Source organism: Drosophila bipectinata, chromosome XL, assembly GCF_030179905.1.
Source record: "Drosophila bipectinata strain 14024-0381.07 chromosome XL, DbipHiC1v2, whole genome shotgun sequence".
NCBI lineage: Eukaryota > Metazoa > Arthropoda > Insecta > Diptera > Drosophilidae > Drosophila > Drosophila bipectinata.
Window position 1 is genome coordinate 14,928,245 of NC_091734.1, and position 54,033 is coordinate 14,982,277.

General features: G+C 40.8%; 4 protein-coding genes and 2 long non-coding RNA genes across 7 annotated transcripts in view; 2 read left to right on the top strand and 4 right to left on the bottom strand.

The window, feature by feature from the left end:
* Positions 1-5,001: 5,001 nt before the first annotated feature.
* Positions 5,002-6,216, top strand: LOC108133493 (uncharacterized). Its single transcript, XM_017253430.3, has 2 exons — positions 5,002-5,893; positions 5,960-6,216. Exons 1-2 carry the CDS (start codon positions 5,063-5,065, stop codon positions 6,149-6,151), a joined length of 1,023 nt encoding a protein of 340 aa, XP_017108919.2. The 5' UTR covers positions 5,002-5,062; the 3' UTR covers positions 6,152-6,216.
* Positions 6,217-9,596: 3,380 nt separating this feature from the next.
* Positions 9,597-10,876, bottom strand: LOC122321057 (uncharacterized). The gene is made up of 3 exons (XR_011443405.1): positions 10,462-10,876; positions 9,902-10,403; positions 9,597-9,837 (listed from the first exon to the last, which is right to left on the bottom strand). It is a non-coding gene; the product is annotated as an uncharacterized lncRNA (long non-coding RNA).
* Positions 10,877-11,093: 217 nt separating this feature from the next.
* On the bottom strand, positions 11,094-21,477 carry LOC138926409 (uncharacterized). Its single transcript, XR_011442927.1, has 3 exons — positions 21,296-21,477; positions 11,595-11,754; positions 11,094-11,523 (listed from the first exon to the last, which is right to left on the bottom strand). It is a non-coding gene; the product is annotated as an uncharacterized lncRNA (long non-coding RNA).
* A 4,424-nt stretch (positions 21,478-25,901) lies between these two features.
* aspr (asperous) lies at positions 25,902-36,258 on the bottom strand. Of its 2 annotated transcripts, none has more exons than XM_043210085.2 (6): positions 36,135-36,258; positions 33,495-33,690; positions 32,945-33,180; positions 32,733-32,814; positions 27,323-27,936; positions 25,902-26,351 (listed from the first exon to the last, which is right to left on the bottom strand). In XM_043210085.2, exons 1-6 carry the CDS (start codon positions 36,135-36,137, stop codon positions 26,142-26,144), a joined length of 1,341 nt encoding a protein of 446 aa, XP_043066020.1. In that variant the 5' UTR covers positions 36,138-36,258; the 3' UTR covers positions 25,902-26,141. The 2 variants fall into 2 exon arrangements, with proteins under 2 accessions (XP_043066020.1, XP_043066021.1); XM_043210086.2 differs by having other exon boundaries at positions 25,903-26,351; positions 33,606-33,690.
* Positions 36,259-49,984: 13,726 nt separating this feature from the next.
* Positions 49,985-51,662, top strand: Or19a (Odorant receptor 19a). The gene is made up of 3 exons (XM_017232473.2): positions 49,985-50,742; positions 51,174-51,534; positions 51,597-51,662. Exons 1-3 carry the CDS (start codon positions 49,985-49,987, stop codon positions 51,660-51,662), a joined length of 1,185 nt encoding a protein of 394 aa, XP_017087962.1.
* Positions 51,663-53,128: 1,466 nt separating this feature from the next.
* Positions 53,129-54,033, bottom strand: part of LOC108119323 (mediator of RNA polymerase II transcription subunit 15) — a 3,906-nt gene continuing 3,001 nt past the window's right edge. Inside the window, exon 5 of the mRNA XM_043210067.1 lies at positions 53,129-53,961. Within this exon, the coding sequence (XP_043066002.1) occupies positions 53,129-53,961 (833 nt within the window). The remainder of the gene's footprint in view (positions 53,962-54,033) is intronic.

Here is a 54,033-nt window from a genome sequence, read left to right on the forward strand (position 1 = left end):
GTGGATTCGCACTCTGGAGAACCCCCTTTGAAAGGCTCACCTCCGGCTGAGGATCTGCTTGAGGCTGTTCTTCGCAGCAACCGTACTGTCTAATAAATTGGACTCATTAACTAAACTTGTAAAATCTTTCTCATTGAATCAATAATTTATTAACATTTAAAAGAAAAAAAAAATTTTCTTAAACTACTTAAATATATAAATATATAAATCCGTTACAACTAAAATTGGTTTTTTAATTCAGGAAAAATTTATTATGATGCTACTGATCCTGATTTACTCCGAACTATTGCTGTGTGTCCACTGGAGTGGCATAGCGTTGCTGACCTGAGGAAAATGTCTTACTGTCTTACTAGCCAATCTGTTGATTCAGGAATCCACTGGATTCCAAAAACAGATTAAATTCTATACACTGCTACTAATTTGTCTACTTATCTGTGATCAATTCATCCTTATGTCTACCCTGCAGCTTGATCCCAAACACATACTGGTTCCTTAACCAGGAATAAATCTGCAATGAGACATACTATATTAGATATTTCCTTCTGCCTTGCTCTTAATGAACTCTCCTACTTACTGAAATTATATGCCATTCAGGCATGCGTTTGCTCGAACTGCGTGATGTTGCTAATTCATAGTTTAGCCTTCTAATCCTTACTAATAATTGTTTGCCTTCTGCTGATGTGCAGGGCTGCAGTACCTTGGGATAATTTGGCCATTCTGCTAACCAGTCTGCCAATCTCAGGAGTTTGAAGGCTGCTCCTATATTTGCCTTTTCCAGCCATGCTTGGCGTATTCCTTTGATCTGCGCCTGGCGCACACGGTATCGCCACGTAGCTGCGCGATTATCTACAATAAACTCGGTTTGGCCAGGATCGGGCTTTTGCTCTATCGGATCGCTCGCGGTTTCAAGGTGAAGGCAATCGTTCACTTGGTGGACCCCCTTCGTCCGGGAATCGGACGATGCGGTAGATTAACGAACGGAATATTCCGTGTCGCTTAAATTGGCTTTGTACAAAACTACTAGGATTTACTCACCCCTTTCATCCACGACGAGCTGGTCGAAGCGCTTCCACGTGCTCGAGGCTGGAAAGGAATAATATTCCGGGAAAGCTCCCGGTCACAAAACAAAATATCTACTCAGCCAGCCAATAGAAGCCTTTATTTGGAACGAAACCCTCCGCCCACCAACTCCACACGTTTCTTCGTGGCATCACGAGGCCACCAGATGGACTGACTTCGCTCCCTTCTCTGCGGCGGAGCGACCCTTATAAGCGCCGCGAACGCTCCGAGTCTAGCTCCCGAGATTAGCTGCCTCGGACCACACCTAGCGGCTTCTCCAACGAAACCTTTTTGGCTCCCGCCTCTCCTACGTCTGCTCCGGCCAGGCTCTCTGGTAGGAACCCTATCCTCCCGGTGATCCCTCGCGGCCATGCCTCGTGGGTGCCGCGCACCGTCTTGATTTGTGCCGTAGATCGAACCGCTGCACAGTGGTCCGGCTTGTATGAAGAGAGCGGCCAAAAATACTTCTAGTTGAGGTAGGGACTGGAAACTTGGCACAAAATATTTATATTTACACCCAGTGGCGGATTTAAGGAAAATGCCCAGTGGGCAAAATTTTTTCAGGGCCCCACTGTCACCCCATACCTCCGTCGTTTAATATCGACGCCGTAATATGGGAAAAAATAACCCCCCCCCATTGCCGGAAATAACCGTAAATTACAAGGTAAGGAATGATCGCAATCGGTTTTTTTGGGTCTACGTCGTTACCTAAGGCTTTCCTCTTTCGATCAACTCCAAATTTAGCCGAAAATACAAAAAATTGCGAAAATACGCTGGGGGGCCCCTCTTCTAGGATTGCACCCAAAAGTTATTTGATTTTATATTAAATTTACGATAGTTATCAAGCATTTCAATTATTCTGATAACAGGGGGCCCCTGAATGAAAATTGAACTTGTGCTGTCCACAAGAGACTCACCGAAACATTTTTTCAACAAAAATAAAAAAAAAAAAAATCGAAGGTGTAAGTTTCAGCAAGAGGTGCCCTGAAAGCCTTTCGTCGGGGGGGCCCAGTAGGCAAGCGCGCCTTTGCCCACCTGTTAAATCCGCCACTGATTATTTGAAAATTATTTAAGCTTTTATTTGTTATGTTCAACCTAATGTTTGAACAGCCCATCTTCCGTCTTTCCTAAAAGATAAGGAGACTGTCTACATTGAATATTGAAGCTTCGCGAAATCTGAGTTTTTTTTGTGAAACTAAGCTGAATCTCTTGATTTCTGAATAATTAACAGTTCCCAGAAACCGAATTGGGTATACATATATAACACCGAAAGTCGTACATTTCGAAAACAATAGTAGATCTTCTCTCGTCAGGGAAGCACCAGTCAGCTCCTCGCCAGTGGATTAAGCCTTCTTGATCAGTTATGGGAAAGGATCCTTCTGCCGTCGTTTTGGCAACGGCACTTGCATTTTGTGCCTTATGTCCTTTCTTTGCCAGGTGCGATGAGATCGAGCTTGATATCAAAAAAGGCATAGAAAGTTTGTCGAAAGTCCAGGTGAAATATCAAGCCGAGTTCGACATGAAGGTGAAGTTTGCGCAGCTGCAGGAGGTCATCTATGAGATTGATATAGCCATGATGGGATACATGGGAAAAGCCAAGGACAAGCTGCCTCGGATTCGCTCTTTGAACTCCGAAGCCCGTCTCACCTACCGAAACTGTGTGGTTTCAGTCTTCGTGTGGTGCCAAACCAATAACGGCGCCTTTGATATCTTCATCGATAATATTGGCGACAGCAACCTGTCGGAAATGGATAGGAATATAATCTGGAACCTGACCGTGTCTACTCTGGAATGGGGCCTCGAAGAAACCGGAAAATCTTTGGAATTCCTCACCTATTTCCTAAAAAGTATTAAAGAGCTTGAAAAGGCGGTTCGAGATATATCGCATGATGTCCACGACGATTTCGGCCCAGGGGGCTTCTATAGCGAACAAAAGGTGGATCTGCAGAAGAGGATCAACGGTTCTTCACTGGACCGCCATTTACCCGCCATTTTCACCGTAATATTTAATTGGAAGCAAAAGCAAACCTACAAGGCGCAAATGGAGTTTATTGAACATTTATTCACGGTCCTGACGAAAAAGATTGAGAATGTCACCAAAAAAGTGAAGGAAATGGAGAGTGACCTGGAGGTGGACAAAACCAATCTTCAGAAGCTCCAAAGAGTAATTGCAGGCCCCAATAATGTACGTTTTTCCCCCAAAAACTCATACTAATTCTTTTCAAATCTGTAATTTTTATATTTTTCTTTATTTTAGAAAAAAGAGATATTGTTGTCCGACATGGCTCTTCGGCGAGTCCAATTTATTCCGAACATCCAGAATCTAAAGGATAGCTGCGCCAAGTACGTGAACTGGCACGGATTCAATGATCCCTTTTGTTAGAAGAACAGGTTCAGAACTCGTCGTACAGCCTCCACATTCTACGAAAGCGAACCATCGCCCGCTTAAATAGCAATTGTTAATTCTAAATCAACAATACGGTGAATAAAGGTCAAACAAGTTACTTTCTCAGTACCAACAACTATTACCCTTTATCTATAAGCTGTTTATACCCTTGCAGAGGGTATTACAATTTTGGTGAAAAGTGTGCAACGCAGTAAAGAATGTGGTAGAGTCTGCCCAGCGTTCTGAGTCTAAGGAAGATTTAAGCTTGTTCAGATTGGTTCTACCCTCCAGCCCGCTTTCTCCCTTTGAAGATGAGATGCTGCTTCGTCTTGGAAAGAGTTTTTGGCCATTTATCTGGCTCTGACTTGGCTTGTCCAACAGCCGCGGTGCAAGTCTCAGTGCAATTAATTGTTAGTATCTTCTAGTGGTTTTAAAATTGTATTCTAGTGGTTTCTTCACAAAGCCCAGCATAGCATACGATTTAGGCAGTATCTTTGATAATCTTTTAGATGATCGATTTTTATGGGAGAATAAATGGGGAGAATGGGGAGATACCATCCGAGTCAGGTGTGGGTGACTCTGTTAAATGTCCTGTGGCATGGAAAGCTAGGTCCAATATGTCCATGTTACTCACATTGAGAAAAGGCTCAATGCTAACAAGAGTTTCATTATCACTCCAAGGAACCTTAAAGGCAAAGTATTTTGAAAAAAGTACCGAAACGCCATGATTCTAGTCGGCTACTAAATTACCATAACATAAGAATGATGGTATGTCCGATCTTGACTTTTTTCTGCCAAAAAACTTTAGGATTGGATCGGAGGCTAGCTTCTAGATACTTAAAGAAACGTACAGCTCTCCATAAAGGGGTTCCCCTTTATCTCGGGGGGATCTTTATAAATCTATTGTAATGCTTATCTCTTCTATTCTTTAAGTATTTTAAACCTTTTCCTGGTATACGGAAAGCCCATAGGATCTTCGTACCCTCACAGGGGTACATAAATATCAATAATAATATTAAAATTGATGTTCATCAAACTCACACGCTGGATGGATAGAATAGATTCTCTGTAACACCTTTTCATGAACTTGCAACTTGTGGTTGACCTTTCTTGAGAACTACCCATATACTTATAGATCTGAAAATGTATATTTACATATATGTATGATTCTGGGAATCATGGCTTTTGTGATAAAATTTGTAAATGTTAATAAATCTTAAATTTCAATTCACCAATTCAATTCATCACTATCAGTAAAAGCATTCTTTTTTTATGTCAAAATTTGCAAAAAAGTTTCAATGCCATAATCATACTGAGCCCCGATTCCGCCTCCCTCAAAAGATAAGGAGAATGTCTACATTGAAGAACTTCTTCATTAATGCCTATTAGCTTCCGCGAAATCTAAGTCTTTTATTTGCAACTTAGATACATCTCTTGATTTAGGAATTATTAACAGTTCCCAAGAACCGAATTAGTGTTAAGTGTTCTTTGGTGTATTCACTTTTTGGGTATATAAAAGACCGAAAATCGTACATTTCGAAAAGAATAGCGGATCTTCTCTCGTCAGGGAAGCACCAGTCAGCTCCTCGCCAGTGGATTAATCCTTCTTGGTCAGTTATGGGAAAGGATCCTTCTGCCGTCGTTTTGGCAACGGCACTTGCATTTTGTGTCTTTTGTCCTTTCTTTGCCAGGTGCGATGAGATCGAGCTTGATATCAAAAAAGGCATAGAAAGTTTGTCGAAAATCCTGGTGAAATATCAAGCCGAGTTCGACAGGAAGGTGAATTTTGCGGAGCTGCAGGATGCCATCGATGAGATTGATAAAGCCATGCGGGGATACGAGGGCAGCGCCAAGGACAAGCTGCCTCAGATTCGTCCTTTGAACTCCCGCCCTTTGAACTACAAAAACTGTGTGGGCCCAGTCTTCGAGTGGTGCATTTCCTCCACCGTCCCCTTTAATATCTTCATCGATAAAATTGGCGACAGCAACTTGTCGGAAATGGATAGGAATATAATCAGGAACATGACCGTGTCTGCTGTGGAATTGGGACTCACAGAAAACGGAAAATCTTTGGAATGTCTCAACCATTTCCAAATCAGAATGGCAGAGCTCGATAATGCGTTTCAAAATTTTTCGATCTATGTCCACAACGATCTCGGTCCAGGGGGCTTCTATGGCGAAGTAAAGGTGGAACTGCAGAAGAGGATCAACGGTTCTATTCTGGACTTATCAAAAACCATTTCCACGCTTGGTATCACCGAATTATTAAAATGGAACCAAACGATGCAAACCTACAAGGAGCAAATGGAGTTTATTGAGCATTTATTCACGGGCCTGACGCAAAAGATTGGGAAAGCCACCGAAATAGTGAAAGATATGGAGAGGTACCTGGAGGAGGACAAAACCAATCTTTTCAAACTCCGAGGACATATTGCAGGTGCCGATATTGTACGTTTTTCCCCCAAAAACTCATACTTTTCAATGCTGTAATTGATATGTTTTACTTTATTTTAGGAAAAAAACATATTGTTGTCTGATATTGCTCTTCTGCGCGTCCGATTTATTCCGGCTATCAAACATCTAACGGATATCTGCGCCGAGTACGTAAACTGGCACGGATTCGATGCTCCCTTTTATAAGAAGATCAGTTCCAGAACTCGTCGTTCAGCCTCCACATTCTACGAAAGCGAACCATCGCCCTATTAAATAGCAATTGTTAATTATAAACAATTGTTAATTAATTATATAAGCAATATACAATTGTTAATTATGTAAGCAATTAATAAACAATACTGTGAATAAAGGTCAAACAAGTTACTTCTTAGTACCAAAAACTATTACCTTTTATCCATAAGCTGTTTATACCCTTGCAGAGGGTATTACAATTTTGGTGAAAAGTTTGCAACGCAGTGAAGGACGTGGCAGACTCGACATTTTCTCTGCTCTCTAGCGTTCTGAGTTTAAGTCCTTGTGAGACGGAGTTCTTTTCAAACCATAATTTATGAGTAATGTTGAATACATGTTTACATTGAAAAGTTCCTTGCACAGATAGGAGAAGACTACTCCAACTCATGATACTCTATCTGTATCCCTTATGAGAAAATGGGATTCAGGGTCTTCCTGCAATTTTGTGGAGGAATTAAAGGGTATCGTCTTTCACTTTCCCATCTCACTCAGACGGTATGATGGTGAAGACATTATTGCCAAGAGGTCTGTATATACGACAAACAAAATCCTCCTAAAAACAAACTAATTAAAAATTACTAAGGTAGAAACGAGATCTCTTACCTTAAGTTCTTCATTTTCTCCTTCCAGAAATGAAAGGAACAACTGGATCAGTTCCGATCCTCAGTTCCGATCAGTTCCGATCCTCGGGCACCCTGTGCTGGGACTTTGCTTGAAGACCGGTGATGGTACTTAGGAGTATAGCACCGACTGCAGATAATCTTTAGGAAAATGTAGCTTTTCCGCGGAGTACTAGTACTGACTTCTGCACGTCCCCGTCTTCTGCGTAGTTTCGTCCTCCACGCTTCCAGACAAGGTCCTAGGAGCTATACTTGATGAGCTAGAAAACCAGAGTGGCGGTCCACATACACACCAAGGGGCCCTGTTGCCTGAAAGGATTTAGCCATGTTCTCAGAAATTGGGGAGACGCCCGACGGGCCTACCTTATAGAGTCTAAAACTGTTATTTTTCCAACCTTATATTTTTTAGTATTTACTTGTTTTTCTTCTTCTAATTTTAATTTATTCTCCACTTTGATTTTTGACAACTACTACGTTTAAATAACTAAAGTTTGCATGGGCGTACAGTCGGAAACCCATTTTTCAAGTTGTAGAAATGACGTCGTTAAGTAACGAAAATATAATATAACTTGGATCAGGTTCTTTTGACACAGTTCGTCCTTGTGAGACGGAATCTTCAAGTTCTCTGAACGTGAAGGTTCCGTCTCACATGGCTGCGTTAAAAGCGACCGATTTTTCACATCGTTTCATATTCACATTTTTTCTATAATTCATCCGAACTTGAAAACTGATTTTCCAACTGCACTCCAGTGGCTAAGTTTAGCCAAACCGTATTAGTTATGAATAAATGAAAATCATTAGTTTAAATTATACAAATAAGAAAAAAATTAATAAAAGAAAAAATGAGGTTCTAACTGCTTGGAAGGCAGGAAGCTACTGATTTTCGGAGGAACAGAACTGGTTTATATAGCAAATATTTTGAAAACGTTACTTTCAGGGCCTAGTATGGCTTGACGGAATGCTTGGCTTATGTGTAACTTAAGTTAGAGGTGAAAAAATAAGAGTTAATAAGAGTCTAAGAGTTATTTCGGATGAGGTCCAGCGGGTGAGGTCCAGCGCTGTTGTCGAGGAGAGTGGTCGCCAACTCGTTGGGGTGGTCGTGTAGCCTCTGGATGTACTTGCTGCTGCTTCTCTGGACCTCCTCCTTCACCCATGGGAAGCCAAGCACCTCGTGGATTGTCTGGTTGTCGTCGTGGACGTGGGCCCCAGTGGCGATACGGAGGGCTCTATTTTCAAATATTTGGATAGTCCGAATATTAGTCTTGCTGGCCGTGCCCCAAAGTTGGATCCCGTAAGTCCAAATTGGCCGAATAATCACCTTGTAGAGTAGGATTTTCGAAGAGGTCCTCAGCTTCGACCTCCTACCCATCAGCCAATAGAACGCCTTTAATCTTACTTCACTCTGCTTTCGCTTTTTGACTAGGCGAGGCTTCCAAGTAAGCCTCCTGTCTAGCGTGAAGCCCAGGTATCTTGGGTTTTCTACTTGCGGGATGGGGGAGCTGTTGAGGTGGACCGGTGGGCAATTTCCTTGACGGAGAGAAAATGTGGTGGCGTGGGGTGGTGGAGGATTGACCGGATTGACAGAAGACCGGAGTGCCAGACCCGGTCGAAGGCTTGTTTGACATCCAGCATTATATATCCAGATATATATATTCTTGATCAGCATCAACAACCGAGTCGTTATAGCCATGCCCGTCTGTCCGTATGAACGCGTGGATCTCGAAGACTATAAGATATAGAACTATCTGATTTGGAACTTGGGATCGTATGATATCCGCGCAGATCAAGTTGGTGTCAATATTTTGCCACGCCCACTCCCGCCCCAAAAATATAAATCTTGTTTTAGCGCCAGTTCGTTAAAGTTTGTGGAAAATGTTTTGATGCCAAACTGTTCCAATGGCTAACCTACAACTACAAAAGCAGCCAAATCGGATAATGAGGAGTTATAGACTTCCCTACTGAATCGGTAGTATGACCGTAGGTTTCTTGTTGTTGTTTTGCCCAAGCGCAAAAGTATGCAACAAAAATTTGTTGCTGAGAATCCATTCCTTAAAGTTTAAGCTTTAAAGATGATTTAAATTGTGGCTGGAAGAGATGAGTACCGGGTATAATATAGTCGGGAAACATGAGTACATATAGCCGTCCATTCTTGGTTTTTTTTTTTAATTTTATTGGTATAAAAGTATAAGTTTGGACTCAATAATTGATGTTCATCGGACAACTGCCATGTTATGGAAAATTTCAAGACTGAAATCACTCGCTTTTTCGAAATGTGTTAAAATTAATTGGAAAATGGATTTAAAAAACATATTTTCATTATCTTGCAATTTTTTTGGTTTTGGTTAACTCTCAGTGGTTGGTTCTCTAAATATATCTGGAATAGATTTCTAAGATATATCCATATATAAATCTGGAATATGAATACTGGAATCATGGATTTTAATGTTAATTAATGTTTCATAAATATGTAGCTGTGTCCAGAGAATATCACTATCAGTAAATACTTCGATTTATTGTGTCAAAATTCCCAAAAAAGTTTAAATGTCATACTCATGCAGAGCCCATGATAAGGGGCTGTCCATATATTACGTAATCACATTTTCTGCGATTTTTGACCCCCTCCCCCCACCTAGTAATCAAAAGTAATCATTTAATGAACACCCTCCCTCCCCCCACAAAGATTACGTAATCACAAAAAAAATATGCAAATTTGCTCTTTCAATCTATATTTTCAAAAGGAGATTCCAGCCAATCTTTAATATTGTTAATTACTGGAAGTTGGCTTGTCAAAATCTGCTTATCTCCGCAGGTATCATCTTCGTCTTCGTCGTCTAAATAGTCTTTGTCAAACCATTCGAGGTCTTCGCATCCTTCAAATGACTGAACTACTAGGCATTCTCCCTTTCGCCGTCCAGTCACACGGTAAAGGGGTTTCTTTGATTTTTTATCGAAGGTTACAACTACATTTTTGTGAATTATTGCGTGCCGAGTAGCTGATTTTTGTGATGCAAAATACAACCCACACGTTTTGCATATGCGCTTTTGAAGTTGAAGTTGTACCGACGGACAATTGAAGTCGTAGGGAATCTGGAGTTAAAGAGGGGAGTGTGATATTAGCACATTCAATATATAAAATGGGGATAAAGCTTACATGCAAATATTTGTTGTGTTTATTTATTGATATCACGAGAGCTCTGCGTTGTAATAGGTCCAGAAAATTCTCATTGTTCTCGGAAACCATTATTTCAGAGACACCCTGAACAACACGTATAGGAGGAGGGAAAAATCGATCAGGTAGAATTTGAAGTAATCCACTTCTAAATTCTCCACAACATTCTTCAGAACGGCATTTCACAATCTGAAGAAAGTATTGACTCTCACGAACATGTTCTTGATACCAGTACTGATCTATGTCATCCAGTTCTGCCTCTTCTTCATTAGGAAAACAATATTTGGCAGTCACAGGAAGTTGCCCCAAACTTTGGCCAATGTTCTCCCAGCGAATTCAAAATTTTTTTCCTCTAAGTCGAAGTCTGTGGTTCTGCCTTGGTTATCCAAATGGCTTTCAAACATGTCGTGCGGCAAAATCAACCCAGACAATTCCCGGCTTAGTGGGGCCATTCTCCTTTCGACTCGGTTAAAAACACTTCTTCCTGAAATAAAAATGTATTTTACAATATAATTTAGCTATTACTTAGATAAAAATTTTACCTGGAGCATTTGTGGCAACAAAAATTGCATCCAAATTGTATGCCTTAAAATGTTGTACTGCATGGGAAATAACCTTCCCATACCTGGGATTTTCATCAGGGCCACCATCGGAAGTTAAAGTCACCACAGGCTTGACTAGTCCTTCTTCGGTCCTTGCTAATGATTTAAAAGACTCTAGTTTCACAATACTGTCGAAATCTCTAGCATGAGTTCCAGCAGTAGATGAAGAATGCTTTCCACTTCTAATGCTTATAAATGTGGGGCCAGAATAACCAACAGCTTTCGGGTCTCCCATTTTTTGAGGACTTATAATTACCCCCGCATAAACTGATGGGATTAGCTTATGCCTTGGGGCACCAACCCAATCGTGATCTGGCAGCTTGACCTTGTATTCAAGATGCATAAGCAGCGGTGCTTGCTTATTTGCAGCAGTCAATCCAATTGGCACCCTAGCCTTGTCTTGTGACAAAAAAAACACTTGAGCAGGGCCGAGAACAGAGGCAAAGTTTTCAAGATATTTTATAGACGCTGTAGCAAAATATCCATCTATATGCTGCTTGTGATAATCTGCTTTGGCTCGACAAAGCTTTACCGGTACCGTTCTCACAGGACTTTTTCCTTCACTCGAGGAAGAGCTTCTGGGCAATAGTCTTAGATAGGATGCGCTTCTCGACAAGTTACACCCTTCTTTTTTGAGCTCTTCATGGAGATCAGACAAGGTTTTCACACTTCTTACAAGGTTAGTGCGCCTCCTTTCATCAGCTCCACTTCCAAACATGGCTATCTCCAAAAAAGTTTTATGGAGAAGCGGTTTTTTATTCTGCCTGTATTTATTTTGATCTTCTGCAATTTGTTGCTTGCGCTTGAGGCTTTTGCTTTCCTTTTTAATTTCTCGCCTAGTTTTAACAAGCTCCTTTTGGATTTCGCTAGACATTGTTGAATTATTTGCCTGCGCCAGGACTGCTGCTCTCTCAGTTAATGATACAATATTTGCCTTTGCCTTTTCTTGCGCAGGCTTTCTGTAGCTTCTTTCGCTGTTGACATTAGTTTTTGACTTTTTATCTATTTATTAATTAAGTTAAGACAAATTAAGTTGGTCTGTTACTTAATATTTTGGATTATTGTTTACTTACCCTGATCATTCCTTAGATCGATGGAATTTTCATTTGAATCGATCACAGATTGAGGAATATGATTTTCATTTTCATCTAAAGTTTGCTGAGACCTTAGATCGATAGAATTTTCATTATCGATCGTTGAGAGAGGAATATCGTTTTTAGGAGTACATATATTCTGTAAATAATTAAAAAGTTGTAGCCTACATAGGCCTAAGCCTATGTTCGTGGGTTTTTTTTTTGGATCGTCGCGGCTTTATAAAAGCGCGACCTCGTCGCCGTCGTATTATAATTTGTCAGGTGAATATAAAAAAAAATATTTTTTTATACCTCCAGGGTACTTATTGTGGCCGTTCTTAAAGATTCTTTGCGGTCCACATCAAAGCACCCTGGGAGCTCTCCTGGTGGAGGCTCCCAGATCAGAAGCGGCTACACCCCAACCGGTTAGTCCGTGATCCCCATCATCATCAGCAACTTCATCATCATCATCATCATCATTTTCCCCTCATAAATCATTGGTGCCGGAAAACTAACTCCTAGGTGGCCGGAAAACTGAGGTTAGGGATGGTATAAGAGAATTTTCGAAGACCCAACGCTGCCCAAGACCCGTTGAGCGAAAGGGCGTTGACCCCCATCAGCTATGGAATAATGAGAAAAGGGGAATTATCAAAAAACCGCTAGCCTAGCAGACCAGCCCCAACCTCATGGCGATCTCTTTTTTTTTCATCACCATTTCATTCCCCAAATCACGAGCGTTATTAACATGTTTAATTTTATTTATTTTTATTATTCAATAGTTTTAATTTTTAGTTTAAATTTAAATTAATTACAGGCTTTTAGTGAAGTGAAGAGAAACGAAATCGAAGAATAATGAAGATTATTATTTTTTTTGTAAACTTTCGCGAAACAAAAATGATCATCAGTTTATTTTAAATCGTTTATTTCATTCTCGTGCGGAAATTAGTTTGTTTTTAAATTCTATGGAGTGCAAAAACCCACTAACTCATTACAGCGACCCCAAAGCAGAGATCGATCTTTCGCCGATGGACTTACAGTGAGTGATTTGTTTACCTTTCACACGTACACTGAGAAAAATTTCTCGAGTCGCACTGAATTTTGAATTTAAAAAAAAAAAAAAAATGTAGTTTATTCATCCATCATTCATTCACACAAAAGCACGATTTTCATTTAAGTGATTTAATTTAATTTAATTAAATTGGTGACTAACGGATACTCTATCCTCAGGAATTTTAAATTTTTATCATATTTTTAATACCCTTATTTAACATTTATTATCACCTTCATATTGATATTTTTATTATATTATATATATACGCCTATTTCTTCGAACATTTACATATTAACTTTTACTTTTATAAATTTTACATTTAATTTTCCCTCACATATAATTAGGATATTTTATTTTTATGCAAGCAAACATTTAGGAATAATGCAAAACTCTTCAATGGTCTTAAATTTTTTTGTTAGTTTTATGCTGAATTAAATCTTATAATGAATTGAAATATCTCCTGTTGTTTGAACTGAGCTGATGACTCCACGGTTGTAGGGTGTTCTAAGGGGTCACTAAAGCATTGCTTTATCGGACTGTGGCCAAAGGTAGGGTGGGCAGTACGCGAGCCTATTTACATCTGTGGCATCGCAAACTACTACTTTCTACTTCTCTCCTCTCTCTCTTTCTAAATCTATCTTTTCCGCTTCGAATTAATTCTTCCGTTCTCCCGGTTTAGTATCTATGTAGCTATCTATCTTGTCGCCAGCACGCTCAATTCTGGACTTTATTTAATATTAAATGTGGCAGTGTTAGGATTTGTATAAAGCAAGACCTCCATCCCCAAAGCGGACGAGTTAGAGCCGGACTCTATAGCGTGCCCTCGCAAATACAAATCCTTTCGAGAAAGCGCAGAAGACCGTTACACGCTACAGTTATAATTAATTAATATTTAAATAAAGAAAAGTGGCGCCCAACGTTTGAGGCCTTAGTGGAACTGTTCCTTTTTTTTTTCATTAAGACTCCAGGATAAATTAATTCGATTTTTCAACCTTCTTATTTTTCTTCTTAAAATTTCTCTTTGGGTATTAAATTTTTTTTTGGAAAGCAGTTAAATGATTATTAGTGTTTATTACTGACCAAGATTTAAGAAACAAACGAGAAATTTTCCTAAATTTGGCAGAAAGGTCCACAAAGTGTTGGAACCTGAGGAAAACAGAAAACGCGAACTTAGGTCGAGTTCTGGCCCGGGCTAAGACACAGTGTCACCAATCTACCAACCTCTATCATTCTAAAAGCGAAATGAATTTCATCGTACGGAATATGGTGGTACTACTCCAGAGTAATGCCCCATCCGGAAGTTCAGTAGCGTAGAATCCTTTTGGATTACTTGAGGCGTCCGTTATGGTCTTATGGAATACACATGAATCTGTCGGAAACAGGTCGATGGCCAAGACCAAGCTGGAAGCTGAGAGAAGTAATCTCTCTAGTCCTTGAAAGAAACCGAGTAAAGTCATTCTATTCTAACTATCTACTTTTATTTTCCTGAGAAGTCGTGCGACATCAAGCATCAGGTCAAACACTCTTTTGATTAGATTTTTTTTTCCTTTTGTTGGTTTAGTTGCTGAAGGCAACGTATCTTTGAGTGAAATATTTGGTTTGCTAGCAACAAGCTTAGCAGCGAGATTTTGATAATTCCTTTTTTTATTTCTGTTGTTGATATTTTAGTTGTGGGAAAGTTACGATTTTTGGGAAGATGGGGATAGACCGGTCTCCAGATAAAGGAGCTGCAAACAGCTCCAATTCCAGTTGTCCGATTTGTAACGCCGAGGTAAACGCTGCCGAGGTCTACGTAACGGCGTGCCAGCATGAGTTTCACCGGAAGTGCATAGAAGCTCACTGGAAAAAGAGTTTACAATGTCCGGTTTGCAAGGCGGTTTGCAGACCCAAAGGACTTAAGGTAACGGATGATCCGGAAAGACGAACTCGAAGTCAATCCAGGAATCAGCCCATCCCCGATAACGTCGGGAGACAAACGACAGACGACATAGCTACCACTTCAGGGTCTAATCCCAGTTGCAGCAATGAAAGCATAATTTCGGCGAATGCCATAACGCTACTAGCTATGGAGCGGAGATTGCTGGAGTCACTGTCAGGAAAGATGGCCGAGTTGATCCAAAACTCAGTAGCTGACGTTTTGACTAGGACATTAGCTACTCAGAATCACAGCTCGGGAATGAGTCCCCCGTCGTTACCTCCATCAGAAGAAAGTATGCAAGGCAGGATAGACCCAGAAAATACCAGGGTACCTGTGAGAGAGAGCACATTAAGTCCGCGTTCCCAAAATTCTCAGGGCAGCAACACGTCAGACTTGTTGAACCGCCCTGATAAGGTAGTGCACATCCTCAACGGGTGGAAAATTAAGTATATAGAGTGGAAGCACTGACTAGGGAGACATTAGGAAATAACTATACGGTACTTTGTAGAAATGCAAGCGTCCTTTTTGAGGGTAAAGCCAATGAATTTTATTGGCGATATCATAAAGCCCATGGCGAAGTCCAATGGGACAGCTTCTGTTCAGCTTTGCGGCTTCAGTATCGTCAGGTTAGGGATGACGGCTACACTGAAGAGATTATAAGAAATACCAAAACCCAACGAATCGTTTGATTCATTTTACGACACCGTGTCGAGTCTGGTCGATCAGTTGGATCACCCTTGGACACAGCAGAAGCTAGTGAGAGTTATCAAGAATAACCTTCGTCCCGAGATAAGGCATGAGATTTTAAATCTTGATATCCAAACAGTCAGCGAGTTAAGGGGAATTTGTCGCAAACGCGAAGCTTTTATGGCTGAGGTAAAGAGATCTCAAGGATACTCTCGAAGCACGCCTTTTAAACGCGATATCTCTGAGTTTAGTGAAGGTCACGATGGTCCGGAGACAGAGCAATCCGATGATGAAGCAGGCATAGATGCTTTCTCCCTTTTGTGCTGGAATTGCCGCAAGGAAGGTCATAGATATCAGGACTGTGTATCGGATAGAAGAGTCTTTTGTTACGGTTGTGGAGCACCGAACACTTACAAACCAAACTGTGGTAAGTGTTCAAAAAACTTCCAAGCCGGCACGTCGAAGTCGCAGTTCAGACCGAAAGCTCCGAGTGCCGTACGAAGTCAGGCCACAATGACCGAGAAATAGAAGAGGTAGTGCTGGCAACCTCAACTCCTTCCATCGACAAACAGTGCACTGATTCAGGTCCTTTGCTTCACAGGAAAATACCGAGGTTGCAGGAGGAGAATATTTCAGGATTTTATTACAACCCAAACTTTAAAATGCAGCGATCTCGAAGTTCAAGGCGGGTAAATCAGTTTTGGTGGCGGGTAAAGGAGGTTAAACAGGGCCTTCAGTACATTATTTCCTTGCCAGCAGGGTCAAGCGATCCGCGACCTTTTGTACCAGTCAAGTTTCTGAATCGTACTGTCTATGGATTATTAGATTCAGGAGCTTCAATTAGTTGTGTTGGTGGTAATTTAGCGGAGGAATTAAAAACTAGTATTAAATATAAAGTATTAGCATGCAGTGCCTCAACAGCTGATGGAAGAGCGCAGCAGATAATAGGATATTGTAAAGTTGAAGTAGAATACGGTGAAGTTAAAAAGTTTATGAAAATTTATATAGTACTCTCTTTAAAACATGACTTATATTTAGGGATTGATTTTTGGAAACTGTACGATTTATTACCCCGGAACTTAATTATATCTGAATTAGGATCAACAGAAGTAAACCCAAAACTTAACGTTGATCAGCATATTTTGTCTGAAGTGGATAAGGCCAAGTTGATGAACGTCATCAATTGTTTTCCGTCGTTCGTGCAAGAAGGACTGGGTAGGACGAATTTAATAACTCATACCATCGAGGGGGGTAAGGCGAAACCCATCAAGCAAAGACACTTTCCAGTTTCACCCGCGGTGGAAAAGGCCATGTACTCTGAAATAGATAGAATGTTAGAGTTAGGTGTTATAGAAGAGTCGGAGAGCTCTTGGTCATCCCCTATCGTAATGGTTACAAAACCAGGAAAAGTTCGAATTTGTCTTGACTGCAGAAAAGTCAACAGTTTTACAGAAAAGGATGCATATCCTCTTCCTCAGATTAGTGGTATTTTAAGTCGATTGCCGAACGCGGAATATATATCGAGCCTCGATTTAAAGGACGCGTATTGGCAGGTGCCTTTAGATGTCGCTTCTCGGGACAAAACAGCGTTCACGGTACCGGGAAGACCTCTCTATCAATTTAAAGTAATGCCATTCGGGCTTTGTAATGCTACAAGCACAATGTCTCGACTTATGGATAAGGTAGTACCAGCACACCTCAGGAACGAAGTGTTCGTCTATCTCGACGATTTGTTGATAGTTTCTTCAAGCTTTGACAGGCATCTTGAAGTCCTGAGGGAAATAGCTTTGCAAATTAGGCGGGCCGGGTTAACTATTAACATCGGAAAAAGTCATTTTTGCATGCACAGGGTACGATATTTGGGGCATATCATTGGAGACGGTGGTATACGTACAGACCCCGAAAAGGTGGCAGCAATCACCAATTTTCCTGTTCCGAAGAGTTTGCGAAATTTAAGGAGCTTTATGGGACTATGTGGGTGGTATCGCAAATTTGTGCCAAATTTTGCGACTCTTGCCGCTTCGTTAACTGACTTAATGACAACCAAACGTAAGTTCAGTTTGACCGACGAAGCGCTGAAAGCTTTCGAGAATTTAAAACGATCATTATCCGAAGCGCCCGTTTTGTATAGCCCCGATTTCGGAAAACCGTTCGAGATACACTGTGACGCCAGTAAGACAGGGGTAGGAGCAGTGTTAGTACAAGTATCTGAGAAAGGGGACGAGCGACCTATTTGCTTTATTTCAAAGAAGTTGAATAAGGCGCAACGGAATTATACAGTAACGGAACAAGAATGTTTGGCTGCAATAGTGGCACTAAAGAATTTTAGGGCCTATGTCGAAGGACAGAACTTTAAAATTATCACAGATCATGCCTCATTAAAATGGCTGATGTCCAATCAGGATTTAAGTACACGCTTGGCTCGATGGGCGTTATCATTGCAAAGGTACAAATTCAAGATCGAACATCGCAAAGGATCCCTCAATCTGGTTCCCGACGTGTTGTCTCGGGTTAATGAAGAAGTGATAGCCGCGGTGGACTTGCGAGACGGACTACTTTTGGATTTGAGCTCAGAGCATTTTAAATCGGGGGAATACACCGATTTAGTGAATAAAGTGAAGGCGAACGAAACTAATTTTCCTGACCTTAGGACTGAGGAAGGTTTCGTTTATCGTAAGGCCGAACACCTAACAGGAGATCGCATGCACGACGAATTCGCGTGGAAACTTTGGGTTCCAAAGGAGTTAGTTCCCGAAATACTAGCGAAAGCACACGATAGTCCCTTGTCGTCTCATGGGGGCATCCATAAGACCATTGAAAGAGTTAGGCGTTACTATTTTTGGCCTGGGCTAGTGCCTGATGTAAAGGCTTATGTGAATGCTTGCGAGGTATGCAGGACCACGAAGCCATCAAATTGCGTTTTACGACCGCCCTTAGGGAAAGCTCCAGAAAGCCATCGATTTTTCCAACGGTTATTTATGGATTTTCTCGGGCCTTATCCTAGATCGAGAAGCGGCCATGTGGGTATTTTTATTGTCTTGGACCATTTTTCCAAATACGTTTTTCTGAAACCTGTTAGGAAAATTGACACAAGTACTGTGGTTAAATATTTGGAAGAAGAATTGTTCTTAACGTATGGAGTGCCAGAAACCGTAGTGTCCGACAATGGCTTTCAGTTCCGTTCCCATGCGTTTGGCAAATTAATGGAACAGTATCACGTAACTCACACCTTTACCGCGGTACATTCTCCCCAAGCCAACGCTTCCGAACGCGTAAATCGATCGGTGATATCGGCAATAAGAGCATACATACGGCCTGATCAGAGGGATTGGGACGAAAATTTAAGTAAAATATGCTGTTCGTTGAGATCAGCAATGCATTCAAGTTTAGGGACCTCGCCTTACTATATGGTGTTCGGGCAACACATGATCACTTCCGGGACTACGTATTCTTTGTTGAGAAAGTTAAACTTATTAGACGATCGAGCGCTGAAGTTAGACCGTCAGGATTCTTTGGAAGTTGCACGAGAAAATGTGTGTCGGCTAATGCAGAGAAAGCACGACGAAAACGAGAAGAGTTACAATTTGCGGTCTCGAAATGTGACTTTTAAGGAAGGGCAAGAAGTGTATCGGAGAAATTTTAGGCAGAGCTGTTTCCAGTCTGGCTACAACGCTAAATTTAGACCGTCCTTTGTTAAGTGCAGGGTTCGAAAGAAACTAGGAAGCGTGTATTACGAATTAGAGGATTTGCAAGGGAAATTGATAGGTACTTATCACGCGAAGGACATAAAACAATAGCGCCTCTTCAGTCGGAATCAGTCTAGGGTACCAGGAATAGAATACCCTAGCCTGAATGTTTCGGGGGGGCTTTGTAGCGGCGACTGAAGAGTCATTTACCAAGAAAATAAGTAAAGAACTAAAATCATTTATATAGTCTTTATATTTTTTTTTTGTGGTAATCGATAGTTAAAGGGAAGCTTTTACTTCGGGAGTTGCCAATGGCTAAGACGCAGAATCAGCTGCAGCAGGGAGGCTTAGGAAAGCTCCAATATCAGCTGTTTTGTATTTCCGGTAACCTAAATAGAATGTAGGTTGATCCATTCTCAGTCTTTTCTGTCGAAATCCTCACGAAGTGCAGACGCAAGCTAATATCACTCTCCGCGAGTTTAAATTTTCATCAGCGCAAGATCCCGCAAGTGCAAAGTGATTTTATTTTATCCCAAATACCACGTAAGTCGCAGATCATTCGGATGTGCCGGGTATTATTTTTATTTAAATGCATACGCTTACCTAGATTTGCGCCAGTGATAAGGGCAGCCTAAGCCTATGTTCGTGGGTTTTTTTTTTGGATCGTCGCGGCTTTATAAAAGCGCGACCTCGTCGCCGTCGTATTATAATTTGTCAGGTGAATATAAAAAAAACATTTTTTTATACCTCCAGGGTACTTATTGTGGCCGTTCTTAAAGATTCTTTGCGGTCCACATCAAAGCACCCTGGGAGCTCTCCTGGTGGAGGCTCCCAGATCAGAAGCGGCTACACCCCAACCGGTTAGTCCGTGATCCCCATCATCATCAGCAACTTCATCATCATCATCATCATCATTTTCCCCTCATAAATCATTGGTGCCGGAAAACTAACTCCTAGGTGGCCGGAAAACTGAGGTTAGGGATGGTATTAGAGAATTTTCGAAGACCCAACGCTGCCCAAGACCCGTTGAGCGAAAGGGCGTTGACCCCCATCAGCTATGGAATAATGAGCAAAGGGGAATTGTCAAAAAACCGCTAGCCTAGCAGACCAGCCCCAACCTCATGGCGATCTCTTTTTTTTTCATCACCATTTCATTCCCCAAATCACGAGCGTTATTAACATGTTTAATTTTATTTATTTTTATTATTCAATAGTTTTAATTTTTAGTTTAAATTTAAATTAATTACAGGCTTTTAGTGAAGTGAAGAGAAACGAAATCGAAGAATAATGAAGATTATTATTTTTTTTGTAAACTTTCGCGAAACAAAAATGATCATCAGTTTATTTTAAATCGTTTATTTCATTCTCGTGCGGAAATTAGTTTGTTTTTAAATTCTATGGAGTGCAAAAACCCACTAACTCATTACAGCGACCCCAAAGCAGAGATCGATCTTTCGCCGATGGACTTACAGTGAGTGATTTGTTTACCTTTCACACGTACACTGAGAAAAATTTCTCGAGTCGCACTGAATTTTGAATTTAAAAAAAAAAAAAAAATGTAGTTTATTCATCCATCATTCATTCACACAAAAGCACGATTTTCATTTAAGTGATTTAATTTAATTTAATTAAATTGGTGACTAACGGATACTCTATCCTCAGGAATTTTAAATTTTTATCATATTTTTAATACCCTTATTTAACATTTATTATCACCTTCATATTGATATTTTTATTATATTATATATATACGCCTATTTCTTCGAACATTTACATATTAACTTTTACTTTTATAAATTTTACATTTAATTTTCCCTCACATATAATTAGGATATTTTATTTTTATGCAAGCAAACATTTAGGAATAATGCAAAACTCTTCAATGGTCTTAAATTTTTTTGTTAGTTTTATGCTGAATTAAATTTTATAATGAATTGAAATATCTGTTGCTTGAACTGAGCTGATGACTCCACGGTTGTAGGGTGTTCTAAGGGGTCACTAAAGCATTGCTTTATCGGACTGTGGCCAAAGGTAGGGTGGGCAGTACGCGAGCCTATTTACATCGGTGGCATCGCAAACTACTTCTTTCTACTTCTCTCCTCTCTCTCTCTTTCTAAATCTATCTTTTCCGCTTCGAATTAATTCTTCCGTTCTCCCGGTTTAGTATCTATGTAGCTATCTATCTTGTGCCCTCGCAAATACAAATCCTTTCGAGAAAGCGCAGAAGACCGTTACACGCTACAAAGTATAGTAATTTCAATAGTCATAATTTATAACACTATTTTTTTTTATTTTGCTAACACTATGAATGCATATGTATAGCGAACTAAATTAAATATATTTAGAATATCGTACATACCTTTGAAGCATTTATAAAAAATGACATCGTTTTGTTTTTTGAAGCACCTGATTTTCATATGTTTTTATTAAATCTTTTATGTATGTTTGAAAATCTTTTTGTTCTTTTTTTGCTGATTTCCTTATTGCCGTTGCTTCCTTTTGGCAATCCGACGGTCTTTTATCTGGATATTGCAGCTTGTATGATTTAAAAAACGATTGAAATAGTTCACTTAGGTTTGATTCCATTGCAAAACACACGAGCACATGTCACAACCGAAACTTTAAAACAGATTACGGTAAATTCCATAATTTCACAACGAACGGCTGGACAGCCCCTAAGAGGAGCCCCAAATAAGAAGGTCGCACTCCAATGAATTCCGTTTAGAAACTGATTTTATTCTGTACAATTCTCTTATAAGTAGGATACATGAAAACCTTAAACCTATTTAAAACTACTTATCAACGCACTGCACGCTGACATGCTATGCGACCCTTTCTCAAGTGCGATAAGCGCACCACTTATGTATGTGTTTGTGTTAGGCTGCAGGGGATCGGTTTTAAACCATGCTGTTCGACTCGTATTTCATGGGTCCGATCCCTTGAAACTCTAACTTAAGAATTTTTATATAAAATATTGTTCAATGCTTGAATATTCTGGAAAGGGTCACAAAAAGAGGTGTAAATTTGATGTGTTTTTGATTAATATTTTTTGAATAAATTTGATGTTACTTTAACCTTTTCTTCGATTATACATAATTGGACTGTATACTGTATAAATGTCTATTTTTGTTTTTGTATTTTGTTAATAAATTTGTTCTTAACAATTAGTGAAAGTATTATTAATTTTTAATTTAAATATTTTAATTATTTTCAGTGGCGGATTTAAGGAAAAAGGTCCAGTGGGCAAAATTTTTTCAGGGCCCCCCTGTCACTCCATACCCCCGTCGTTTAATATCGACGCCGTAATATGGGAAAAAATAACCCCCCCATTGCCGGATATAACCGTAAATTACAAGGTAAGGAATGATCGCAATCGGTTTTTTTTGGGTCTATGTCGTTACCTGAGGCTTTCCCCTTTCGATCAACTCCAAATTTAGCCGAATTTAGCTGGGGGGCCCCTCTTCTAGGATTGCACCCAAAAGTTATTTGATTTTATATTCAATTTACGATAGTTATCAAGCATTGCAATTATTCTGATAACAGGGGGCCCCTGAATGAAAATTGAACTTGTGCTGTCCACAAGAGACTCACGGAAACATTTTTTCAACAAAAAAGGGGGGCCCTGAAAGCCTTTCGTCGGGGGGGCCCAGTGGGCAAGCGCGCCTTTGCCCACCTGTTAAATCCGCCACTGTTTACACCCTTGCAGAGGGTATAACAAAGTATACAAAATATATATATTCTTGATCAGGATCACCTCCTGAGTTTATATAAGCATGTCCGTCTGTCCGTCTGTCTGTTTCTACGCAAACTAGTCTCTCAGTTTTAAAGCTATCGTCTTGAAACTTTGCACACACCCTTCCTTCCTTTGCACACAGTATATAAGTCGGAACGGCTGGATCGGCCGACTATAGCGTTAAAGAGTTCGCATTTTGTACGAATGCTATTTTTAACAAAAAAATACGACCCACCGAATTTCATAGGGATTGGCCGACTATATAACTCTTATAACTGCCATATAACTAAACGATCGGAAATTGCTTTGCATATACTGGTATTTGGTAAAATTACCAACATTCACACACGTGTGAAGGTGGAGTAATGGTGTGGGGAGCCATATCTTTTTATAGAACGTGCGAGCTGCAGTTTGTCACCTCAAAGATGAATGTACATACTTCAACAAGAATTTACCTCTGGTTTCTGAGATTTATAGTCGTATGGACGTACCAACATGACAACGCTCCCATCCGTACCGCTCGGTTGTAAAGCAATGGATTCAGGACCAAAACGTCAAATTGCTCGATTGGCCGCCTTACCCCCCCAACATTACCATTATGGAAAACTGGGGAGTGGGGACTATTGTCCATAAGAGTTTACGAAGATGGAAGATTGGTGATTTTTGGTGATTCAATTTGATTTTTGGTTAAAGCAATTAAAAAAGCCCGGACAACGTGGGTGGGCATACCAAATAACAGTGTGGTCAAACCTATTTAGTTGATCCAAAAAAAAATGACATTTTCATACCCTTGCAGAGGGTATTATAATTTTGGTCGAAAGTGTGCAACGCAGTGAAGGAGACATCTCCGACCCTATAAAGTATATATATTCTTGATCAGGATCACCTCCTGAGTTTATATGAGCATGCCCGTCTGTCCCCAGGATCAGTACGGGGGTTGGGGTGCCTTGAGTCAAGGAGTGAAGGGGGGCGGCGAGGGGCGAAACACCGCTACCCGTGGGAAGACGGAACCGACGTGGAACTTAACGGTTCCCGGAGCACCAGTAAAACTGTGGAGCAAGGAGCCAAGGGGGGTTGCGACGCAGAGTGCAGCGGGCCCTGGAAACCCACTGGTGCACCACATAGCAGCAGCAGAGATCCGTGGCCGGGAGAAGCGAGGAGGCACGGACGGCGACTCTGGAAGTGGCGTGATTCTGGAAGCAGGACTAACGGAAGGAGCAGAATCCAGGAGGACTAACGGGCGCTCCAGTCAGTATAAAAGGAGGCCCATTGGAGCGGATCGAGACGAGTCTTTTTAGGAAGCTTGTAGCGTTGAGTTGAAGGACCGCCTTTGGAGAGTCCGACGGCCAAACGCAAGGAGAACGTAAAGAACAAGTGAGGAAAGGATCCATTTCTGGACTTTCCTCTACAAACCCAGGGCCGTGTAGTCGAGTTGGTCCACTCCCGAACACAGCAGGTAGCCTTGCAAGGAAGTGAGGAAGGGATAAGTCTGGCGTATGCCTTACCGACTCCTGAAATCACAACCAACAGGCGTGGTCCTGCGAAACAAGGAGGCCTACTTGGTATCACACGCCCGGTAGTCACGAGACTTACAGGACAAGGAAGACAAGGACCCGTTGCTGGACGTTTTCCTCTACGAGCCCGGGGCGTCAGAGTCGAGTTGGGCCATTCCCGAACACAGCAGGTAGCCTTGCAAGGAAGTGAAGAAAGGATACGTCTGGCGTACTCCTTACCGATTCCTGGAATCGCCACCAACAGGCGTGGTCCTGCGAAACAAGGATCGGCCGACTCGAGAACTCACGCCCATGTCAAAGACCGAGTGAGAACACCCCGGTCACCAGCCCCGCCACTCCAAACTCCGGGCTCGCTAGCGCGTATGCGCGGTGTCCCGGTGCAGCGGGAGCGCGATGCTCGGTCAGTCACACGCGGTGTAGCGGAGGCGTCACACGGCAACTTCCAAACCTGGCACCGGAGCGTATGCACGGTGTCCCGGTATAGCGGAGGCGACACGCATAGGCATTCCCGAACCTGGCACTGGCGCGAATGCACGGTGTCCCGGTGTAGCGGAGGCGACAGTCCGTAGCCAACCTCTAATCCCGGCCCGCCGGCGCGTTTGCACGGTGGTTCCCGGGAGTAGGGGGGCTAAAGAGCACTGCCAATCGTCTGACCAGTCGTAGTCGACCCAAGGGGGTGTTTTCAAGGCAAAAGGGCGGAGGTTAGCGGAATCGCTAGCGGCGCGGCAACAGGAGTACCAAAGGCGACGGAGTAGCGGCGGCGTCCTGAACAACCACAGAGGACGCCGACGACGGAGCGAGGAACGAGGAAGAGAGAAGGAAAACCTTTTGTATAGTGAAGAGATCTCGGAATAAAGAGTGTGGAAATCTCAAGCTATTTGTATTATTTTTTGGGCTTGGGCAATCACGTCGAATCTATACATTCGGTGGAACAGATCCGCGAAACTCTGTGAGCTAGCCGCGCCAAGTTGTGGCGAGCGGAAGCAGAAATAACAGTTCGTTACACTTTTCATTGTTCAATTAGTCATGTAGAGGAGAATTTGAAGAATAAAAAACATTGGGGGACTTTGTAAATCCACATTCTTTCACTTTTACCCAAATCTTACCCAAGTTGATAATCTTTTTTGTCAAATACAAGGTGGCGCAAAAATAACCTTCCGATGATTTTTGGCTGTAATTTAAAAATAAATGATAAACTTTGGTTCTTCTCGTGGATTATTTTAATTTGGTCTTTTAATTTGTTTACATCAAGTCGAGAATATGATGTCATGTAAATGGCCGCCGCCACAGTCGATTGTCATTTGAGCCCTCTTTATGGCATTTTCCATCATTTTGGCCAGAACTTCCGGCGATAGGTCCTCACATTCTGGACGGATATTGTCTTTAAGAGCTGCAAGAGTCTGAGGCTTGTTGAAATAAACCCTCGACTTCAAAAAGCCCCACAAAAAGAAGTCTGGAGCGGTCAAATCAGGCGATCTTTCTACCCTAATGTCAAAACAGAACTGACATTAGAGGCCAATCGCAAAATTTATAGCATCTGATAGGAGGATTACTTTTGCGCCACCTTGTATTTTGATAAAGCCTATCTTAACGATATTCTTTCTGATAATAATTCTTTGGATTGTGTACTGCCAACGATCGATTCCCTGGTAGTTGATGCAGGTCCACAGTGATTCACTTCAAGCGACCCACAAAAAAATCAATTTATTATTTTTTAAGTATTATTATTATTTATTTGTTTTAATTTTTTATTGCGTCATTTTTTCTTTTTCGTTTGCTTCAAATGAGTAGAATATTGAGGTTAATTTAACGACTAGTGTGAGCAAGAGAAAAACACCTGGGTTTCTTGGGAGCAGAGCTGTGGTTTTGAAGGCGGAGGGCAAAGGATGGTGTTTGTAATGGCAGGTTGTGCTTTTTCCTCTGCTCACCCAGCTCCTGTAGCTCCAGCTCTCAGGGTTCTAGTGGTACTTGGCCACTGGGAAGGTGCGGGTCTGGCGGCAGGAGACGAGGGCATCGCCGGACTGTCCGGGCGGACAGCGGCAGACCGCCAGATGGGCCTTCGGCTCACAACTGGCCCCCGTGGCGCACTTTCCGATGCAAGGATCGATGCACTGGTAGTTGATGCAGGCCCGGTGATCGGGACACTCGTTGTTGCTCAGACACTCTCCCTAAAAATAAAGAAACAATGATTCCAAATAAGATATTCATCTGTAAGATTTCATAGAGATTCTATTGAGATACTAGATGGGTATTATGTAGAAAATATATCCTGTTTAAGATAAGTCCTTTATTCTTAAATACATAACCAAGCAAAAATTCAAATCTTTTCTATATTTTCGTACTCTCGGATCAATATCCGCGATTCAAGCCGTACAATATAAGTTATATACATACATATATAAAGCTTTAATTTTTATATCTGATATTCGTAAAGTTTGTTAGTTTGTTAGTCTGTCCCGATTTACTAGGTAGAACCTATTAGCTAGAAGAGATAGAGCTTTCGGTTTTTGCATATGGACTCCTATTAGCCTCATCCAGTTTCTTTATACTTTTTTCAAGAAATCTCCTTTTAAAAAAAAGACCTTATTTAGTATATTCGATACATGAAAGAATACTCAGCTATGTTGGAGCATTTAAACTTAAAAAAAACTCTATTGGCAATATTACTCGGAATTTAGTTAAAATTTATTAATCTTTGTTTTAGGGTTGTTTTTAAGTTTAAACAAAAAATAACCTTAAGTGAAAAAAATGCGAGTACTAAAGAAGAAAATGAAGAGTACCGGGTATTATATTGTAATGAGACTCGGTTACAGTCTTTCTTTCTTGGTTTGTTAAAATAAATTAGAGGAAAAAACTTGGCCTTTTTAGGCCTTCGCTATGGCTTTATTCATCAACTAGCTTGTAGTTTTAATAATAAGCTAATTACTAATAATAATAACAATAAAATAGGAAAAGCTGAGTATTTTTTGAACAGTTAACTTTACAAAAACGGGTTGAAATTTTTCTCAAGTTCTCTCAAATCACGGCGGATTTAAATCAAATGGATATCCAGTTTTGTCTAGAATTTAAAGAAGCTGGATACCGGGCAATTAAAACTCTAGATCTTAGAATGGCCCTAATATAGAAAGCAAGGACTTACCCTGGAGCAGTGGCTGAGGGGATTGCCGGTGTGTCCGGGCAGGCAGTTGCAGACGGGTCGCTCCCGTCCGGTGTTGTCGTGTCCGGGAACGCAGATGGCGTTGGTGCCGCACGGGTTGGGGTTGCAGAGGTCCTCCTTGGTAAAGGGGCGGCAGCGGACGAACGGGTCACCAGTCATGTCGCGCGGGCAGCTGCAGACGGGCGTGAGGCCCCGCAGGTTGCAGTCGGCCCCGATGCCGCAGGCTCCGTCGCAGGTGTTCTTGCAGATGCCGTAGAAGCACGCTGGTCGCCCGGCCGGGCAGTCGGAGTCCCCATAGCACTCTGGGCGGCACTCCGTGTACGGGCTGCCGATGTAGCCCTTGGGGCACTCGCAGACCGCCCGGTGGTTGGCCACCGTCCGGCAAGTGGCGCCAGTGCCGCACTGCCCGCACGACGGCACGCACTTGAAGTTGCTGCACATGTCCCGGCTGCTGCAGTCTCCGTCGCTCTCGCACTCGTGCCGGCATCCGCTCAGGGGGTTGCCAAGGTAGCCATGGAGGCAGGAACAGGTGGGCACTCCATTGATGATCTCGCACTTGGTGTTGACTCCGCAAGGACTAGGGTGGCATTGTTCCTCTGGGGGAGACAAGACAAAGGGGTTTTAGACCTTGTAACAGCTTTACTATCTTTAGAAATTAACTAAAAAAATAAACAGTAGTCAGTCAGGTGGGTCTGAGAATCTGATCTAGAAGTAGAACTTGTGTCAGATCATGGGATTGGGAACCCTCACTCCGACACACCAAGTCAACCCAAAAACACTACATTGTGTGGAACCGAACGGAAAATAATTGTTTTTGGAAAATATTACAAGCAAAATGGAAAACCATTCAGAGACTCCACAAACGGACGATCAGAAAAATCAAAAGCAGGCATTACATTACATTGACAAAGCAATCTTCAGTTTGTGGAAAGAGGCGCATTGTGAAATAAATAATCTTAACGCTATGAACTCGGAAGGGCAAGACGTCGAGCAGGAACGCCAGGAAGATAAATACAAGAAATTTGTAAAGATTATGGAGCGTAGGATTTTTCTGAATGAAAGATATTACGTTGTGATAAATTCGGTGATGCGTAATGCGATCTGGAAAGTGGAAAAGAGACTGAAACGGGATAATAATTTTATGGAAATGTGTATAGAAGGGCAGCGTCGAGTAATGTATTTTCAGGTGTCGCTCTATTCCAAATTGACCGTGAAACCAAACCGTCTCGCAAATCCAAAGACCCTGGGGGCACTTGCAAAGGACACGATTTTGGATTTCGTCCTGAAGACAGCAATGTCGCAGTGTAAGAAGCACATGCGTGTTCTCCAGGAGAGAGTGGTGAAGTTGAGGGAAGTCCAAGCGAAGTACCTCCACTACCTAAAGGAGACTGAAGGTAACATACGTCCTTCATTTCTAAAACCCGAAATATGCAAACTAGAGCAGTTCATTTGTGATCGCAAAAAATACTGTTTTGACCTAGAATTTTTTAAAAAGTTGTACGAAATTTACAAACGTCGCTTGAGAAGCAACCCGTATGGTTCAGTTGATCAGGTACCAGTGCATATAAATACTGAGTTAATCACCGAGCTCCTAGGCAAGAGCTTCTTCCGATCGCCGAATTTCACGGAGAAGGATAATATCTGGTTCGAAAATTTGTATAAAACTCTACTTCATCCCGCCTTCTAATAGGAACTGTATCCTGCGTCCTTGTTATACAATATATTCAGTTTGTTTTGGAGACTCGTTTCAGACCTGGGTTGGACCGGACTGGACTGGTTCTGCCACATTAAATTCAAGTCAAGTTTAATAAAATTTAAAAATAGTTTCTATCCTTTAGCTCGAAATTCGTAAATATTCTTTGGGGAATCGGGGGTCGTCCTGTTGCCATTCGATATTTATTTTCTTGATTTCATTTCCATTTACATGGGATTCTTGCCAGCATCCTTGTTGTCTGTCGTTCTGTGTGTCCTTCGGCTGCGTGCAATTCCCACTGCAATGCAATATTTATTTGCATTTCCAATTAGCAACCGACTTGGAAACATAAATTTTAAACGACCCGGTGGGTGGAGCGACTTGCGGCTCCTTCTTTTTTTCATTTCGATTGTTTTTCTGGCAGTAAACCAAAAAGGATGCAGCTCCTTTGGGAGCACTGGATATCTTATATATTTTTCAAAGCTGATCAAGGAAGCTCCGGAATTTCACAAAAAATAGTAGCTGATTCTGACAGTTTTGTTGAAAAAATGGCTTTCTCACAAAAATCAAAAAAATATTTATATCTTTTGATTATAAAAGGGTTTAAAAATGGCTAATTTATTTTCGATATTATTAAATGTATTAACTTTTAATTTAATTTAAGAATCCTTATTTTCAGTGCGTTAAAATATCATTACTCCTTGGAAATTATGCAAAAAATAAAGGAAGAATACGGCGAGCAGAGGCCTCATAATGGCACAACTTTTCCCATCGAAACGACAAAACAACGGAAAATTATTTCCTATTTTCGACAACAAACATTATTACCATAAAAGCAACAACAATAATACAAAAATAAGAAAGCCCGAGAACAACAATTGGCATAAAAATAAAAGAAAATTATAAGTAAAATCGAAAAATATGCGCATAAACGAGCTTTGGCTATTTTGACTTGGCGATTTGGCCATTGGCCCAGTTCGAGTGTTGGGCCCAATTATTAGCCAAAAGGAGGGCGCATTCGTTAGCAGCGTTACGGCGTAACCTTTGACCGGAGACATAAATCACATAAAGCGGCATAAATCAAAAATTTCGGGTCACAAATAGGGCCAGAGCTGCGACAAAGGCAGCAACACCGGATGTTGACAGCGATTTCGGGGGCTGGGACTCACAGGTCAAGGGTCACAGAGAATCAGGGGACCAGAAGACCCCTTTAAACTTATCAAAGTGACTGTGACTATTTTTTGCAACTGCGTTAGCATGAAAAATTTTATCACAAAAAAACTAAACGATATGTGTAAAATTTAAAACACTTTTTAAATTATTTTTTGCAAGTTGAGGCCTACATAAATTTACATTTAAATTTACAAATTTATTAATGTGTTAATAAAAATGTACATTTTAAAACGTAATCTAAATTAATAGCCTTAGACTGGCTGGGCGGGGTATTTGTTTTAATTAAAAGTTTTTTTTTAATCTTTTCTTTTTAGAGAAAACTACATATTTCAGAAGAAGAAAAAATTAATTTAAATAGCCAAGTTATATATTACCAACTTTTTATTTATTTTATTTATTCAAGCTTAAAAAGAAATAATAATTTAAAAGCTTGTTAGATATGCAGTACTACATGCATGTACTTTTAGCTTTAAATAAATATCTCATTTATTTCTGGGTAGTTTGTTTTAATAAAATATATAGAAATTGAAGAATAAGCAGGAAAATTGTATTTCAAATTAAATTGAAATGAAGAGTCTCATCTCATCTAGCTCTTATCTTTTAAAGTAAGTCTAATGGTTTCTTTTTGGAAATGAAAGGTATTTTCTCCTGTATGGATTTAAAAATCGTTGAAAAATAAGCAAAAAATTTAATAAATATATATAAATTTTAGTTAAACACTCAATTACCTCAAACAGTGTTATCTTAAACATAGTTTTTTATACAAAAGGAAGCCATGAAGAGCATTTAAGCTTGGCCAAAAATAAATATACAATTCCCTCATTGATGCATTTGCTCTGGTATGCGGTTTCGAACCCAAACTGAAAACTCGAATATGGGGCGTGAATAGTATAAGGTATTCATAACCATAAACGGATGCTAACTTGTAGCCCCCGGGCCTGCCTTGTGCTGGTGACCTTGGGTGGGCTGGGAGCCGACCGCCCACACAGCCAGCCACCGCGTCCTTGATCTTGACAATTATGAAACGAAATGCCCGACTAATTACCATAAAACTGCAAAGGCCCCAAGTGCGCTACTGGCTGGGTGTTGCGGACTATTACTCTTATTATTATTATAATTATTATTGTTATTATTATGAAGCGCAAAATTGTATGCAAGCTAAGCCCACATATTTTTTTCACCGACTTCTTTGAACCGATTTGGTCAAAACCAGTTGGTTCTGCGACGTCAGAGCCAAGTGCCTTCAGCACTCTTGGGCTAAGTAGGTTTTACTAAAAATACTCCTATATAAAAACAATTGACTGCTAATTATCAGATGTTGTGTCATTTATATATTGACATTGTTCCGCAACAGTCCGATGCCCACACTGGCATTTGTTTATTGTTTTTCAGGTTGTTTACAAATAGATTGCAAGTTTTCGCGTCATTTTTTGCATTTGTGCGTGGTTTTTCATTGAGTTTGACACTTTTTTTCCTCTCGAATGCATTTTTCATAGCTTGGTTGTTGTTTACTTTTATTCCTGAATCTTCTGGGTTTTTAGAGATTTTTTTTAAAGCGGAAACCCTTTGGAAAACCAGTTTTTCTGGCTTCAGTTGACCTAAAAACGAGGCTCGGCAAGGTTAAGTATTTGTTTGTATTACAATCTTTGTAAAGGTTGTTTTTGTCAAAAAACCCTTCACTTGGCTTTAAATTAAGCTTTAATTTTAAGTAAATTTATTCTGTGTAGTTAAAGGGAAGCTTGCAGAGCTATTGTTGTAGTTATGTTTATAAAGTCCTTGCACTTACAAGAAACATATTATACATTTTTCTTTTAATTCGCTTGAATTTTTTACTAATCTTGAAGCAGAAAATAAAGTTAATTTTAAAGTAAAAATGAACTGGGAGCCATTCAAATATTTTTTTTTGTTTTTAGCTTATGTTTTATTCCAAAGAGGTGTTTAAGATTGAGTTACTGGTTTTAAACCCCCATTTTCTCTTGCTTAAATAGCTTTGAAACCTGTTCATAAAATTCTTTTAAAAAAGGAGGCATATTTAGGAAGAAATGGTCTTAAAATATTACCCATATTTATTATCACGGTCACTGGCATTTACTTTTGTCTCTTTTTCTTCCAATAGATTTATATTTTAGTAACTAGACTCCTGGAAGACTTTTTGTAGCTTCATCCATAATTCAAATACCAACGATAACCAAATCTTTGATACCAAAGATCTATAACTGAGGTTAGAATTTATAAGATAACAGCTGAATTTTATGTAGATAATAATATATTGAATAAAAAGCCTTTTATACGGTCTGTTTTCGGAAATTTTCGAATCTAAGTAAGTCATGTTGTTGGAAAAAGTCATGTCGTTTGGTTCTGGTTTCTATAGCCCTCACTTTATGTTTTCGTCTCGTGCAAGTAAGATCGAAATTCTAAATTTGTATATACATTGAAATTGTTTTTTGGTTTTTTGTCTCGTTTTATGTTAAAATTTTATGTGATTTCCCAAAAAAAAATTAAAAATAAAGTGTGGTCTTGACTCACCTGGATCGTTTAGGTGGCAGGCGTGATAGGGGTCGCCGTTGTAACCGGCAGGGCAACTGCACACGGCCACGTGATTCCTGGCCTGGAAACGAGGACAAAGGCCAGGGGTCAACAATGAACAACAACATTATCAGAACAATGAGATTAAGAATACTGACACGAATACTGATTCGATTGGAGGTATGTATGGCTAAGGCTATCCAAGTACTTACATCACAGTTGGAGCCTATTCCGCAGGCACCCACACAAGGATTCACACAGCGATTGTCCTTGCACTGCAGATCGCCGCGGCAGTCCACGTTGTCCAGGCACTCGCCCCGGTTGCAATGGGTGAGCGGATTGCCACTGAATCCCGGAGGGCAGGAGCAGACCGGTCGTCCGCCGGCTGCCTCCTGGCAGACAGCGTTTACACCGCAAGGATTCCCGCTGCATCCGTACGACTGGGCGGCTGTTCAGGAAGAAGGACACAAGATACTCTACAGGTGATGCATGGTGCAAGGATCTAAGCTACGCGTGAAAGGACGTGTGACGTTTTTTTTGTTTTTTTTTTGTGTTGGTTAAGCTGTAACTACTAAAACTACCAGCGTTAGGGTGTCGGTTGTGGTGATCTGTCCGGAGGTAAACGAACACAGCCACTTCACTTGCATTAAACTTTATGTGCATCAGTGCGGTGTTACATAGAATTGTCTAAAGGTTTTGATTAATTTTTTGGTGCACTGGTGGGTTGAATACAAAAAAATAGTGGCTTTCTGCTGTAAATACCGCGTGTGTAGACCGGGTCGCTATAGACCACCCGCTGCAGGGACCTCCCGTCGCCGTAGGTGTAATATGTACGGTATGAGCAGTTCAGACACCGCTTCTCGATCTTTTTACCTAAGGCCCCATAGGGCAGGCTGCCGAAGGTTACTGCCACTGCCACAAGCGCCAGGGCCACATGCGGGAGACGCCAAGTCGGTTGCTGCAAAAACATAGGTTGCAATTCAAAAAAAATGTAGTCCCAAATGCATATCAAAACGTTTCTAAAACTATTCTTAGATGTTTAGCTTAGTTAACTTGGAGATTTTAATCATATTTTTAGAAAATAATGACTATCTTAATCTGATTATTTAGGAAAATACAAACGGTCTTATATGAAAGTCTTAAAATATAATTTTAATCTTATTATCTTTTAATACTTTTTAACTCGGAAGCAGTGAGTTAAAATCTTTAATAATAAACATAGTCAAGTATAAGTGTTTATTCGCCAAAACTGGATTCCAATAAATATCTTTAAAATATATATATGTTGTCTATTAAAAGCTATTCCATAAAACCTAAACCCCAAGCCAAGAGTTATAAAGAAAACAAAAATATGTATGGAGTATTTATTCAATGACCATTCTCACTAAAAAAATTGTACAAGATCTCCAGGATTTCAAGATGTCTATGTAAGCACTATATTTATATGTCTAAGTATGCACAAGGATGCTTCGATCTGAATGAGGAGTTCGACAATTGCAAGGATGTTTTATTCTAATTTATAGTTCTTTGAAACAAGTCTTAAAGTTTAAGAAACATTAATTAAAAACCAAACAATATAATTATTACTTCGTTTATTAGAACCTTTAAAAGTGTAATAATATTTCTAAATTAATAATATTTGGACCAAATTTGATAAAAGAAATAAAGATATATAGATATAGTAAGGATATATACATATCATATATGCAAAAAAACAACTGTTAAGACAAATATTTATAAACCATAAATTTAAAAACCCTGAAACCTGAACCAAATTCTAACAAATTAAAGTCTGTCAAGCAGTTTAAAGCAAAATCAGTTTCTGGGAACTGGCAAACAAATCAATCGGATATTTGAAAAAAAAACACAAGCCCCCATTCCGACTTATTTATGAATTTGTCATCGTCCAGAACCGACAGAACAAATAAGCCAACAAAAAACAATATAAATAAATACTAAAATGCTGACAAAAAAAAACCCAGTGACTGGGCCAACTGGGACGGTGGCAAACATTATTGGTTTGGACTGCTTAATAATAGCAGGCTGATACCAAATTTGGCCTAAACCGGCGAATGAGTTAACGATCGATGATAATGATATGGCTCCAAGGTGAGGATCATCATTGTTTCGCTGGGATGACACATTTAAGATAAACTTGTTATCCGCTTCTTTGGAAGTTCAATTTAATTTCAAACAAAAAGCAAAAAGCCAGAAAAAAGCAACGCAAAAAATGATTCAAATCGAAATACAATAAGATTATGCAAATTACTTTTGACCGATGACCAATATGGTAATCCAGATTCATATTAATTTAGTTGTTCAGTTCCAATAAAAAACTCACTGAGGTCGGAAATTGCAAAAGGAAATTAGATTTCTTATTTTGATATAATTTATAATGAGTTTTTGCTAAATGATTAAAAGGCTTTTAAGGGCTTATACATTTTTTTAAATTTATTCCTGCTCTTTCATATTTTACTTTATTTCTTTTGACATTCTATGATTGATATTTTATTGGTTTTTCAGACAAACAAACTGATCGTGGGCTTGTCTAGATTTATGTGGGAATTTAATGAGGTTCTTGGGCTATTCTTGAGTTATTGTTGAGGTCTTTTTGTTCTCCTGTGATTGATGTTTTGAGAAATATAATCTCCAGGGTGTTTATAATTAATGACTTTCAATGGGTTTTCGGTATCCTATAATTTGTTTTCAATAGTTTTTTTTAGATTTTTGTACAATTTAAGACTTGAATTCATTTTTGTGTGTCGTTAAAAAAAAACTTAGAAAAAACTAAGCCGTTTGTATTATCTTCTCTGATTTCGTAAAACAGGGCATTCATTCATAATTTTTCCTCTTTCTAGATATCAAAAAACCGTGTTTTATTAATTACAAAGCTATATATTCAAGCTTAATATTCATCTGAAACAATTTCCTTAAATACTATAAATTAATTATATATAATATTCAAACGCTCTGAAATTATCAACCATAATTTATATTAAAACGATTAATTTTCTATTTGTCCTTAATATGTTTGTGCATCAAGAATTTTAAATATTTAAATAGTAATGGACACTTAACTTATTTTGTTCAAATGTGACAAAAAGATTTTTAGAGCTTGTTTAAAATACTTTCCATAGTACCAGCCATATATCCAACCGGAAGTAAATATTAAACCGAAAAACTCAAGTTCTCCATTATTTCTCTAATCGCCTTGGCTATTTTTTTCATTTTTACTGTGTTTTAATATTTATCTGAGTACTTAAGTAATCAAATCACGTATCACTTTACGCAGTGCCTTTGTGCGTAATTTTATTGAACCATCAATAAACACAATAAAAAAAATCATAAAGTTTTTATCATAAAACTATACAAAAAAAAAATGGATTTCCCACTGCAACTCACCATTTTGGGGTTTAGGTTCTTTAACACAAACACACACAAACTGAAAATGTATTAATACTGTTTAATGAAAAAAAAAATAAAGATTTAAAATATTTCAAGTCAAACACTGGGATAGAGCTCGCTTTGAACTGAGGCGGCTTCTAGGCGATCTTGCGCTATTTATAAGCCAGGTTACTTGGCTCTGGCGAGAAACAGCTGAGCGACGTTGGCGTCATCTGCCAGGTGCTCCACGCCTTGCCCCAGCCACGCCCCTTTGCCTCCTATTCACTCCCTTTGGGAACAGTGGTGAGAGACACAAAGGTTTTGGGCGAATTTGCAGTGCGTAGTGCTAAAAAGTTTGATATGTAGTGAAAGAAATATGGTAAATAACCTAACCTTAAGTTTTTTCAGAAGCTAAACAATATTTATGAATATTTTTATCAAGTATGTTAATAAACATAATTATAAACATAATTTAAAAAACTCTTAAATAAACTAGGATATTTTTAAGATATATATTACGTTGTAAATCTTAGACATATATGTGTGTAGTTATCAAAATAATCTATTTATGGATTATTATCAAAGATTAAAAAAAACTTAATTTGCAGTTAAATAGACTGAGAAATCAAATAAAAAATTTGTTCTACTTTTAAGGGAAAAAAGAAATTTTTGGACCACTGTGCGAGACACATTCCCCGAAGCATTCTGGTCTCTGGGTTGTTGACAAACTTGGCCCGAGTCGGAACTACTTTTTGTTGCTGGCTTCGATCATTGCGCGCTGTCCGATTTCAGTTAAAAGTCATTTGCTGTATCTTTGAGATATTCAGTGATTGAGTCAACCGCTGGCTGACTCGGATTCATTCATACATTTGTTTAGGCATCGGGCTATTTATAAGCGTTGTACTTGACAACTTTTAGCTTGGCTTTTGGCCATGCCGGGCTTCGAGAACTGAGCGTTTAATATTGGTGCGTGGGCGGCTTGCTTTTCAAAAATGTTAATTTCTATAATGCCAAACACTATTGGAACTCACAAGTAAGATGAAACACTTGTTCTTTGGTGGTACTATTGGCCAAAGTTTTTATTATAACAAAAAATATACATAAATAACAAATGAAAGCCAGAGGGCAGATGATCACTGGCCTCCGCCTGGAACAACAAGCTGCAGCTTCTTCTTCAGATCGATCAGCCTCTCCAATTTAGAATCTCTCTCCTCTAATAGAATCGGGGCCTTCGGAGCACACTCCGGATCCATAATCTCGACCAGCTGGCTTGTGGATGGGTCAGCTGCCTGTGGTGCGTTGGGTGCGAGTAGCGGCACCCCGGAGAGGGGCTGGCGCAGAAGTTGGTTGTGCTCCCTCATCTTCTTAATGAACTCGGCTTGGTGATCTTTGTAGTGCTGGCTAGCTATAATGGATTTTTCCAGGTAGGCTATGTCGCGTCGCAACTCGCAAGCTATATATCCAGTGTCGTCAGTGGGTGCCTTGTATACCCCAGCTGGTCCAGCTCCTTCATTGGATTTAGCAGTTCCCCCAGATCCTGTAGCCTTCACCTTCTGGGATCTAATCTTCCAGAGAATTTGATTTTTCTGCAAATCTTTGAGCTCAGCTACACGTTTTTCAAACCTCCCCAGCTGCTCTTGCAACTGAAAGAGGGTCGCCCTCATGAACAGCTCCATGATTTTGTCCTTGGCCATGTGGCACAAGGATCTGGGCTGCACCAGCGCCGTCTGCTTCTCGTTGTCCATTCTCACCAGGAATGTGTCCTTCAGCTGGCTGACTACCCACTGTTTTCGGTGCAATGTCCTTAGCAGTACGCGGTCGATCTTCAACTTTAGCTTCAAATGCCTGAAGGTGCAATGTAAAACCTCGTCGATCATATCCGGCGGGATTGTATCCATTTTGTTGATGTCGAATTGTTCCATCGGCGCCTTCAGAAGCTTTTGGAAGTTTTGTGTGTGGATGTTTGCACGGCGACTGGGTGTTTCGTCAACTAATCCATCGGAATCGGAATCGGAATCGCTATCGATATTGCCTCCAATGCCTTGGAGTTCGAGTGCTTTGTCCATCTCATCCTTAGGCTTTTCTCCGTCTTCAATAGAGTTCTCGAAATGTTGCTCTAATGCATTCGCCATTTCACTGTTGCCCCCCGTGCCTTGGAGCTCGAGTTCTTTGTCCACCACATCGATAGGATTTTCTCCGTCTTCGATAGGGTTCTCAAAATGTTTCTCTAATGCATTCGCCATTTCACTGTTGCCTCCAGTGCCTTGGAGCTCGAGTTCTTTGTCCACCTCATCGATAGGATTTTCTCCGTCTTCGATAGGGTTCTCGATAAGTTCCTCTAATGCATTCGCCATTTGACTGTTTTAAATATTTATACAGCAAAACAGTATATTGCTCTATTTATTTTTGATGTGGTTCTGTTGAATCAATATGTAGGACTGAGGTTTTAGGGCGAGAGAATGTGTCACCTTTGAATCCTGGCAAGACTGAAAGGGCACAGCCTATTTGAAAACAAAAATTCTTACATCAGAATACTCACATGAGACTCTCGCATTTGGGGCCTTAATATTTTCAAATAAAGACTGGCGGAAATTAAACTGGTAAAGCTTGTAAGAAGAATCGCTCACATCCGTTCTGGCCTGCAGTCTTTGGCATCAACATGTTCTGGTTTTTTTTTATGTAAATAAATGACTAAAAATTGTCCAAAAAAGGAAGAAACTCATTAGCAGTTTGAGATTTTAAGATAGATATTTAACAAAACAATAAAGCCAGCAAATTAAATTATGGTAATTATTTATTAAAGTAAGTTGTTTCTTTCGTAAATTTGAAGAACGCGCCATGAAATAAATAGGTGCTCGACAAATATGTATATTTTTTAATATTACTTAAGTATTGAAATTAAATTCAGTCCATAAATTGCAATTACATTACTTTTCTTGCTATTTTTTTATTTTACATAATCTTTAGAGTCTAAAGTTTAGACCATGCGGCGTATTAGGAATATAGTGCGAAAATAAAGGAATATAGGAATATAAAGCTCCCACTTAAGATGACTACTCAACACTTACAGACCACACCACCCTGGAACACTGATATTTTAAAAATTGACACGACATTAAGCACGTACAACAAAAAAAACACAACACCACAAACTTTTCGGACACTATTTACAGAAATCAAGACCAAAGACAATCACAAATTCACCTACATTTACTCAGATGGATCTTATACGCAAACTCAATTACCAGTCTCGAAATAACGAACGAAACAAAAGTCATAAAATAGGCCTTCTGCCACACTACTCCTCTGTATTATCCGCCGAGCTTCTAGCAATAATAGAGGGAATCGAACTGCTAAAAAATAAAAGAGGAAAATTTTGCATATGCTCCGACTCCCTCTCTGCAATCGATGCAATAAAAAACCCGAACAACAGCGAACACTACACCTCACACGCACGGAATCTGCTCCAAAAATTAAAAACTAAATTTAAGCTACTTTGGATACCCGGCCACGTAGGTATTCCAGGTAACGAACTGGCGGACACCCTAGCCAAAAATGCAACCACGCAACCACTTCTAATGATTGAAAATCTAAACACCAAAGACTTACAAAAATATATAATAAACACTCACCAAGAAAAAACACTATCATACATAACGAAGACATCAACCTAGTACTAATCAATTAACCAACTCAAACTCAACAGCTACCACATCACCAAAAACAACCACCCAGCCATCTCACTGGAAGCACTTTCAAGCCCCACACCACCAAACATTTCAATAATCCTACAATTTCAAGAAACAAAAAATTTATACCACCGCATATAACTCTATTCTATCTTAGCCGATTATATAAATAAATACTTATAAGAAATCCTAAAAATATTAAGTACAATTCGAGCTGAAGGCCCAAGTTGCCATTGCTCAACATTGTTGCTAGCCCATAATTTTAATTATCTGTTAGCCCTGTATAAATAAATAAATAAATAAAAGGAATATAGGAATATAAGAATATAGGGAATAGAGGGCGCTATTTCAATAAGAATAGTTTTACATGGGACATCAAATAGGATTCACTAAAGGGAGTAGCTTTCCAATTACTGCATAGACTAATTAAAAAGATAAATAAATTGCTAGTTCTTATGGTCCTATGTTCCTAAATTAATGTTTCTATCCTTAGTAAAATGTTATGTTGTATTTAAATAAATGGATCTATTAATATTTATAAATTTTTGGGTTTTATTTATGCTATATTGGTTCAACACTGGTTCAATAATAGTTCAATATTTGAATACAGAATCAAGAAGGGCTGCGAATGTTATTCTTTTACTCTCAGGCTCAGCCTTTTGTGTTCTGAGATTTTTAAAGACTTGCCACTATACATAGTTTTACGACTTTTCACAATTGCAATCAAAATCGATACTTATAGTGCCCCGATGACATCATACAGATCACCCGCGCATCGCATGACCCTAGGTTAAGATTTTCCACCGGAGAAGAAAAAATCTCCGCCTTTGAAGTCCCATTTCATAAATATATGCACAATAATAAAATTCTCGCAAAAGCTAGAATCTTGGTGGCAGTGCGATTAATCAACAACCAAAGAAAAACCATAGAACCAAAATAAATACAAAGAAATACATTTTTATGAACTACGCAATATATCTGGTAAATATGCTCTGAAAAAAGAGACAAGTACGAAAAGTCCAAGGTGAAGTACAAAAGTCTCTTAGGATTAGTTTTTTATCCACTCTGGGGTTACTTTTCGGCCCTATCTTCCCCGTTGGGGGTCAGCAAGTCGGCCGGGGGGTGGACCACTAACAGCGTCAGCTCGCCCAAAAGATCGTAGAAGCCTCGGGCGTGGATGGCGCTCAGGCCAGTCTTCAGCCAACCCGTGAGCTTCTTAGGGAGATTGGTCAGCTCGAAGGCGTCGTCCACGAAGCGCAGATTCCTGGCTGCCCCCGGGCAGACGTCGGTGAAGTGATGAAGCTGCTGGCACAATAGGCCGATGGAGGCTACGAATTCTTGACGGTCCTCCGAGCGGTAGCACTCGACCACGTAGCGGGGCTCCTCGCCCCATCCTAAGTATTTAAGCTCCAGCCGCACGAGCATCTTGAGGTTGAGGCTCTCCACTAACTGGAAGAAGGTCAATAGAAGCTCGGATTGTGGTTGGATGTCCCGGTTGATGCGGTCCACCAGGATCCCGAACTTCCTGAAAGCCTGTTTGTCATTCAGCTTTTGGGGCTCATTTGCAATGTGAGCACCAGACTCGGGAGAGTAGCTGGTGGTGGACGCTACGGGGCTCACTTTATGGTCAAAGGACTTGAATGACGAGGACTTTTCGATGATCGATTCGTTGCTGCTGTTGTCCGGTACCACTGAGGGCACTGAAATAAGGCCCTCGGACTCGTATATCTCCTGCGGAAGCGGCAACATCTTCTCACCATTCCTGCCCGCAGCACAGTCGAACTCCGCCTCCTCAGTCAGATCCCCATCCACGGTTTCGAAGAGTGTTCTCCCCCTCTTGTGCTTGAGACGTGCCTCCACAGCCTTGGCATGACCCTCCTGGAGGTCGGTAAAACGAACGCTTTTCTTTATATTTAGCTCCGACTCGGATGAGTAATTATCGGAAACGGAGAGGGTAGGTATTAGTTGCAGATCCTCATCCGAAGATATCGCCTCCGTATTCCCCTCCTCGGCTAGATTTTCTTTGGATTTCGTGTCCTTCCGGGGGGGCTTCGTCCGAAGCGGGTTTTTAAGAATACTCTTGATCTTCGGTATGTCCTGAGAAGAAAACTGTGAAGAATCGCTCCAAATACCAACCATGTTGTCTCCTAGCTTGCTGGGCTTCCGTAACTTTCTTTGTCGCATTTCCAGGATAAAGGCCCGTCTCCTGTTCAGAACCTTCGGCGTCCTCTTCGGGTCTTGTGCCAACGTCTGCTCGTCGACGGTGGTCTCCTCTTTGGACTCGATACAGGTGAACCGTGTCATGCGGATGGGGATTTTGGGCTCCCGGAGGGAACTAATGCCAAAGCGGTTGTGGGTGGTGTGCAGGCCGATCCGCAACCGGTTCTTCAGCCTCAGGGACAGACTCATGGGGTGGCCCTTGTACCAGGTACTGCGGACCGCCGGCGACCCCTCGCGCACAGTTTCGAATATCTGCGTCTTAATCGGGGAGTTCCGGGCGGCGTCCACCAGCTCGATGGACCTGGAGCAGTGCAGTATGGAGTAGTTGTCATCGTCGTGGTATTGCTCGATGAGTTTACACTCCTGGCGGGTCAGAGAAGTGGCGCACAGATGCCTCTGATTGTCCAGCCGGTAGATGTGCACCTTGTGTAGGTACAGGCCCTCTTTGCTGCACTGCGAGCGCGTGATAGCCAGCAGGACATTTTTCAGATCTTGAATGCCGCATATTGTCTGGAGAATGTCCTCGGTCAGGGACCGCAAGCTCAGTTCCTGGTTCAGCTTGGGCTGGACGTATTGCCTTGAGACCCGGAAGGGCAGGGCCGTGGAGACGCTAGTGACGTAACGTCCCCCAAATACGTTTGCCTCTTTCCAGGAAGGGCTTTCACCATCTTTCAGCACACAAGGAGGAAGCAAAAAGGAAACAGATTTCTTTCCGGGCGTCGGTTTCAGATTTGAAGCACGCGTGTGCCATGAAACGTCGCCGGTATCATTTGTCCCATCCTCTGGCTTCTGAGTGTCCTGATAATCTCCTCCACCTGCCGACATTGCAGAAAATTTTCACAACTAATTTTGTTTCGAAGAATTCAATTTTGTTTCTTTTTATTTTTCAACAGAAATTTGTTTTTTTGTTTTTTTGTATAACGGAGAATTTTTTAATCTAACCGAATATTCTGGCGCAACGATAATAATCTCATTGATAGTAAGTTCAGGGCTAGTGTTACTCTGATACTGAACTGATACTGAAAACTCTGATGCTCAAATGAAATTAAGATTGAGTTAACACAACAGGAGTTAGTGATTGACTGAATCAAATGCTTTGCTAAAGTTTGTGTAAATAATATCAGTTTGAAATCCCTTTCGGAATTAACAACTTAGAGATGCCTCTTTAGTTGGCAGCATCGGACTTTTTCCCCTTTTTATGTAAGGGATTTATGAAAGATTCCTTCCACTTAGAGGGAAAAATCGAGCTTTCCAAAGATACGTTGAAAAGGCTACGTAGAGGTTTGTACAGAGCCCTGGCACAGTATTTAAGCATACAGCCTGGTACTCCATCAGGAGCTGGCGAATACGAACAGGTTTGACCCTTAGAACATCTAATAATTAGCTATTATCAGAGAAAGACGGACAGAAAATAAGATTTGCTGATTGAATTTTATACAGAACCTGAACAGCACGAATATTATCGCAACAATAATGAAGACCAGATGTACGGAAAATGGCAGCTGAAACTGGGTCTTCTCATAGCCAGCATTGGATGGTAGACTGGGATGACAAAGATACGTTGAAAAGGCTACGTAGAGGTTTGTACAGAGCCCTGGCACAGTATTTAAGCATACAGCCTGGTACTCCATCAGGAGCTGGTGAATACGAACGGGTTTGACCCTTAAAACATCTAATAATTAGCTATTATCAGAGAAAGACGGACAGAAAATAAGATTTGCTGATTGAATTTTATACAGAACCTGAACAGCACGAACAACAATTATCGCAACAATAATGAAGACCAGACGTACGGAAAATGGCAGCTGAAACTGGGTCTTCTCATAGCCAGCATTGGATGGTAGACTGGGATGACAAGATTGTCTTAAAACAAGACTTCATTGAGCAGACCAGTTTCAATTCCATTTTAATATTAAAAATATAAAAAGTTTCAAAAACAATGTACCTTAAACCATTGTGCCAAATAGAGCCAGAGCGGGATCTTTTCAGAAATAGATATAAGAACCTCTATTGCACAAGAAATGCTTGAATTAAAATGAAACAAATTATTGATTCGCCTCTAAATATTCAAGTATTTGCCTCCATCGTCAGTCTGCATCTAGCTTTCTTTGCGTTGGGACGTTTACTATTTCGCTCATGTCGCCTGTCGATTGCACCGAGTGCAATGCGGAAGTTACTGAAACCCAACTAAGTGAGGTGTGAGACCGTTCAGTGCGCGTCGATTTGACGGCGTGCCTACTGCCAACGCCTGTGTGGATAAGCCCACTGAGGCTATAAAATTACTTATAATTGTTCCGAACTTACTGTGGCAATGTGATAGCTGCGTCATTTGGAAATGATTAGCATTCCAAAATAGATCAGCTAAATAACAACGTTCTGGATCTAGCATCCCTTTTCCAGAGCCTTAAAGCCAAAGTGGATCATGCCTTGGTAAATTAGGTAGGACCCGAGGAGCCCGAGGGATCTTCGGCTAACGCGCATCTTGTAGTACCCCCTTCTATTCCTACCGGCAATGGGAGCAAAAAAGCTACTCTAGGCCTGGCCCGAATTGCATTAAATGTGGCTGTCCCAAGGAAGAAGCGGCTTAACCCTAATAGGCGCATTGTGGGACAAGCAGCTGTGATCATCTTTAAGTTCCTAATGCCCTCAAATGCCTTCATATTGATGCATTTTCGACGTCTACCCAACCTGAAGCACTGTGCAAGCTTGTCCTAGATATGCTGAACATGGAGCCAAGTGATTTGGCCTGTGCTAGGCTGGTCAAAAAAGATGCTGACATCAACGCCCCCAAGTTCGTTAACTTTAAAGTGGGAGTTCTGGAGCAACATTTCCCTTTTTTCAATTCCTCCAATTGAACAATACGCTCCAACAACAAAAACTGTTTTCAAGGCGAGTTGTTTTCATCTTATCTCCACTTGTGGATGTCCAGAAACAACAGGATGTCAAGAATGGAAATTGAGACGTTGGCAGCGCATCGCTGCTCATCATGTTATTTTTTTTTCGCTTGGCCACCCGTGAGAGTGGATCATTTTTGCGCTTGGATGTTCCTGATTATGATGTTTCCTGATTGAATGTTCTATGTTTTCAGCTTGCACTGGATTTGCGTTGCAACTGGACACTCACAGGTTTACTGTTGAGTCTTATGGAAAGATCTATGTATGTGTCCTGGTCGGCTATCTTGCAAGCTATCCGTATTGGATATGCCTCCACCAGCCCCAGGACCTCTTCGAGCCTAACTTTTACCAGGTATTTCGAAAAGACCAAGATGGATCCAGTACCCAGTGTGTGCGAGGAGGTGGTGTGATCATCGCTATTCGTCGGTCTCTTGAGGCTAAATCACTACGCCTTTGGGTGGGCGACCCGTTACAGTCCAGGGCACCCATGGCCCGTTCGTCATAATTGCTTCGTATATCCCTCCAACTTAACTTAAGCTAAGTTTCAATGTAAGCTCTATCATCTACCTAGCAACATTCACCAAATACATGAAATTTTATTTTTAGATGATATTTTTAGTCTGGGCCTCTCCCAAGTAAATAGTATTTTTAATGATTTATCTAAAATTCTTGATCTTATATTTTTTAAAAACATGGTTAATAGTAAAGTAGAACTATGCAATGTACCATTAAGTCCATGTGATATGCACCGCAATCCCTAGTAATTCATATTGTATTTAATAGTTGTTTGCCTTCTGCTTCACCCATCTCATTATCTGACTGATTTTAACTTATTACCTATTAACGTCTCTATTGCAGCTTTTGATTGGGTTCCCCTTTTTTGGATGGCTTGATTGATGATTGTTATGCTACATTTTTGATTGTCCTTTTGAATATTATTGATACTTATACCCCGGTGAGGATACAAAGATCCTATAGGATCCTTGGTATACAAAAGGTTTTAAAAACTTAAAGAATAGAAGGGATAAGCATTACAAACGATTTATAATGACAGGGGAGTCTCGAGCCGGAGAGCTGTACTGTCAATTTAAGCGGGTTTTTTTAATTCCTTAACATGTTTCTTTACAACCAGTATACATCCAATGTCGAAGTTAGCCTCCGATTCAATTCTAAAGCTTTTTGGCGGTTTGTTAATAGCAAAAAGTCGAAATCGGACATACCATCATCCAAGTGTTATGGCAATTTAGTAGCCGACTCGGATCAGGGCGTTTCTGATCTTTTTGCAGAATACTTTGCCTCTAACTTGGAGCCGAAGGTTCCTTGGAGTGATAATGAAACTCTTCTTAGCAATAAGCCTTTTCTCAATGTGAGTAACATGGACGTTTTGGACGGTGACCTAGTTGAAGCCACTGGACATTTGACCGAGTCGCTCACACCTGACGTGGACGGTATCTCCCCATTCTTTCATAAGAGGAGTATCGCTTCTCTTTCTACTCCCCTTCAATTGCTGTTTTCCTTGTCGCTCTCATATGGTAGATTCCCCCACCGGTGGAAGATTACTTCTATAACGCCTATTCACAAAAGTGGCAGTAGGTCTGATGTTACCAACTATCGACCTATAGCCAAAATTTGCAACGTCGCTAAGATACTGCAGCGGATAGTAACTAAAAAATTGACTTTTCTGGCTCGCAATTTTATATCCCCCCACCAGCATGGTTTTTGCCTGGGAGGTCCACTGCAACTAATTTAGCGGTCTTCTCTAAGCACTGCTTTGAAGCTTTCGAAAACCTATTTCAGGTTGATGCCATTTACACTGACTTCTCCAAAGCCTTCGACAAAGTGTGTCATGCTTCCCTTCTGGCCAAGTTATATAAATTAGGTATTCATTCCTGCCTGTTCCGTTGGTTCGAGTCTTATCTGGCTGACCGACCTTGCCACGTTTCTATTGGAGACGCCATCGCCTCCTCTTGTCTTCCACAAGGTAGCTCTCTGGGACCTCTCATATTTATTATCTTCCTTAATGACATATCTTCATGCTTTCGTCATGTCTACTTAAGGGTATCGAAATGTCGGTTTACCTGCTGCAGTAAGCTAACTCTTCATATGTGCACGGCTTATTTTGACTAATTATAGTTTGACAGCTATATAGGAGGTGTTATGGTAGATCCAATTATGGTAGTCTTATTTAACAGTAAATTTTAATATGCTGGTCACTTAGACTTTATACTGCCTAAATCGTGAACCAATTTAAAAGCATTTGTTCTGTCAAGGCTGGCAGCTTTGACTTTTGTAAATAATATAGTCGCAGACAACATTGATTGCCCTTATTACTATAGGACTAATTAGTTTTAATGTTCTTCAAAGAGATCTTCGTACCTTTGCCCCCTTGCAGATCAAGCATCACTTGGCCAATTATCTTTTAAATGAGCCGAGCTCTTTCACATTTTAACTCCTTGCCGCCTAGCCTCCGTATTAAGTGGAGCTCTGATAAGAGGGTTTTTAAAGGCTTGAGAATATGGCATTTAGTATTTGGTATGTAAGTTGTTATTTTGGTGCCATGCAAGGATTTATCTGTTGACGAAATAAATAAAAAAATAAATTCTAGAAAATGGGAAACCTAATCAATTTGGCACTAAGCTGCATGTGATTTGGAAAAAAGGACAGAAGTTGTAAAACGGAAGAATTAATCTATAGAACATGGGAAAATAGCCAGGAGGGGCTCTGGCCGATAAATGCCAGTTGATTTGCATTCGCAAACCAAATGCGAATCGAAGGGCGGCTATTTATAAAGTGAATTGGCAAATTAATTGCCAGGAAAATTGGCCAGGAACAAGGCCAAGACCTGAGTAGGATTAGGCCGGGCCAGGACCAATTGACGCATGCCAATTGGGCCATAATTGAATGCGAATCGACCCGCTTTCCGTTTGGCTTTAGCCTGGATTTGCCGTCGGGAAGTTGGAGCCTAGAACCTGACTGGAAAAATTTAATTATGCCATCTTGGCGGCCAGAAAGCTCATTTTTCAAGCAGGCCAAGGTCGCGACAGGTTGTCCTGATGGATCAGGACATCAGGACACCTTCCCAGTGGCTGTTCATAATTTATGCCATCTCTCCCCCTTCATCAATATCAATCATATTCAATCATGATGGCGGGCTGCCTGCCCGTGCGTATCTGTGCGGTCTATTCGACGGTGTATCTGACGGATACACAACAATAGCTCGGCTTAGGGCTGCCCTCCGCCCCCTTCATGGGTCATTCCCCAAACAGATTGCCATTGACAAATGTTATATAATCAATTTGGCATTATTAATTTGAATACACGCCACCTGTGAGCCATTCCCTCCTGCTCCTCAATCCCTTTTTGACCAAAACCAGTTTCCCGGAATCGTTTTAGGTGCGAAAGTTGCTTTGAAAAAGGCCCACAAATTACCAAAACTGGGAAATGCTCTTACTAAGACAAATTTTAAAAATATTGTAATAAAAATATATACGTATGCATATAAATTTGAATATTTTCTTTTTCTTGTTAGAGATTTCTTCACAAATAAACGATTCGATAAATTATTTTAGAGAGTTTTTAGTGGGAATTTGTTAATATTCTTTATTAAAAGAGGTATTTATAGGGTACATAGACTTTGATGCGAAACAAATCTTTAGAACATTTTCTCTCTAGAACAGAGGTCGGCACGGCCCTATCTCGGGGGCATAGGAAATTTCTCTGCCCAAGCTCTGCCACACACACACAGTATGCATGTGTGAAACGTCATGCTTACAGCCTACTTTCTGCTATTCGTTACTAACACTAATGCGGTAAAATCATATCAATGTATTGGGGTGCCGACCACTGCTCTAGAAAATACAATTAAGTCAAATATGGGTATTTTTAGAGGAGCTATAGACGTTTATTCGGCTTCCCAACTGGCTGGCATCAGTGGCTAGTTTCTAAGCACCTAAAAGTATGCAACAAAACTAAAAATAGCCTTTATAGAAAGAAAGAGCATGGAGTGCGCTATAACTTATTCAACTCCTTTTTTGGCAAAAATTAATAACTCGAGAATGGAATGATATATAGATAGATACTTAAAATAAAAAGAATATATATTTTTTTCTTTTAATAAATTTTTTAAAAACAAAAAATAGGTAAGACCTAATGGTTTATTTAAGATATTAATAATGAGCTTGAAAATCCGAATTACAGCATTAAAAAGGGAATGGGTATTTTAAATATTTCCTCTTCGTAGCCGTTTTGGTTTATCATCAATATTTGTAAAACCTTAAGTTTGTCTTGCTTACCAATTCTAGGATGGGTATAAAATGTACATTTTGACAGAACCGAGTCAAAAGACTTGTATTTTTTATCTCAATGTAAGCTTTTTGATATTCAAATATTGAAGAATGCTCGGAAAAGTGTACTTTCAGGCAGTTTGTATGCCCTTATGGTTGGACTAGCATGGACTCGTGTTATATCGTTTCCAAATAATACATAGGTTTTCTCAAGTCTCTTAAGATAGGCTTTTTTTTGGTAATGACTTCTTCATTAGACTCAAATCTCTTACCACCCAGGTTTGGAAACAAATAATGCCCATATTATCGCATATCTAAATCGCATCTCAACTCGTGGATTTTGGTCAACGTGTACTTTAATTTTTTTTGATGTGGAACAATAGTGGAGTGGAGGAGGTTTTCAAGACCTGTTAAAATACACAATACACAGTACAATTAGATATCAGTTTTTTTGACCTTCTAAAAAAATTAAAAAACTTAAGAAAAATGTATTATAAAAAGAATAATTTCATAGACCCAAGCAACGATATATTGATTTCTTTTTGTATTAAAATGAAAAACACCTCAAGATGTGGCACGCTTTCAGCCGAAAACTATTAAAAGCCAAAGAGTAATGATGGACAGGACGAAACTTTTTCGGTTAATTTGCAGCAATTTGCATAATTTGCGGCTGTCCATTCGTATTTCTGACCAAATTGACTTTTAGGCTATAGATTTCAGGACTCGTAGATGGAGGCATATAAAAGGCCTGCGGTTCTGGCTGCTAGGTTCAAAAAGTTAAAATGTTGCAAACTGGAGACTTGCTGCCCGTGGACTCGACGCGTCCTTTGAAGCTCCACTGGCTGATCTTTCGAGTGATGGGTGTGCATGCCCCGAAGGGAAGGGAGTCACTTTGGGGTCGCCACTACAGGACCTACTCGATCTTCTGGAACGTGACCTTTCACCTCTGCATGTCCCTGTCGATGGTGGTGAACTTTCTGATGTCCAACTCGCTGGAGTCCTTCTGCGACAGCCTGTCGGTGGCCATGCCCTACACTATCTACATGCTAAAGCTCGTCAACGTCTGGGCGGCGCGTGACAGACTGCTTCAGACCCACCACATTCTGCGGTACCTGGACACCCGCCTCTGTTCCGCCACCGAGCGAAGGATCGTCCGCACGAAGGGCATTCGCCGGTCGCATCGGGTCCTCTGGAACATCTTCATTGGCGTTGCAGCCGTTTTCATTTGCGGAATCGCCTACATCATCCTGTCCAGTGAGCGAACCCTGATGTATCCCTCGTGGATACCATGGCAGTGGAAGGAGTCGAGAACCGCCGTCTTTGTATCCACGGTCGCCGCTCACACCGGCTGCCTGGCGGAAACCGCCGTGCTGGTCTACAACGTGGCCACTTATCCATGCACCTATTTGATCCTTCTGAGCGCCCACACTCGAGCCCTGGCCTGCCGCTTTGCACGCTTGGGGCACTCCGCCCGGGAGACCCAGCAGCAGACCCATCTTCGACTTCTGGACTACATTTGGGATCATCAAATGCTAATACAGTAAGACCACATTCTGATATTCCACAAATTTTGTACACCATAGCGGTTTGAAATCTGAAATCCGAAGCATCTGCTTTAGGCTGCCACAAGAAAAAGTTTTACCAATGCCGTTTTCTTCAGGAATCGATCAATATCGAATAATTCTTCGTTTTACAAGACTCCAAAACCATATAACCTTACAATAGAAAGCCCAGGTGTCCTCTGCGAGGTATACCCTTTTGAAAAAGTGTGCAAATTATTGAATATTTCTTTGTTTGAGACGATTCTAAAATAATAGAATATATATACATATGTACTCTTCGGGAAGGGCTCTAGCTCCGTAGAATATATTCCACAGTTTAACGATACAAAACCTAATATATGTATATAAAGACCTTACTTTCTAGGTTACTATATAATAAAAGTGCGACCATAACCGTATGTTCTTCCAGGATCCTTAAATCCCTGGAGCGTTCTCTGTCAAAGACCTGTTTTATGCAATTCTTTTGCATGGCCTGTTCCCAGTGCACCATTTGCTACCTGATTCTATTTGAGAAGATCGGCTTCATGCCTCTTGTCAACATGCTCTGCCTCCTGCTGGCGTTCACCTGCGAGACCCTGCTGCTGTGCTACTCCGCCGAGCTGGTACACCAGGCGGGTAACGATCTCCTGTCTGCGGTCTACTCCTGCAATTGGCTGGACCAGCCCGTTCTTTTCCGGCGCTACTTGGTCCTTGTCCTGGTTCGCTGCCAGAAACCGATGATCCTATACTCTGGCATTGTGGTGCCCCTGAGGATGACATCTTTTTTAACTGTGGGTATTGAGGAATTGCATAACATTAACCTTAAATTAATATATTTATTTTATTATACAAGTTTTGCAAGGGAGCCTATTCCATGCTCACCTTGCTGAGCAAAATGCGAAAATCTAGCATCGATTAAAGTAACTGGAGAGCTTCAAGATGACAAAATACATATCTTTATATTTTAAATATAAAAATTTAATGGAATTATGACTCGCTTCTGTAGAATTTTGGGACAGCCTTGCCCAATAGTTTATTTAATAAAGTATTTCATTATTTTCCGGCAAAATCCTGCATTCAATTGGAGCTTTTCGAGCTGACACAGGTGGATTGTGTAATTATGCTGGCAATTTAATATTTAAATGCCGATTCGGCGGAAAACGCATCGGATTGGGAGCGAGCCTCGAAGCGAACATTGGTTAAATCATTAATCTCATATCCATTAATTGACTTATGTGGACTTTTGCCGGCGGACCCGGCCCGAGCCAGTGACAAAAGGAGAAAAGTAAAAATAAATAAATAAAAACAAATTAAGCACGTCTGTCATTTAAAAATGGAAAAGAGCATTTTTGCAAATATGATCAGGGTGAAGGCCGCGGCCACTGTGCGATTCACAACGACTTCAATTAAGAGGCATTTGCATTGGTTTCCATAATAACTTGCTGGATTATGCCGCAATAATTACCAAGTTATTCCTTTGAAGAGCCCAAAAATATGAATGGCAATATTTCAATATACACTTTATTAAGTACCAACAAAAAAACAATTATATGAAAGCATAAAAGTATATAATGATAATGTAAACATAAAGTTAAAATACAAACAAGTACGTCTATAAAACAGTGAAAACATAACATACACGCTTAGGCAAATATTTATTTGGTGAGTCTATTGGAAAATTTCACAAATATTTACACAGAAACCGAATGAGGGCCTCTAAGTACGGCAAACTCATTAAAACTTGGCAAAGCAAGCACCAAGCCACCAGATTTGCATAATAAAGGACGGATGGACCGATTGGCTCAAAGGGTTTGGTTTTCTTACTTATTTCTTCTTTTTTTTTTTTTGCTCCCTAGGAATCGAGTAAAATACATAATTAGCATTAGCTCTCGCAAAACTGGAGCCGCAACATCGGATGACAAATAGGAAAATTCTCCATCAAAGGACTTCACAAGCAGGAGGCTGCTAACAAGGTCAAGCACTTGAGAAAAATTCTAAAGTTTCAGCAGCATTTGTGGGATGTCTTATGGTTTTTGTTAAGAATTGGAATTTTATACTATTTCTTGTTAATTTATGATGAATTATGAATTATATATTTTATATTTTAAAACATTATTTCTATTGTTTGTAGTTTGCTGGATTTTATAAAATCTTTAAAGAATTTTTTACGATTTTTCAAATATTATTTGAAGTGTTAGCTTCTCATTTAAGAAACCTGAAAATCACAAACCTTTGTAGAATCATTTTCCTCCACAGTTTGTAGAACTTGCTTTGAAAATAATTATTATTTTAAATTTGAAGCTGGTATTTTTTTGAGTGCACCTGTCTTTGATGTTGCCGCCGCCAGCACCAACTTGGCTTTTTTGCTTTGTCCCTCTGACGCCTTTAGGGATATTTCACAATATTGTTACTGCCACCTGGCAGGTGTCCTCCACTTGTTGCGGCTGGCGACTGTTGCTGCTGCTTTGCGTTGCTGCTGGCTTGTGTTGCTGCTGCCGATGCTGTTGCAACACCCGCTCCCCCGCCAGCAGTCAGGCCCGTGCCTGCTCCCGGATGATACAAATGGGTACCATAATGCACGGCACCCGGATGACTGAAATACGGAATAATGGCCGGCGAGGCTGCGGTCATTCCGGAGCCGTGTACGGCCAGAGGCACGGATACGGGCACTGGGCCGGGTGGGGCGGGAGTGGGTCCGGCAAGGTATTGCGAGGAACCAGCCGCCTTGCTGGGACCTTCTTCGCCGGAAACATAGGCGGGGCTGCGACTATGGGCCAGGGGGTGGTGGTGATGGTACAACGGCACGGCCTGGTAGTGGTGGTAATGGTGTATCGGCGGGCTGGGGTTGCCGGGGGACAGTGCCACGACTTGGAGGGGCGCCACCGCCTCGCCCGGACCCACTCGGCCCGGGTTGTTGTTGCCGAAGCGTGGCAGGATGGCGAACTGATGTTGCTGCTGCTTCTGCTGCTCGATGGCGGCGGGCGCCTGCACGTAAATGGGGTTGTAGTGCACGAGGGGAAGGTGGTGCTGCCGCGCTGCCGTTGCCGTTGCCGATGCAGCTCCCTCGGCTGTTGTTGCAGCGCCCGTTGCCGCCGATGTTGCTGCTGCTGTTGCCGTTGTCGAGCTGGTGGTTGAAGTTGTCGGGGCCGTTGGTGCTGCCGCCAAGAACTTGTGTTGTGGCGGCTGTTTCAGTCGCTGCTGCTGCTGCTGCGGATATGCTGTAAGTGGCAACAATAGGGGTTACACAAGCTGCCTTGTCTAGGACATAAAAACTGCGCTCATTTGCGGCA

Bases quoted from the DNA above. Each gene is read 5' to 3' on its own strand.
- aspr (XM_043210085.2), bottom strand. The intron at 27,937-32,732 runs GTGAGTCAAGAC...TGTCTCCCCCAG, and splicing joins CTGCCACCTAAACGATCCAG to AGGAACAATGCCACCCTAGT. The intron at 26,352-27,322 runs GTAAGTCCTTGC...CTTTATTTTTAG, and splicing joins CCCTCAGCCACTGCTCCAGG to GGAGAGTGTCTGAGCAACAA.
- Or19a (XM_017232473.2), top strand. From the start codon at position 49,985: ATGTTGCAAACTGGAGACTTGCTGCCCGTGGACTCGACGCGTCCTTTG. The intron at 50,743-51,173 runs GTAAGACCACAT...ATGTTCTTCCAG, and splicing joins GATCATCAAATGCTAATACA to GATCCTTAAATCCCTGGAGC. The intron at 51,535-51,596 runs GTGGGTATTGAG...TTATTATACAAG, and splicing joins GGATGACATCTTTTTTAACT to TTTTGCAAGGGAGCCTATTC.
- LOC108133493 (XM_017253430.3), top strand. From the start codon at position 5,063: ATGGGAAAGGATCCTTCTGCCGTCGTTTTGGCAACGGCACTTGCATTT. The intron at 5,894-5,959 runs GTACGTTTTTCC...ACTTTATTTTAG, and splicing joins ATATTGCAGGTGCCGATATT to GAAAAAAACATATTGTTGTC.